This window comes from Coffea arabica, chromosome 10c, assembly GCF_036785885.1.
Source record: "Coffea arabica cultivar ET-39 chromosome 10c, Coffea Arabica ET-39 HiFi, whole genome shotgun sequence".
NCBI lineage: Eukaryota > Viridiplantae > Streptophyta > Magnoliopsida > Gentianales > Rubiaceae > Coffea > Coffea arabica.
In genome coordinates, this window is record NC_092329.1 from 20,060,228 (window position 1) to 20,132,316 (window position 72,089).

The following is a 72,089-nucleotide window of genomic DNA, read 5'->3' on the forward strand; positions in this document are numbered from 1 at the left end:
AAAAGGTCAAGGTACCACTTTATTTAAGAAAAATTAAAAGAAATGTGCAAAACAAAACTCACTTGATCATAAAGTCCCTAAAGTCATGACTTAAGCGCAATTGAAACAAAGCATGTTAGTTAATTGAAACAAACAAGCAATGAAGTTGCACAAATTAAAATTACCAAGGACCAAATTGATGAAATTATTTAATTGATTGGGTCCTAGTGGAGCAAGGAGAGACTTGGGGGCCAAAGTGTAAAATTTCAGAAAATTTCCATGCAAGTTCATGCATTTGTTACAAAGGAAACTACTAAGGAGAGCTTGCTGCAATTTCATCTTTTAAACTCAACCTTCCGAATTTAGCACAAACTTCAATCAAACTTTATCAACCCAATGTCCAAGATTTAAATCAAGCAACAGAACACCTAACTTGGACATTCAAACATGCAAAAATTAGAACAGAAATCATGCAAATTCTGAACAAAACTTTCAGACAAAACTTTATGTAAATGCTAGGAAGCAATTTTGCTGCCACAACCCGAGAGGACTTGTTTCTGGGTTATCCGAATGCAATCCCTTCCATCTAAACATTGCTAACAACTCAACCAACAACAGCTTGGGCCAAAGTAACCAATTCACCAAGCATTCTCTCCACTTTGTGACCCCAAAAACTGAAAATTTCATAGAAGGGAAAAGGCATGCGAAATCTGGAAATTTCTGCAACTTTCAACCGTGGCATTCTTCTATTTCATCACGCAAACAGGTCCAACGAATACCAAAATTTCGAGTCAAAACAAATGAACAAAACAAGTCTCAATCATCATCTAAACCAAATACTACGTTTTGTTGCAGGATTAAAGTAGAAAATTTGAATTGACTGACAGGAAAAAGAAAAAAAAAACGCAGCAAGGTTCTTCTGCAATTTTCATTCAAATGGAACTTGATTTCCAGCAGAACATTGGAGCCTACTCTAGGACCAACCACACACAAAAAACAACGCCAATGATTCAACTTCCTCTTTCCATCACAAGACCACATAGCAAGTTGAATGACAAATCCATTTGGAGGGCTGTTAAATGAAGAAACAGCAAAACACAAGGACGAATGCAACTTATCAAGAACCCAAAAATTTTGCAGCCCTACATTCATCATATTCACCATGAACACATGCTTAGACAAGCAACAAAGGAAATCTGAGGATAGAGAGGGGCCAAAACATGCGTTTTCAAAACATTTCATGGTTCCTAGTCTAAACAAAAACCTAACTCTAAGTCTGTTTCATGCCGAAAGATAAAAAACGATCAAAGTAGGAAACTTTTCTGCAATTTTATCATTCCAGTACTGGCCAAAAATTGAAATAACAACCCATGATACAATCCCTCATCATTCAAACACGGTCATCAAGCCCAAACTCATCGAAGCAACTAAACATAAAGATATTACTAACCGACCATGAAAAACAAACGGCGCCCAAGGACAGGAAATCATAATCTCAAATGTTTGCTCTAAGAATAAGACCACACAGCCCATTCGGAACCAAGCTATATTTCCTAATCAACATCAGACTTTGTTTCCAAGGACAAACCTCAGCTACACATCATGCAACAAAATCCAACCGAAAGGCTATTTTTTCCGGAAAGAAAAAAAGAAAAAGCAACAATGAAGAAAACGCAGCAAACTTTTGACATGCTTGAGACAGATCTGGGTTTGCCTGAAAGATATAAGGTAAAAAGGTATTACCTTTAACCTTGGTCGCTTACAAAGTTTGAACAGCCACCAGAGATCGGAGGATAGATGTCCAAACTCAAAACCGATACGACGGAATGCCCAGCTCCTTTCTCTGTTTTCTGCCGAAACCTTTCCTTCTAGGTTTTCTCTCAGCTTTTGCTCTCTTTTCAAAACCTTCACCGTTATCTTCTCTTTCTCTCTTTTCGCCTCTTCCTTCTTCCTCTCTCTGCCCCCTGTTCTTCTTCTTTAGCCGTCAGACTCCCCAAAATCCTCCCTCTAATCTCAGCCTTTTGTGTTTCTTCTCCAGCCGTCCCAAAACCTCTCTATCGTTTCTCTCCTAGCCGTCCCCTTCAGCTTTCTCTCTTTTGGTTTCTTCCTTTCCGCTGCCAAGAGGTTCCCCCCCGCTCCTTACTCTATCGCTGTTTTTTCAGTTGCGGCCGTCACCTCTCTGATGAAAAACCTCTCTTGTTTGCGGCTGTTACCCTAGCCGCATGCTCCTTCAAAATTTTTGCGTAGCTTTTCTGGTTCCAAAGCTTTCTCTGCGTTTTCTCTGTTCGGGTCTATCCCGTGGGTCTATCCCATTTACATTTCTGTTCGGGTCTATCCCGTTTGCATTTCTGTTCGGGTCTATCCCGTGGGTCTATCCCATTTACACTTCTGTTCGGGTCTATCCCGTGGGTCTATCCCATTTACATTTCTGTTCGGGTCTATCCCGTTTGCATTTCTGTTCGGGTCTATCCCGCGGGTCTATCCCATTTACACTTCTGTTCGGGTCTAACCCGTGGGTCTATCCCATTTACATTTTTGTTCGGATCTATCCCGTTTACATTTTTGTTCGGGTCTATCCCGTGGGTCTATCCCATTTACATTTCTGTCCGGGTCTATCCCATTTACATTTCTGTCCGGGTTATCCCGTTTACATTTCTGTCCTGGTCTATCCCATTTACATTTCTGTCCGGGTCTATCCCGTTTTAAATGTCCTGTTCGGGTCTATCCCGTTTTAAATTTCCTGTTCGGGTCTATCCCGTTTTTACATTTCTGTTCGGGTCAGTCCCGTTTAAATTTCTGTTCGGGTCAGTCCCGTTTAAATTCCGTTTGGGTCTATCCCATTTTACATTTTTTTTCGGGTCAGTCCCGTTTACATTGTTGTTCGGGTCAGTCCCGTTTAAATTTCTGTTCGGGTCAGTCCTGTTTAAATTTTTGCTCGGGTCAGCCCCGTTTTAATTTCCTGTTTGGGGTCAATCCTATTTCAACATTTTGATAAAGAGGTCAGTCCTTGTTTCAAGGGCGGCTATCGTTGGAATCATTCGCAGCCGAATATTGCAGGTAAGTATTTGGTGTCTACTTCTTTGTCTCAAGTTTTTTCAAAACTCAGACAAAGAGGGACAAACTGTAGACACCAAATTTTGAAATAATTTATATGCTTCGTTTTAGTGATAATTCTTGTCTATTGATTTTTGTTAATTTCATGATTTTATTTTAGATGGTTTGCATTTTTGGTTCATTATTGTTTGTTTTGCCCTTTTAGGTGTTATGTTATTTTATTTTTAGTTTTATTCATTTTTTAGTTTTTATTTTTTAAGTTTTAGCGTAGAATTTCTAGAAAAAAAAAGAAAAAAACATTCAAGAAATATGCTGAGTTGTTTTTAATACAATGTTTTCTTGAAAAAAGAAAAGAAAAACAATGAAAAAGAAAAAAGAAAAAATGAAAGTTGCAATTTGTTGTTTATTATTTCTAGTTTATTTACTATTATCCGATGTTAATTAAATTGTTGTTTTTCCTACTTAATTTTATTATTATTATTATTATTATCAATTTTGTTTTAAATAATCTAAAAAAAACAGAAAAACAGAAATGCGGCAAGAAGCTGCGTATTGCCGCGGCTTGCAAACAGAGGACCAGGCATCCCTTCAGCTGCAATTTGTGGAAAGTTGTTTAGGGTTGGGGGATAGGATATAAAAGGAAAGGCTTAGGGTTCAAGAAAGGGGGGATGAAGTTGGCGGCGGGAGGAAAACGTAGAGAAAGCTTTGGAACCAGAAAAGCTACGCAAAAATTTTGAGGGAGCATGCGGCTAGGGTAACAGCCGCAAACAAGAGAGGTTTTTCATCAGAGAGGTAACGGCCGCAACTGAAAAAACAGCGATAGAGTAAGGAGCGGGGGGGAACCTCTTGGCAGCGGAAAGGAAGAAACCAAAAGAGAGAAAGCTGAAGGGGACGGCTAGGAGAGAAACGATAGAGAGGTTTTGGGACGGCTGGAGAAGAAACACAAAAGGCTGAGATTAGAGGGAGGATTTTGGGGAGTCTGACGGCTAAAGAAGAAGAACAGGGGGCAGAGAGAGGAAGAAGGAAGAGGCGAAAAGAGAGAAAGAAAAGATAACGGTGAAGGTTTTGAAAAGAGAGCAAAAGCTGAGAGAAAACCTAGAAGGAAAGGTTTCGGCAGAAAACAGAGAAAGGAGCTGGGCATTCCGTCGTATCGGTTTTGAGTTTGGACATCTATCCTCCGATCTCTGGTGGCTGTTCAAACTTTGTAAGCGACCAAGGTTAAAGGTAATACCTTTTTACCTTATATCTTTCAGGCAAACCCAGATCTGTCTCAAGCATGTCAAAAGTTTGCTGCGTTTTCTTCATTGTTGCTTTTTCTTTTTTTCTTTCCGGAAAAAATAGCCTATCGGTTGGATTTTGTTGCATGATGTATAGCTGAGGTTTGTCCTTGGAAACAAAGTCTGATGTTGATTAGGAAATATAGCTTGGTTCCGAATGGGCTGTGTGGTCTTATTCTTAGAGCAGACATTTGAGATTATGATTTCCTGTCCTTGGGCGCCGTTTGTTTTTCATGGTCGGTTAGTAATATCTTTATGTTTAGTTGCTTCGATGAGTTTGGGCTTGATGACCGTGTTTGAATGATGAGGGATTGTGTCATGGGTTGTTATTTCAATTTTTGGCCAGTACTGGAATGATAAAATTGCAGAAAAGTTTCCTACTTTGATCGTTTTTTATCTTTCGGCATGAAACAGACTTAGAGTTAGGTTTTTGTTTAGACTAGGAACCATGAAATGTTTTGAAAACGCATGTTTTGGCCCCTCTCTATCCTCAGATTTCCTTTGTTGCTTGTCTAAGCATGTGTTCATGGTGAATATGATGAATGTAGGGCTGCAAAATTTTTGGGTTCTTGATAAGCTGCATTCGTCCTTGTGTTTTGCTGTTTCTTCATTTAACAGCCCTCCAAATGGATTTGTCATTCAACTTGCTATGTGGTCTTGTGATGGAAAGAGGAAGTTGAATCATTGGCATTGTTTTTTGTGTGTGGTTGGTCCTAGAGTAGGCTCCAATGTTCTGCTGGAAATCAAGTTCCATTTGAATGAAAATTGCAGAAGAACCTTGCTGCTTTTTTTTTTTCTTTTTCCTGTCAGTCAATTCAAATTTTCTACTTTAATCCTGCAACAAAACGTAGTATTTGGTTTAGATGATGATTGAGACTTGTTTTGTTCATTCGTTTTGACTCGAAATTTTGGTATTCGTTGGACCTGTTTGCGTGATGAAATAGAAGAATGCCACGGTTGAAAGTTGCAGAAATTTCCAGATTTCGCATGCCTTTTTCCCTTCTATGAAATTTTCAGTTTTTGGGGTCACAAAGTGGAGAGAATGCTTGGTGAATTGGTTACTTTGGCCCAAGCTGTTGTTGGTTGAGTTGTTAGCAATGTTTAGATGGAAGGGATTGCATTCGGATAACCCAGAAACAAGTCCTCTCGGGTTGTGGCAGCAAAATTGCTTCCTAGCATTTACATAAAGTTTTGTCTGAAAGTTTTGTTCAGAATTTGCATGATTTCTGTTCTAATTTTTGCATGTTTGAATGTCCAAGTTAGGTGTTCTGTTGCTTGATTTAAATCTTGGACATTGGGTTGATATAGTTTGATTGAAGTTTGTGCTAAATTCGGAAGGTTGAGTTTAAAAGATGAAATTGCAGCAAGCTCTCCTTAGTAGTTTCCTTCGTAACAAATGCATGAACTTGCATGGAAATTTTCTGAAATTTTACACTTTGGCCCCCAAGTCTCTCCTTGTTCCACTAGGACCCAATCAATTAAATAATTTCATCAATTTGGTCCTTGGTAATTTTAATTTGTGCAACTTCATTGCTTGTTTGTTTCAATTAACTAACATGCTTTGTTTCAATTGCGCTTAAGTCATGACTTTAGGGACTTTATGATCAAGTGAGTTTTGTTTTGCACATTTCTTTTAATTTTTCTTAAATAAAGTGGTACCTTGACCTTTTTATTGTTTTGAATCCATTTTTACTTCATTTGATTAACATCGAGGGGGAGGTATAATTTCTTTTATCTTTTGTTGTCTCTCCTATGTGATCCAACGTGCTAAGTGAAAATTGCATGTCTACTTGCTTCTTTTTGTTTTTCTTTAATTCCTTTCATTTACTTCATTTACGTTTACTTTCATTAAGTTATTTTTTATGGGGTATGTGTACACCTCTTGGCTTGTAATAGATAGGGCTTGGAAGAGCATTTGATGAAGACCTATTGAAGACGTGTGCCTAGCTAGCAAATGTAACAGGTCTATTAGCTTGGTTGCTTGCTTTGTTGCTATGTGTTAATTTGCTTTATTAGGCTCTGGCATCTAGTCGAGCATGCTAAGTGTTATGTGCTATGTGTTTATGAGTGATTAACATGTCTACTCGCTTTCCATAGCCATGAATGAATGTGATGGATGAATGTACGTTTCCACTAGTCCAACGCTAGTAGGAATTTATAGAATGGGCTAGTCCAATGCTAGACCCTTAGGGATTTCTCCCGTGAGTCCATACTTGCATGTGTCACCTCATTTCATGCATTTTTTCTTAGTTTTATCATTTGGCATGCTCCTCTAACCCGTTCCCTTTCATTTTAGGTTTTGCATCTCATGCTAGTTATAGGGACATTTGCTTGACGAGTCCCCTTTCGATAAGGGAAACGAGCGAGTGTGGCTACAAAAAATAGCCTTAGCATGCTAGTTATCTTTTCTAATCAAAGGGAAAATTAAAGTCACAAAGTTAGGAGTCCCCATACCCGACTTGATGCATTCCTCTAGGTTCATACATTTTCGTACCATTTTCTCACCTTTTTATCCATTTTTTTTACTACTTATACCTTTTTCAATTTAAAATGACATGTCTCACACATTGCACTTATTTACTACTATCATACCCTATTTTCATCTATTTTGCACACAAACACTCTTACTTTCTCACTTGGCACACGTACACTTTCCTTACATGTGCACACACGCACTTTTATCACATTTGCACACTTCCACTTACACACTCTTGTTTTTATCACTTTTTCACTTCACACAAACTCACATTTTCACATGGCATGCATTCATTTCACTCATTTTTTACGTCATTTAGGATTATGTGTGACTTCTTCAAAGGATCGGTATTGGGCTTCACAATTAATGTGATTGGCACCACTCAACTTTTGAAGAGAAATTTCCCCCAATACCCCTAGGTCTAGGGTTTGCATTCATGTAGTACATCCAAATGTAATAAATTCTTTGGTTAAAACAAGAAAATCTTTGATTAAATCTCGTAACTAGCCTTGGCTAGGTCGAAGGGGTGCCTTGAATTTTTATCCTTGCCTTCCCCTTCGTCAAATGTGACTCCCGAACCTTTTTCGTTGGTTTACGTGGACTAGGAGTCGTTTAAAAGGGGTTTCTTACTACTTTTTCCTATTTTTTCTTTAAAAAATTCATTTTTAGGTGACTTGGTACACCTTAACTCATTACCAAGTGGCGACTCCGATTTTTTTATTTTTTTCAAAAACCTTTTTTAAACTATAATTTTGGGTCAAATCGTCGCATTCTCAAACCCCCATTTAGACCCATTTTTCTTTTAAATCACAATTCGTTTTCCAATCACAAATTGAATCAAAAAATACATTTTTAAACCATTTATTTATTTATCAAAAAATGGGGCGCGACAGCCGTTGTCTCTACCTGCTTCAATTTGGCCTGTGAAGTGTGTATCTCCAAATTTTTGTTAGGCGGTGAGTTTGAACTCTAGAGCTTTGTGGGTTTGTTGATTCATTGGGTTTATTACATCGGATAAAAGCTGCTGAAAATACCAAAAAAATTGGAGTCTTTTGTTTTCGGATTTTCTGGTGGGAGGAAGGCAGCGATAAAAAATTATGATTCGCTGTTTGATTTAAAGTAAGTCGGGTTGAAGTTTGGGAGCTTTGAGAGGGGTATTTACAAGTTTCATGGGGTCACATAAATGTTGTAAACATGCTGGATTTGCAAAGAGGAAGCTGTGTGAAGTCTGTTGTGTTCTTTTAGCTTCTTTTCCTTGCGTATCTTGCTGCACTTTTACATTTCCCTGCGTTCGGAAGATACACGTGCTTGTAGTGTATCTTGATGCATTATCTTAGGCTGTTTCGTGTGTGTTAGTGTTTTAATCTATCCAATGAAAGGCTTTAACAATGCATTATTGTTAAGATGATGGTTGGGATCTTTGTTTGAATGATGAAAAGTTGTATTTCGTTCTCATGTTTTGCTGTTTTGCTTTCTCCATGAAACACTCCCATAAAACTGGTTTTCATGTCTTGATAAGTTGCTAAGGGAATTTGCAATAGGAAACCTTGAATGAATGCAACCTAGAATGAACTTTGAATGGGTTATTAGTTTGCATATTTAATCCATTGTGTTAGGGTGGTTCTCGGGAATCCATCGTAAGTTTTCCAATCCGCTAGTGAACTTTTAGGTGGCCGAAAATTCTTGCTGCACTTTGTTTCTTTCTTTTTACTGTTATTTCTTTTTGTTTTTGGTATTACCAATCCAGTTTTTCTGTCTTAAACCTGCAAACAAAATTTCATGTTTTGATTTGGGTCAATAATTTCTGGTTTGATAAACTTGTTTGTATGATGAAATGGATGTAGTTGTTGTTGGATATTGCCGAAGCTTTGGAAATAAAAGGGAGCAGCCTTTGTTTTTAGTTGCAGAATCTTAAGCTTCTACGTATGCATGCATGAAAAATGACTTCTAAAATTGCACTTCAGACCCCCAAGTTTTCCCTTATGCCACTATGACCTAACCAATTGAATAATGTCCTCAATTTGGTCCTTCGCAGCTTTGATTTTTGCAACTTCATTATTTGTTTGCTTTAATTAACTACCATGCTTTGTCAATTGCACTTAAGTCATAACTTTAGGGGCTTTACGATCAAGTGAGCTTTGTTTTCCACATTTCTTTTAATTTTTCTTAATTAAAGTGGTACCTTGACCTCTTTATTGTTTTGAAGCCATTTTTTCATTCATTTGGGCACCATTCCAAGGGGGCGGTATAATTTCTTTTATCTCTTTTTGTGTCTCTCCTATGTGATCCAACGTGCTAAGTGAGAATTGCATGTCTAATTTGCTTTCCTTGCCTTTCCTTAATTCCTTTCATTTATTTCATTTACTTTTGCTTTTGTTAAGTTATTCTTTTATGGGGTATGTGTACACCTCTTGGCTTGTAATAGATAGGGCTTGGAGAGCATTTGATGAAGACCTATTGAAGACGTGTGCCTAGCTTTTGTTGATTAGCAAATGTAATAGGTGCATCTAGTCGAGCATGCTAAGTGTTATGTGTTATGTGTTTATGAGTGTTTGGCATGTCTACTTACTCTCTATAGTCGTAGATGAATGTGATGGATGAATGTACGTCACCACACTAGTCCAATGCTAGTTGTGGCTCATTGTTCTGTTAAGAATTCATAGAAAGGGCTAGTCCAATGCTAGACCCTTAGGGATTTCCTTTTCGTTAGTGCATACCTTCATGCTCACTACATTTCATACATTTTTCTTAGTTTTTTATCATTTGACATGCTCCTCCAATCCTTTTCCCCGCATTTTAGGTTTTTGCATCCTCATGCTAGTTATAGGATACATTTGCTTGAGAGTCCCCTTTCGATAAGGGAAACGAGCGAGTTTGGCTACAAAATAGCCTTAGCACGCTAGTTCTTCCTTCTAATCCAAGGGAAAATCAAAAGTCGTAAAGTTAGGAGTCCTTCCCGTGCCTGACTTGATGCATTCCCTTAGGGTCATACACTTGCATTCTTTTATATCAACTCCCTCTTTTAGCCACATTTTCTCACTACTTAGACTTTTTTCAATCCACACTTTCTCACCACTTTCTTCCTATCACTTATTTGTTTTTCTACCTCACAAATGGCACTCAAATTGCACTTATATGTGTCTACTATCCTATTTTCATTCATTTGCACACACAAACACCTTTATTTTCTCACACTTCCACCCTTGCACTTCAGTCCTCACTTGCATTAATCACGACTTCCATGAGAGCTTTCCTTATTGGCCACCACAATTCATGTGGTTGGGACCAAAAAGCCTCATGAGAGGCATTTTAGATTTAGGATTGCATTTTTCTTTCCTTTTTGCATCCATTAGTCATATCCAACATGCGATACATACCTTGGGTCGAAGATTAGGAAAAGTGGGGCTAAGTCACGCAACTAGCTTTGGCTAGGGTAAGGGAGTGCCTTAGGCTCCGCCTTTGCCTTCTCCCTTATCAAATGTGACCCCCGATCCCTTTCTTTGGTTACGAAGACCTAAAAGTTTTAAAATTTTTTACTTTTTTTCGTTCAAAAACAAAAATCATTTTGGGTGACTTGGTACACCCTAACTCTATACCAAGTGGCGACTCCATTTTTATCCAAAAAACCCTTTTTGAACTTTACTTGGCCAAACCGTCGCATTTCACAATCCCACGGCCTTTATTTTTCACTTTCACATGCTCACATACATATCACACACTACTCACACCCATTTCAAAAAGTGGGGCGCGACACCATATATTCAGGCAATTCAGGCCCATTAAGTGTACATAAGAGCACACTCACCTAAATAAATTCAAATCTCAAGTGAGCTTAGTCTAGCCGGTCTCAGGCAGTTCCAGCATTCAAATCTCAACACTTACAAATCAGGTGATGCAAACTTTAATCAAATAGGAAGACTAGAAGAAGGATACAAAACCGAATGTTTTCTCAACAATTCCGGCCACCACCACAATCGATCAAAACCCTAGCCAAAAACTTATTGGGCAAGTCCAAGTCATTATTGCAATCTCCTCATTCGGTGAAGTCTCGAGTACAATACGAAATGCTCTTTGCTTTAGCCTGCGCCATTACAACTTATCTCAAATTTACTTATGATTTCTATTTACGTAATCAAACACTAGACCATGTTCCTTCTAAATTCACAAGCATTTCCTCAAGAAAAGTATCGAGTACTCAAGTACAAGAATCCAAAACTAAGAAACAATACAACTCAGGCCGTATGCTAGTATCAGAATCAATTGATGTTCACTTGGGAGCAACCAACTCGTATCTTACACTTACCACTTTCATGATTCACAGCTTACGCTCCAAAAAGCACTTAATCCTTTACACGTTTTCACATTAGGACTCACTCACACACTACAATACTCAAATAAATTACAAGATACAACTCCAATAATACATCAAATTCTCCAAGGATTTCATATCACAAGTGGAGTGAATACTAGTTCTCAAGCGTGCAACGTACATATACATTCGATTCAATTCCAAACATTCATACAATCCTAACTATTACACACGAGGAATCCAAATCCAAACTGTACAGGAGTTATTTCATCCAGTCACACAAAGAACTGAATACAAGATTCCTTGGCCTCGAGCCCTGTAGGGAGGAAAATAATATTTGGGGTGAACTAGAAACTCAGCGAGTGTCCAGTAAAACCAGTAATCAACTAGTTTTACAATAATGCATTTAAATGATATCATGAATCGATGATCAAATATACGTTTATTGTTCTTATGAGCCAATGAAATCATCGTACTTAGAACTCCAACTCTCGAACAGATCCGGTAACAGTCAAATAGTACAAGGGAGCCGTTGGTGCTCCAAATAAACAGTGGTGGAGACATTGGTTCTAAGTACAAGACTTTCCAAGAAGTCATTATAGCCAAAACATTTCATGGCACACACACAAGCACACTTGATATGCAATTGAGTAACCAATGCATGAATTAGTTCAAAAGTAACTTTGGAAATAGTTGTGGAATCACTCATCAACCATAGCTCATGATCCTCATCCATCATAAATCATTGCCTCGCTCAAGTCCAAGCTCTAGATCACAAATATCATGTCAAGCAAAAAGAATTCTAAAATTATCAAGTTCCTATCACCTTTTGGCATTTTTAATCACAATTGAGCTACACTTATCGGATTGAAACGAATATTATGGCGTTACGAAACTAAGACATATATCAACATTTCTTATGCAGACCTACAAAGCCAAATCATACATTTTCATGAACAAAAATAGAAATCTCAGAGAAAAAATGGAAAACTGTCCGTCAAACAGGGCTTATGGGCAATCATGGGTATTTTGGTCATTTCACAAGCTACAGAACTCCAATTGATCTAAATTTTGTAGGTAGATAGCTAACTCATATATCTACAATTTTCATGCTTTGAACAAGGGCTGATTCTGTCTCTCTCAAGGTTGAACATTCAGTGCAAAAACAGGGCAGATTACTAACCCTGAGTTGGAATTTGAACACACAAGCTAAAATTTTCTTAGGCAAGTTAAACTAGTCTAGAAAACTTCAATATATCTCACACCAAAGCTATCAAACCATGGCCAATCATTACTCATCAAATAAAGGCAGAAAAATCCCTAATAAAACTGAAAATTCCTTAATATTACCTCAAACCATAAACTTATCCACAAAACAACATATTTAACCTCTCCAATCCACTAATGCGTAATTTATTGAAGTGAAGAGGAAGCTCTTGACAGGATACCTTCAAACCCCAAGAAAATTGGTAGCTTAGAGCTTTTCCCGTCAAAACAACTCCACTAACCTCCTTAATCCTTCCTAGCTAGCACTTTGTACGGAGTACTTTGCGATTTAATCGGTTGAAACTCAAGATTGAAGCAAGGAATTGAAGTGCAAGATGAAGTAGTTTTTCTCCTTTCTCTCCCTCAAGTTGTTCAGTCAAGCCAAGGAAAGAAAAATGGGTTTTGAACTCTAAATAAAAGTCAAAATATGAAGACTTAATCACTAAGAAAAGTGATCCACGACAGAATCCGGCCAGAATCTAGCCGGATAGTCGGCCGGACTCAAGGCAGAAACAAAACATGTTGTTTTTTTCAAACGGTCAAGCCAATCGAGCCAAAAACTGGCCGAATATGCGGCCAGATTCTCCAACAATCACTGATAATCAATATAAAAATTTACAGCTAAAATATAAAAGAAAAAGCTGATCTAAAGTGTATTTCTCTCTCTCAGTCATGCTGGAACAGCCCTCCTCCCCCTAAGGCGAACCAAAGGTTTCGGCGAACCGCCTGCGCAACTCTCGCCAGGACTCACTCACTCACTACAATCATCAAATAAATTACAAGATACAACTCCAATAATACATAAAAGTCTCCAAGGATTTCATGTAACAGCCCCACTTTCCCCTAAGGCGAACCAAAGGGGTTAGCGGACTGCCTGCCTAGCTCTCGCCAGGACTACGGATCAGTTAACGTCGATCTAATGCGCTCCGGAGCTTACCAACGCGCGCAAATAGGTCAAAATCACAAAATAAAAAAAAACGAAAATCGAAGCCGTGATGAACAGTAGAGGACACGTCAGAATCCGGCCGGATTTGGCCCTTTCTTTTTTCAAATTTTTTTTTTCTTTTTTCCGTTTGAAACGCGTATCAGTTCGAAATCCAACCAAGCATCGACCAAACATATATATACATTGGAAACCAACATTTGCAAGCCAAGACGGCATATCAAATATTCAACTAGTTCATACATGTACAAATAACCATTTACAAGCCAACCATTGGTTGCAACAAAACACTTAGGGTTTTCACCCTCAAGGAGCTATTCAAAATATACATTCACATGAGCTCAACTTGAACCAACTAGCACATTCTTTCCAAAAGTGGTCATTTTCCTGTAAGGAAAACAAATGGCACGGTATGAGCTAAAGCCCAGTGAGCAACTATCACACAAAAGCAGTCAAGATCACATAATCATAACCGTTCAGTTCAAATATGCAATTAAGAGATAAATCAAACCAGTGAAAGGATACGGTTGGCTCTCAAGAGCCCATTTCCACACTTGCAATCTTGATCCAACCTCATTGACCCTCCGTCAATGTTAAAAGTACCAAAACCGTAGACCTCACTTTACTTCCTTTCCTTCCACCAATCATACCCCAACCGGGCCCGCACTCCATTCAGTCACTTTTGGTAATACTCGAGTATACCGGAACCAAGAGTCTCATTACTACAAGGTTCCTCAGTACAGTCCCCGTGGCAAGACAATTTTCACGACCAAGCCCTCGCCGGCTCGATCCAATTGACTACCAAACGGGGTTGAGCTCAGTGATACAGTAAAGCCGTTGGACATTCATCCAAACGACACCAAATCAGTTTCCATGAGTGGAATTCAGTATTTCATATAACCAGTACAGTATTTCAGTAAAACAGTCAATAGCCATGAATAAAATCACAAGGGGTGAGGGCGGTCAAGTACACCCTCACCTTAATCACTTCCAATAAGCAAATAAGCCTTCAAGGCATCAATTACACATATAACAAAGCCACATTGTAACATTTAAGTGAGTAGTATACTCACAAATCAAATAAGTGCTATTTCATGCACTTCCGTCAGGGAAATGTCGTGAACCACCGTCACGCCCTAGAACAAGTAAACAAATGCAATGAGACTCGATAACGAGTCATATAGCAATGCCAATCACAACCCCAATAGGGTTTTATAAACATATACAAGCATGATAGCAAACCAGGAATTAAGAAAGGCCTTAAACTTAGGCCTTGGAAAGAAAACCGGATTCGACCTCATAATGCGGTAATGGCACAACTCTCACTACGATTATTGGATGGGGGTGTAAGACCCACCGCTTCGAAGCTATGGAACAGGGCTACAACAATGAAGAAGGTCACTCAATCCAGTTCCTAGCTTAAATAGGTCGAAAATGCCAAATACTATACCAGAATTACCAAAACAGGTTTGCAAATCACACAAAACTGTAATTACTATAACTTAGTCTATACAAGTCCAAATGCCGAAATTCCAAAGGCATATGTTAGCTAAGACATCCAGCTACATTTCATCAGAAGACATCAACAACTAAATCCAAACCAATTCCAGTCAAAATGGCCAATAACCAGTACAGTTTTCGCATTCTGTCCAAAGCAGAACAGCTACAGTAATTTCGTCATAACTCATTCCACATTAATCCAAATGACCTGAAATTTTACAGGCACCTCAAACACATCAATACCTACAACTTTCATGTTTTGAGCAAAGTCAAATTCGGCCTCTAACCCTATGATCCAAAACCGGACAGAATTGGGGATTTAAGAACCCTAACTTTTCAGTTTTCATTCCAAATCCAAAATTGGTTGCATTTATCCACATTTCACACCCACTAGAGTTATTATAGGCCATTGCCAATCATCACAAACAACCACACCATCATAATCCAATTAAACCAGAAAAATCATCAATAAATGGAAAACTTCACCAAATCACTTCAAGTCAAGATAAAAACCAGAAATTTCAGCACTTTAATCACTAATAAGCATAACTTAAGCATCATTAGATGTAGGAGGAAGATACACACACCACTCACCTAGTAACAAGAGAGGTAGAGGTGTTGGACACCTTAGCTCTTCCAAAAACTTCACCAAATCAACCACTAACACCAACTAGAAAGATTTTATGGAGTAGAAACTAGTTTAGTTGGTTGAGTTATGGATTGAAGCAAGAAGAAATCAAGACTTGAAGAGGTTTTCTTCCTTCCTTGAACTTGAGAGAGAGGGCCGGCCAACAAGAGAAGAAAAATTGTGAATTTTATGCAATTTTTGGATATTTAATCCTTTGGTCAAAAAGTCAAAATTGTGAATAGTAAATCTTAAAGGAAAACCAATAACATGGTGACACTTGTCACTCTATTCAATGCATTCTTATCACTTCTTTTCTCTCTCACATCAATCACTTCACACACTCTACTTATCTCTTAACACCCGATAAAATTTAAACAGTATCCGGAATTTAACCTAATTGGCCGAATTTTTTCGAACTTTTCGCACTAGTGGGTCCCACGTCCAGTATATATTCTTAATTTTCTAAAAACTCACCAATACTAGAAAAATCATCTAAAAACTATAATTGCTCATAAAATCAACCCAGAAAAAGTTTCTAAGCCAGAAAATGCAAAAATTATGCAATTAAGGGAACTAAAACCCTAGGAAAATTTTTAGGGTATTTACGGGTTCTCACACTCTCCCCTCCTTAAAAGAATGTCGTCCTCGACATTCCACCTGTACTAATCAGATCAAATATCCCTCAAGAGTCACTCGAGCCTTCTAACTAATATAGATCCGGTCAAGATATCGCTCAGAAACCAATAAAGCATTGGGATTCAATCTATTCCAACTTGTATTCACCAGGTCCAATTTGTTTTCCCCAAAGTCGGCCAAATACTAAAAATCATTCGAATCTCACTTATCGTAATTCATGATCCAGGAAAGCATGGCCTATATAATCCAAGTACTACATATCACGCCAATCCAACCTATCAAATGGTCATGGTTCAATAGGGAGTTAATCACGTACCCAAATAAAACAGGCAAAAGGCTTGAAATCGGACGCAAGGTCCCAGATATTTGGAAGAAATTCAGGGTATAGTGATGCTTTAGATGAAAATTCATCTCTGGTGGTGCTGGACAACATAACAAGCTAGCACAACGGCTATGCTTCACCAAAGAATTTCAGTTCAGTAAGTTGGCCCTGGTGGTGCTGGACAACACAACAGGCAATGCCCCACCAGAGAGGTTCAGTTCAACCGCTACAAAAGAGTAGTAGCCGGTCTACAGTCACACCAGTACGAATAAGTTCAAGAGTAGGGTCAAAGCAGAGCCAAATACTTCAGGTTCAAGTCTCAAGTAAGCTCAGTCTAATCGGTTCCAGACAGTTCGAGTTCTCTTACCAACCCAAGACAATACTTTCGGAGTTCAAATTTCCATAAAAGTTGGAATATGGTCACAAAACCAATCATAATATATGTTGCGCACAAGAAAATCTCACCAAGTTTCCGACTAGGTTAATCCATTATACACCAGTAGATCTGATCTTCGGATTTATTTTCGGTTCATATTCAGTACTAGGGACCTAATAAATTACATGAAACTATCCATCAATTTCTCCCATGAATACGGAGTTGGCTAAACCCTCGGTCATAATGCTTTACTCCCAGTCCTGCTACCCTACTTAATAGAAGTCTATAATCACAGGACAAGGCATAATTAAGCATCAAAAGCTTAAGACATATACAAGGTATAACAATTTTTGAATCAGGACATGATTCTTTACAGGTATCAAAATTATAGCACGAGCCAAAAGTCACAAAATAAGGCCAATATGTCAGATATTGTATATAGGCAATTAAGTGTCACAACAGATAAAAGCTTATGTAAGCAGGTTACCAAAGTCTCAGGACGTGCACCACCCTTCCTAGGTCTATAGTTAAACCAAAGGGTCCAATTATTGCTAATTTCAATCAAATCACATACCCTTACGCAATTAGATCCAATAAAGCCATAACGCCAGCTGAAACCAAGATTATCCATTCGAAGTTAAAAATCTGAAATAAACAAGCGACCAGCAAAAGCACCATCATCTCCAAGAATAACCAATCTTAGGTTCTATAGTAAAGTCGCAAGTTCCATGTTCAAACCCAAGAAATGAATACAACTCGCAAACTAACGTGCCAAATGGAACCCAAGTCAATTCACACTAACTTCGTACTCTTGAATACAGTCACTCTATATCTCAAAGTTGCCTCAGTCCGTACATTTAAAATTGGCTCACTCTTCTTGAAAGTCAAGAATTTTAAAACATAAGAAAAGTATTTAAAGTAATCAGAAATCTTATCAAGTTCAAGATTCACAATGTTAACCATAAGCTTGCCATTCTTTCAAAAATTCAGGATATATATATATTTTCTTCGTGTAAAGCATGGACAATTTCAAGTGTGAGACTACACTAATATACAATCAAGGGGAAAACTTAGTTTAGAAATTGTTATCCTGGTATTAACCCATCATATACAAAATTCAACAACTCATCAGTTATTCACTAATTTTCAAATTTGAAATTCAAGTAAAATTCACCTTTTTACCAAAATCAGGAAAATATACATATTTAAAGCATATATATCTTATTTCCACTCATCGCTTACAAATAAAACTAGTACATCCTAGTTTTTCTTCAAAATCCCAAAACAGAATTTCTTTAGAAGGTATGTGGGCGGAAAATGCATTTAAACACATTACACGTACACATAGCCCACATAACCAGGTTAAGCAATCATACGGAACAGTCAGTCAATTACATACGAAGTCATTGCATGAAACAATAGGGTCCTCAAAAGTACTTTGAACAACTAGGTCACAAGTGCAAAAGAACTCACGAAAAGCTTTTCCCCTTCTAGGGCTTCGTCCAAATATTTATATCTTAAGCAAGGTCGATCACGCTTAACCATACCCGAACAAACCACACGAAGTTCCATAGAATCGCCTTTCTAGTTCACCAAATCTTTTCTAACCTAGGCCCTCATATCCTTCGTATCCGGGCGCAAGAATCTTGTCTAAGATAGTTCACATCTCGAGCCGGCCGGTCCCAAGAGTAAACCATCCTTATTAAAGATTCCTACCCGACATACGTACCTAGCTTCCTCGAGTCCCATGATAATGATTCGTACACTTATCACATGCCCGGTTCATACCTTACGCTCAAACGAGCACTTAGACATATTCGTGAAATTAGGACCACAACACCACTTGGCCCAGTCTCACTCCGCGCAGAGACCACGCGAAGTGGCTTTGATACCACTTGTAACAGCCCCACTTTCCCCTAAGGCGAACCAAAGGGGTTAGCGGACTGCCTGCCTAGCTCTCGCCAGGACTACGGATCAGTTAACGTCGATCTAATGCGCTCCGGAGCTTACCAACGCGCGCAAATAGGTCAAAATCACAAAATAAAAAAAAAACAAAAATCGAAGCCGTGATGAACAGTAGAGGACACGTCAGAATCCGGCCGGATTTGGCCCTTTCTTTTTTCAAAATTTTTTTTTCTTTTTTCCGTTTGAAACGCGTATCAGTTCGAAATCCAACCAAGCATCGACCAAACATATATATACATTGGAAACCAACATTTGCAAGCCAAGACGGCATATCAAATATTCAACTAGTTCATACATGTACAAATAACCATTTACAAGCCAACCATTGGTTGCAACAAAACACTTAGGGTTTTCACCCTCAAGGAGCTATTCAAAATATACATTCACATGAGCTCAACTTGAACCAACTAGCACATTCTTTCCAAAAGTGGTCATTTTCCTGTAAGGAAAACAAATGGCACGGTATGAGCTAAAGCCCAGTGAGCAACTATCACACAAAAGCAGTCAAGATCACATAATCATAACCGTTCAGTTCAAATATGCAATTAAGAGATAAATCAAACCAGTGAAAGGATACGGTTGGCTCTCAAGAGCCCATTTCCACACTTGCAATCTTGATCCAACCTCATTGACCCTCCGTCAATGTTAAAAGTACCAAAACCGTAGACCTCACTTTACTTCCTTTCCTTCCACCAATCATACCCCAACCGGGCCCGCACTCCATTCAGTCACTTTTGGTAATACTCGAGTATACCGGAACCAAGAGTCTCATTACTACAAGGTTCCTCAGTACAATCCCCGTGGCAAGACAATTTTCACGACCAACCCCTCGCCGGCTCGATCCAATTGACTACCAAACGGGGTTGAGCTCAGTGATACAGTAAAGCCGTTGGACATTCATCCAAACGACACCAAATCAGTTTCCATGAGTGGAATTCAGTATTTCATATAACCAGTACAGTATTTCAGTAAAACAGTCAATAGCCATGAATAAAATCACAAGGGGTGAGGGCGGTCAAGTACACCCTCACCTTAATCACTTCCAATAAGCAAATAAGCCTTCAAGGCATCAATTACACATATAACAAAGCCACATTGTAACATTTAAGTGAGTAGTATACTCACAAATCAAATAAGTGCTATTTCATGCACTTCCGTCAGGGAAATGTCGTGAACCACCGTCACGCCCTAGAACAAGTAAACAAATGCAATGAGACTCGATAACGAGTCATATAGCAATGCCAATCACAACCCCAATAGGGTTTTATAAACATATACAAGCATGATAGCAAACCAGGAATTAAGAAAGGCCTTAAACTTAGGCCTTGGAAAGAAAACCGGATTCGACCTCATAAAGCGGTAATGGCACAACTCTCACTACGATTATTGGATGGGGGTGTAAGACCCACCGCTTCGAAGCTATGGAACAGGGCTACAACAATGAAGAAGGTCACTCAATCCAGTTCCTAGCTTAAATAGGTCGAAAATGCCAAATACTATACCAGAATTACCAAAACAGGTTTGCAAATCACACAAAACTGTAATTACTATAACTTAGTCTATACAAGTCCAAATGCCGAAATTCCAAAGGCATATGTTAGCTAAGACATCCAGCTACATTTCATCAGAAGACATCAACAACTAAATCCAAACCAATTCCAGTCAAAATGGCCAATAACCAGTACAGTTTTCGCATTCTGTCCAAAGCAGAACAGCTACAGTAATTTCGTCATAACTCATTCCACATTAATCCAAATGACCTGAAATTTTACAGGCACCTCAAACACATCAATACCTACAACTTTCATGTTTTGAGCAAAGTCAAATTCGGCCTATAACCCTATGATCCAAAACCGGACAGAATTGGGGATTTAAGAACCCTAACTTTTCAGTTTTCATTCCAAATCCAAAATTGGTTGCATTTATCCACATTTCACACCCACTAGAGTTATTATAGGCCATTGCCAATCATCACAAACAACCACACCATCATAATCCAATTAAACCAGAAAAATCATCAATAAATGGAAAACTTCACCAAATCACTTCAAGTCAAGATAAAAACCAGAAATTTCAGCACTTTAATCACTAATAAGCATAACTTAAGCATCATTAGATGTAGGAGGAAGATACACACACCACTCACCTAGTAACAAGAGAGGTAGAGGTGTTGGACACCTTAGCTCTTCCAAAAACTTCACCAAATCAACCACTAACACCAACTAGAAAGATTTTATGGAGTAGAAACTAGTTTAGTTGGTTGAGTTATGGATTGAAGCAAGAAGAAATCAAGACTTGAAGAGGTTTTCTTCCTTCCTTGAACTTGAGAGAGAGGGCCGGCCAACAAGAGAAGAAAAATTGTGAATTTTATGCAATTTTTGGATATTTAATCCTTTGGTCAAAAAGTCAAAATTGTGAATAGTAAATCTTAAAGGAAAACCAATAACATGGTGACACTTGTCACTCTATTCAATGCATTCTTATCACTTCTTTTCTCTCTCACATCAATCACTTCACACACTCTACTTATCTCTTAACACCCGATAAAATTTAAACAGTATCCGGAATTTAACCTAATTGGCCGAATTTTTTCGAACTTTTCGCACTAGTGGGTCCCACGTCCAGTATATATTCTTAATTTTCTAAAAACTCACCAATACTAGAAAAATCATCTAAAAACTATAATTGCTCATAAAATCAACCCAGAAAAAGTTTCTAAGCCAGAAAATGCAAAAATTATGCAATTAAGGGAACTAAAACCCTAGGAAAATTTTTAGGGTATTTACGGGTTCTCACATTTCATATCACAAGCGGAGCGAATACTAGTTCCCAAGCGTGGAACGTACACATACATTCGATTCAATTCCAAACATTCATACAATCTTAACTATTACACAAGAGGAATCCAAATCCAAACTGTACAGGAATTATTTCATCCAGTCACATGAAGAACTTAATACAAGCTTCCTTTGCCTCGAGCCCTGTGGGGAGAAAAATAATATTTGGGGTGAGCTAGAAGCTCAACGAGTGTCAAGTAAAATCAGTAATTAACCAGTTTCACAATAATGCATTTAAATGATATCATGAATCAATGATCAAATGCACGTTTATTGCTCTTGTGAGCCAGTGAAATCATCGTACTTAGAACTCCAACGCTCGAACAGATCCGGTAACAGTCAAATAGTACAAGAGAGCCGTCGATGTTCCAAATAAACAGTGGTGGAAACATTGGTTCTAAGTACAAGACTTCCCAAGAACTCATTAGAGCCAAAACATTTCATGGCACACACAAAAGCACACATGATATGCAATTGAGTAACCAATGCAAGAATTAGTTCAAAATTAACTTTGGAAATCGTTGTGGAATCACTCACCAACCATAGCTCATGATCCTCATCCATCATAAATCATTGCCTTGCTCAAGTCCAAGGCCCACATCACAAATACCATGTCAAGCAAAAGGAATTCTAAAATCATCAAGTTCTTATCACCTTTTGGCATTTTTAATCACAATTGAGCCACACTTATCGGATTGAAATGAATATTATGGCGTTACGAAGCTAAGACATATATCAACATTTCTTATGCAGACCTACAAAGCCAAATCATACATTTTCATGAACAAAAATCGAAATCTCAGAGAAAAATTGGAAAACTGTCCGTCAAACAGGGCTTATGGGCAGTCAAGGGTATTTTGGTCATTTCACAAGCTACAGAACTCCAATTGATTTAAATTTTGCAAGTAGATAGCTAACTCATATATCTACAACTTTCATGTTTTGAACAGGGGCTGATTCTATCTCTCTCAAGGTCGAACATTCAGTGCAAAAATAGGGCAGATTACTAACCCTGAGCTGGAATTTGAACACACAAGATAAAATTTTCTGAGGCAAGTTAAACTAGTCTAGAAAACTTCAATATGTCTCATACCAAAGCTAACAAACCATGGCCAATCATTGCTCATCATATAAAGGCAGAAAAATCCCTAATAAAACTGAAAATTCCTTAATATTACCTCAAACCATAAACTTATCCATAAAACAACATATTTAAGCTCTCCAATCCACTAATGCACAATTTATTGAAGTAAAGGAGAAGTTCTTGACAACATACCTTCAAATTCCAAGAAAATTGGTCGCTTAGAGATTGCCCCGTAAAAACAACTCCACCAACCTCCTTAATCCTTCCTAGCTAGCACTTTGTACGGAGTACTTTGCGATTTAATCGATTGGAACTAAAGATTGAAGCAAGGAATTGAAGTGCAAGATGAAGTATTTTCTTTCCTTTCTCTCCCTCAAGTTGTTCAGTCAAGCCAAGGAAAGAAAAATGGGTTTTGAACACTAAATAAAGGTCAAAAGATGAAGACTTAATCACTAAGAAAAGTGATCCATGATAGAATCCAGCCAGAATCTGGCCGGATTCAAGCAGAAACAAAACAAGTTTTTTTTTTTCAAATGGTCAACCTAATCCGGCCAAAACCGGCCGGATATAAAGCCGGATTCTGTAACAATCACTGATCATCAATATAAAAATTTACAGCCAAAATTTCAAAGAAAAAGTTAATCTAAAGTGTATTTCTCTCTCTCGGTCATGCTGGAACAGCCGCACCTCCCCCTAAGGTGAACCAAAGGGTTCGGCGAACCGCCTGCCCAGGTCTCGCCAAGACTCACTCTATGAGAACCCGTAATTTTCTCATTTTCTAGGTTTTATTCTCTTTAATGGCTTGTTTTCTATATTTTCTTTATTAGGAAATTTTCTAGATAATATTTATGAGTAAACATAGTTTTTGGATGATTTTTCAAGTATTGGTTAGTTTTTGATAAATTAAGAGCGTATATCGGACGTGGGACCCACTAGTGCGGAAAGTTCGGAAAAATTCGGCCAACTAGGTTAAGTTTTGGATACGGGGTTTAAATTACTGGGGGTTATGAGATAATTAGAGGTTGCTATTTGGATTGGTGTGAGAGGAAACAAAGAGATAGAGATGCATTAATGAAAGTGACAAGTGTCACTTAGAGATTAATTCTCTTTTTTTGACTACTATTCATTCTTTTACCATTTTACTAAATAAACCAAAAAATTGATCAAAAATCACTTCATTTCCCAGCTCATAGTGGCCGGCTCTTCAACAAAAAGAAAGGAAAAAGCTCTCCAAGTCTTGCTTCAATCTTGCTCAAATCCAACAAACTAACCATTTAATCTTGCATTTGTTCCATAAAAACCCTTAAGTGAGTGGTTGTGAGGTGTTTACTGGAGTTGTTTGGAAGGCTAAGGTGATTAGTTGCTCCCTCTCTTGTGTTGCTAAGGTGAGTAGTGAAGGAACCCCTCTGCTCCATCTAATGATGTTTAATTCATGATTGGTGATAGTTTAAGATGTAATTCTATGGATTATATCTTGATTTTTGGTTGAATTGGTGAAGTTTTATAATTATTGGTGATTTTTCTGTTTTCATATGATTATTATTATGTGGTCATATATGATGATTGCAAATGATATTTAAGGAAGCTAGAAGGTGGAAAAAGTGGTTAATTGCAGGAAATTTCTGTTTTGGAAGGAAAATTGGAAAGCTAGGGTTTCATGCCCTACATTCTGCCTGGCACTGTTTATCATGGTTAGAGGCCGAATTAGCCTTGGATTAAAACATGAAAGTTGTAGGGAATGACATTCTAGAGATTCATACAAAATTTCAACTCAATCGGAGCAACGTAACCTGTGAAAAGACCGAAATACCCTTGCTGCCCTGTTTCTACCCGAACTTGATAATTGCTTCTGTAATTGCCTAATTTGACCAGGAATACTACTGAATTGGGTTTTCATGCCTTCTTAAGAAATGTAGCCTGGACTCTTATATTTTGTATGGCTTTGGAATCACCTGAATTGGATTTTTGTAGCCTGAATTATGGATGTTTAACCAGAATGCAGTTTGTTAACCTATTTTTGCGGTTCTGGTTTAGTGTACTGAACTTTTGACCTAGTTGCACTACAAACTGGACTGAGTGGCCTTCTTCAACATTGTATCCCTTCTGCTTAGCTTCGAAACAATGTAAATTACACCCCAGTCCGACAATGATAGCTTCAGTTGTGTTAATTCCGCTAAATGACATCAAAACTGTCTTTTGGTTTTAAGGTTTATACTTGGGACTTTTCTAGGGTTTCTTTGTTGAGCTACCATTTGGTTGTGTTGAAGGGTATTGTGGCTCTAATTGAAGGTGTTTGATAGTTTGTGATTGGGGGTTGAGGTTTGGTTGGAAAAATAAAGAAAGACAATGGGAAGTGCTGTCCAAATGGTTGCAGGAGCTTCTGCCTAGTCTCGGGAGATTTGCTATATCTTGATGTAGGAATGTCAGAATTGTATTCCGTTTGTTCCGTTTTAAACTAGATTCATAGGGCTACAAACTGTGTAAATTTCAGACCCTTTTTATCTCTGTACCATTTATGGTGATTTTTCAAAGTTGACTGAAATATTGTACCTGTTCTGTCTTCCACTGGATAAAGCAGCAACTTGCGGCTTGAATTCGACTGACTTGCGTTCCGAATCTTACCATGGCATTTTCTGGCAAGTTATAGCCCTTTGAATTTATTTTCCAATAGTATAACTTTTACTAATTTTGGACTTACAAAACTTGAGATATGATTTTTCATATAGGGTTGCGCGAAACTGGAAAAATCCTATTTTTCTAGTATTGACCTTACTTTCATTTTCTACTTCAAATTTGGAGTTGGTCAATCATTGTAGGAAGAGTTTTGAGGTTATTCATGCCTATAGGACTAATTGTTACCTTTTACTCCGAGGTCACCTCTTTGCTTTGCATTAATGGTTCTTTTGGCTGGGCATATGACTCGCAACCGAGTCTCACTTGCGAATTCTACACTAGGTCTTGGAGTCAAGTTTTAAGTATTTGCCTTGATTTTTCTAGGAGGTGCCGACGATTAAAGTCACACTTGGGAAGGAAACTTTTGAAGTTATCCTTATTTGAAGTGTGAGTACACCACTTCCCTGAGTTATTGCTAAACTGATTTTCTGTACTTGCAACTTGCTATTTGAATATCTTTCCTGGCTGTTTATCTTGTATGAGACGAGGGTGTACTTTATCACACTCGTTCTCTTGCCTGCACTGAACAAACTGGAATCTATTACTTGTACTTGTTATGTACTTGAACTTGTTACTTGCACCTGTTATGAGATCGTTCGGAAGTGTGTCCAACACTCGTCCTGTTAAACTTGATCATCCTGTTAAACCTGAGCTCAACCTCATGGGGAGTTAATTAAATCGAGCCATGCAAGGGCTTGGTCGAGGGAATTGGCAATCCATGGGTGCCTATTTTTATGGAATCTTTGAGTATTGAGACTCTTGATTCCGGTATACTCGAGTATTACCATTCCTGTTCCTGTTTGGCATTCGGGCCCGGTAAGGGGTATGTTTGGTGAACGGGGTTTCGGTGTTAAAGTGGTGTTCTACTGGACTGGTTTCCTTATTTGAAAGTTGACGGAGGGTCAACGTAATTGGATCAAGTACTGCAACGGGGAATTTGGCTCCTGAGAGCCACCTGTATCCTTTTATCTAAGTTGTTTGGTTCCTCTCCTTATTTGATACACCTATGTGATTAATTGAGCATGAAGTTCCTTGGTTCTTGACTATTATTATTTTGGTACCTCACTGAACTTCTAGCTGACCCCGTTTTGTTATCCTTACAGGAAACCACCTTTTGGAGACTCTGATATTTTGAAGCATGAGTTGAGCCAGTTTTAGTATTCTTTTGTATGGCTCCTCGATGGTTGGAAAACCTTAAATGTATTTTGACTAAACAATTCCCTTTTGAATTGTAAATTTGTAACCATGTGTATATAAAAGTGTTTAACCATGTTCCTCAGTTGATTGGGTTTGGAAATGTTCTTTTCTAGGGTTATCTAAAGTTGTTGTGCTTGTTTGGATTTCGGATAGTGAATGTTATCTTCTCAAAGTTCTTTTGAGCGGTCGGTAGGGTTTATGCCTGTTCCGAATCCATAGTCCCGGTGAGAGCTGGGCAGGCGGCCTGCCGAACCCTTTGGTTCGCCTTAGGGGGAGGTGGGGCTGTGACACACTCACTCACTACAATCCTCAACTAAATTACAAGATACAACTCAAATAATATGTCAAATTCTCCAAGGATTTCATATCACATGCAGAGCGAATACTGGTTCCCAAGCGTAGAACGTACACATATATTCGATTCAATTCCAAACATTCATACAATCCCAACTATTACACAAGAGGAATCCAAATCCAAACTGTACAGGAGTTATTTCATCCAATCACACGAAGAAATTAATACAAGCTTCCTTTGCCTCGAGCGCTGTGAGGAGAAAAATAATATTTGGGGTGAGCTAGAAGCTCAACGAGTGTCAAGTAAAATCGGTAATCAACCAGTTTCACAATAATGCATTTAAATGATATCATGAATCAATGATCAAATGTACATTTATTGCTCTTGTGAGCCAGTGAAATCATCGTACTTAGAACTCCAACGCTCGAATAGATCCGGTAACAGTCAAATAGTACAAGGGAGTCGTTGGTGTTCCAAATAAACAGTGGTGGAGACGTTGGTTCTAAGTACAAGACTTCCCAAGAACTCATTAGAGCCAAAACATTTCATGGCACACACACATGCACACATGATTTGCAATTGAGTAACCAATGCAAGAATTAGTTCAAAATTAACTTTGGAAATAGTTGTGGAATCACTCACCAACCATAGCTCATGATCCTCATCCATCATAAATCATTGCCTTGCTCAAGTCCAAGCCCTAGATCACAAATATCATGTCAAGCAAAAGGAATTCTAAAATCATCAAGTTCCAATCACCTTTTGGCATTTTTAATCACAATTGAGCCACACTTATCGGATTGAAACGAATCTTATGGCATTACGAAGCTAAGACATATATCAACATTTCTTATGCAGACCTCCAAAGCCAAATCGTACATTTTCATGGGCAAAAATAGAAATCTCAGAGAAAAAATGGAAAACTGTTCGTGAAACAGGGCTTATGGGCAGTCAAGGGTATTTTGGTCATTTCACAAGCTACGGAACTCCAATTGATCTAAATTTTGCAAGTAGATAGCTAACTCATATATCTACAACTTTCATGTTTTGAACAAGGGCTGATTTTGTCTCTCTCAAGGTCGAACATTCAGTGCAAAAATAGGGCAGATTACTAATCCTGAGCTGGAATTTGAACACACATGCTAAAATTTTCTTAGGCAAGTTAAACTAGTGTAGAAAACTTCAATATATCTTATACCAAAGCTATCAAACCATGGCCAATCATTACTCATCAGATAAAGGCAGAAAATCCCTAATAAAACTGAAAATTCCTTAATATTACCTCAAACCATAAACTTATCCACAAAACAACATATTTAACCTCTCCAATCCACTAATGAACAATTTATTGAAGTAAAGAGGAAGTTTTGACAAGATACCTTCAAACCCCAAGAAAATTGGTAGCTTAGAGATTGCCCTATAAAAACAACTCCACCAACCTCCTTAATCCTTCCTAGCTAGCACTTTGTACGGAGTACTTTGCGGTTTAATCGGTTGGATCTCAAGATTGAAGCAAGGAATTGAAGTGCAAGATGAAGTATTTTCTTTCCTTTCTCTCCCTCAAGTTGTTCGGTCAAGCCAAGGAAAGAAAAATGGATTTTGAACTCTAAATAAAGGTCAAAAGATGAAGACTTAATCACTAAGAAAAGTGATCAACGACAGAATCCGGCTGGATAGTCGGCCGGATTCAAGGTAGAAACAAAACAAGTTTTTTTTTTCAAACGGTCAAGCCAATCCGGCCAAAAACTGGCCGGATATGCGGTTGGATTCTCCAACAATCACTGATCATCAATATAAAAATTTACAGCCAAAATTTCAAAGAAAAAGCTGATCTAAAGTGTATTTCTCTCTCTCGGTCATGCTGGAACAGCTCTACCTTCCCCTAAGGCAAACCAAAGGGTTCGGTGAACCGCCTGCCCAGCTCTCGCCAGGACTTACTCACTCACTACAATCCTCAAATAAATGACAAGATACAACTCAAATAATACATCAAATTCTCCAAGGATTTCATATCACAAGCGGAGTGAATACTAGTTCCCAAGCGTGGAACGTACATATACATTCGATTCAATTCCAAACATTCATACAATCCTAACTATTACACAAGAGGTATCCAAATCCAAACTGTACAAGAGTTATTTCATCCAATCACATGAAGAACTTAATAAAAGCTTCCTTTGCCTCGAGCCCTGTGGGGAGAAAAATAATGTTTGGGGTGAGTTAGAAACTCAACGAGTGTCCAGTAAAATCGGTAATCAACCAGTTTCACAATAATGTATTTAAATGATATTGTGAATCAATGATCAAATGTACGTTTATTGCTCTTGTGAGCCAGTGAAATCATCGTACTTAGAACTCTAACGCTCGAACAGACCCGGTAACAGTCAAACAGTACAAGGAATCCATCGGTGCTCCAAATAAACAATGGTGGAGACGTTGGTTTTAAGTACAAGACTTCCCAAGAACTCATTAGAGCCAAAACATTTCATGGCGAACACACAAGCACACATGATATGCAATTGAGTAACCAATGCAAGAATTCATTCAAAATTAACTTTGGAAATAGTTGTGGAATTACTTACCAACCATAGCTCATGATCCTCATCCATCATAAATCATTGCCTTGCTCAAATCCAAGCCCTAGATCACAAATATCATGTCAAGCAAATGGAATTCTGAAATCATCAAGTTCCTATCACCTTTTGGCGTTTCTAATCACAATTGAGCTACACTTATCGGATTGAAACGAATCTTTTGGCGCTATGAAGCTAAGACATACATCAGCATTTCTTATGCAGGCCTCCAAAGCCAAATCATACATTTTCATGGACAAAAATAGAAATCTCAGAGAAAAAATGGAAAACTGTCTGTGAAACAGGGCTTATAGGCAGTCAAGGGTATTTCAGTCATTTCACAATCTACAGAACTCCAATTGATCTGAACTTTTGCAGGTAGATAGTTAACTCATATATCTACAACTTTCATGTTTTGAACAAGGCTGATCCAGACTCTCTCAATTTTGAACATTCAGTACAAAAACCTGGCAGATTACTAACCCTGAGTTGAAATTTGAACACACAAACTAAAATTTCCTTAGGCAAGTTAAACTAGTCTAGAAAACTTCAATATATCTCATACCAAAGCTATCAAACCATGGCCAATCATTACTCATCATATAAAGGCAGAAAAATCCCTAATAAAACTGAAAATTCCTTAATATTACCTCAAACCATAAACTTATCCACAAAACAACATATTTAAGCTCTCCAATCCACTAATGCACAATTTATTGAAGTAAAGGAGAAGTTCTTGACAAGATACCTTCAAATTCCAAGAAAATTGGTAGCTTAGAGATTGCCTCGTAAAAACAACTCCACCAACCTCCTTAATCCTTCCTAGCTAGCACTTTGTACGGAGTACTTTGTGATTTAATCGGTTGGAACTCAAGATTGAAGCAAGGAATTGAAGTGCAAGATGAAGTATTTTCTTTCCTTTCTCTCCCTCAAGTTGTTCAGTCAAGCCAAGGAAAGAAAAATGGGTTTTGAATTCTAAATAAAGGTCAAAAGATGAAAACTTAATCACTAAGAAAAGTGATCCATGACAGAATCCGGCCAGAATCTGGCCGGATTCAAGCAGAAACAAAACATGTTTTTTTTCAAATGGTCAAGCCAATCCGGCCAAAAACTAGCCGGATATGAGGCCGGATTCTGTAACAATCACTGATCATCAATATAAAAATTTACAGCCAAAATTTCAAAGAAAAAGTTGATCTAAAGTGTATTTCTCTCTCTTGGTCATGCTGGAACAGCCGCATCTCCCCCTAAGGTGTACCAAAGGGTTCGGCAAACCACCTGCCCAGGTCTCGCCAGGGCTCACTCTGTGAGAACCCGTAATTTTCTCATTTTCTAGGTTTTATTCTCTTTAATGGCTTGTTTTCTGTATTTTCTTTATTAGGAAATTTTCTAGATAATGTTTATGAGTAAATATAGTTTTTGGATGATTTTTCTAGTATTGGTTAGTTTTTGATAAATTAAGAGCGTATACCGGACGTGGGACCCGCTAGTGCGGAAAGTTCGGAAAAATTTGGCCAATTAGGTTAAGTTTTGGATACTGAGTTTAAATTACTGGGGGTTATGAGATAATTAGAGGTTGCTATTTGGATTGGTGTGAGAGGAAACAAAGAGATAGAGATGCATTAATGAAAGTGACAAGTGTCACTTAGAGATTAATTCTCACTTTTAGACTACTATTCATTCTTTTACCATTTTACTAAATAAACCAAAAAATTGATCAAAAATCACTTCATTTCCAAGCTCATAGTGGCAGGCTCTCTTCAACAAAAAGAAAGGAAAAAGCTCTCCAAGTCTTGCTACAATCTTGCTCAAATCCAACAAACTAACCATTTAATCTTGCATTTGTTCCATAAAAACCCTTAAGTGAGTGGTTGTGAGGTGTTTACTGGAGTTGTTTGGAAGGTTAAGGTGATTATTTGCTCCCTCTCTTGTGTTGCTAAGGTGAGTAGTGAAGGAACCCCTCTGCTCCATTTAATGATGTTTAATTCATGATTGGTGGTAGTTTAAGATGTAATTCTATGGATTATATCTTGATTTTTGTTTGATTTGGTGAAGTTTTATAATTATTGGTAATTTTTCTGTTTTCATATGATTATTATTATGTGGTCATGTATAATGATTGGAAATGATATTTAAGGAAGCTAGAAGGTGGAAAAAGTGGTTAATTGCAGGAAATTTCTGTTTTGGAAGGAAAATTGGAAAGCTAGGGTTTCATGCCCTACATTCTGCTTGGCACTGTTCATCATGGTTAGGGGCTGAATTAGCCTTAGGTTAAAACATGAAAGTTGTAAGGAATGATATTGTAGAGATACCTGCAAAATACAGCTCAATCGGAGCAACGTACCTTGTGAAAAGACCGAAATACCCCTGCTGCCCTGTTTCTACTCGAACTTTATATTTGCTACTGTAATTGGCTAATTTGACCAGGAATACTACTGATTTGGGTTTTGATGCCTTCTTAAGAAATGTAGCCTGGACTCTTAGCTTTCGTATGGCTTTGGAATCACCTGAATTGGATTTTTGTAGCCTGAATTATGGATGTTTAACCAGAATACGGTTTGTTAAACTATTTTTGCGGTTCTGGTTTAGAGTACTGAACTTTTGACCTAGTTTCACTGCAAACTGGACTGAGTGGTCTTCTTCAACATTGTAGACCATCCGCTTAGCTTCAAAACAGTGTAAATTACACCCCTAGTCTGACAATGATAGCTTCAGTTGTGTTAATTCCGCTAAATGACGTCAAAACTATCTTTTAGTTTTTAGGTTTATACTTGGGACTTTTCTTAGGTTTCTTTGTTGAGCTACCATTTGGTTGTGTTGAAGGGTATTGTGGCTCTAAATGAAGGTGTTTGATAGTTTGTGATTGGGTGTTGAGGTTTGGTTGGAAAAGGAAAGAAAGACAAGGGGAAGTGCTGTCCAAATGGTTGCAGGAGCTTCTGCCTAGTCTCGGGAGATTTGCTATATCTTGATGTAGGAATGTCAGAATTGTATTCCGTTTGTTGCGTTTTAAACTAGATTCATAGGGCTGTGTAAATTTTAGACCATGTTTATCTCTGTACCATTATGGTGATTTTCAAAGTTGACTGAAATATTGTACCTGTTCTGTCTTCCACTGGATAAAGCAGCAACTTGCGGCTTGAATTCGACTGACTTACATTCCGAATCTTACCATGGTGTTTTCTGGCAAGTTATAGCCCTTTGAATGTATTTTCTAACGATATAAATTTTACTAATTTTGGACTTACAAAACTTGAGATATGATTTTTCATATAGGGTTGCGCGAAACTGGAAAAATCCTGTTTTTCTAGTATTGACCTTACTTTCATTTTCTACTTCAAATTTGGAGTTGGTCAATCATTGTAGGTAGAGTTTTGAGGTTATTCATGCCTATAGGACTAATTGTTACCTTTTACTCTGAGGTCACCTCTTTGCTTTGCATTAATGGTTCTTTTGGCTAGGCATATGGCTCGTAACCGAGTCTCACTTGCGAATTCTACACTAGGTCTTGGAGTCAAGTTTTAAGTGTTTGCCTTGATTGTTCTAGGAGGTGCCGACGATTAAAGCCGCACTTGGGAAGGAAACTTTTGAAGTTATCCTTCTTTGAAGTGTGAGTACACCACTTCCCCGAGTTATTGCTAAACTGGTTTTCTGTATGTGACGACCCCACTTCTCCCAAGGGCGAACCCAAGGGTATTAGCGGGCCGCCTGCCTAGCTCGCGCCAGGACTCAAAACTTAAAGGAATAAAACTAGATAAACCGAAAGAGCACTATATACAATATATACAATCCCAAAAGTTATATTTACATCTTCAAAAGTCTCGAGTCAAACCACTCTAATACACTATAACTACAACTAGCAGAAGATAGACCCTAAGGAGGGTCCTTATACAAACCACCAAAACAAAAACAAACATACTAACTGTCCGACTATTACAATCAAACCCAACTATACTAGTGTGTGTGCCAAAAGTTCCCCGCGTCGGTCCCTGCTAAGGAAAACAAAAGAAAAGGGGTAAGCTATATGCTTAGTAAGTAAACAGGGGCGAAAGCGTAAATTTCACGTAACAACAATTACACAGTAAGAGTAAAGCAAAAGCAGAAAAGTAACATCACATAATAAGGATACAGGTGGCTCCAAAGCCAATTCATGTGCCATGTATGATCTCCTTCCGACACTCCGTCGACCACAATTAATGGTCCGTAGAACTTCACTTGTACTCCCACCGTACACCTTATCACCCTCTCTGGCCAGACACCTCACAAACTTGCTCGAGCGAACGAAATTGAGCTTGGTTCACAAGCTCGGGTCACAAACTTGGTCCACATAATCGGTGAACCGGATTCACAAACTTGGAGACCTCAACCAGGTTGGACTGACTTCGACCAAGTCCTAACCGACTCGAATAGTCCATCTAGGTCATGAGATCGGGCCCCAAACTCACAAACTTCACAAAATTTATTCAAAAGTCACCCCGAGCCACAAGCTCAAGGGGTTTAGTTCCAAAATGATTCATATACATATGTCATGTACAAATATGTGCGCAAACTAGGGTTTAGGTCGAGTGCGATAAAGTACACCCTCGCCTAGGTACCCTTTTCATACATATCAAAACACATAAGCAACTAACACGTAAGAGTGGCCTGAATACTTACACAACGAACAAAAGAATGAAAGTTTGAAATTCGTGCCGCGAGGAGTAGCTAGTAGGCCCCACTGGCTCCACCTAACTCACCACCGTCTGAAATAGAAGATTACGTCACATAATATCATAAACGGCTACTAATATGCCTAAAACAAGCCAAACGGCAAAATCGGCACATACGAGTGCGGAAACGGCACACGGAAACGGGAATGGCGGCCTAGCCATTTTGCCGTCAAAACTGTTTTGAGCCTAATCGATGCTATGAGTGTTGGATCAAGGTACATGAGGTACCGTTGCGAAGCTAAGAGAAAATTCTATAACTTTCATGAAGACCCCTAACTCCGGATCTGAATAGAGATGGGTCGAAAGTGTAGAAAACCGTTCCAGGAATTTGCACTCCAAAGTAACGGACAGGGTATGTTTGCTGGACTATAACTCCCAGCTCACAAATCCAAATCAGGAAATTCCAAAGGCATTAGAAAGCTGAGACATAAGGATAAAACTTTGATGTTTTGGCCAAGACCTGAATCCACTCAGAACAGAACGAAAGTTGAGTGTCAAAGTACCCGTCAGAACTGTCCGGATTCAAGGCAGTTCTGACAATCGATCTTGTTTTGATCATAACCTGAGCTACGAAACTCGGATTTCGACGTACTTTATACTGTTTCGAAGCTAAAACCAATATCTACATTTTGTATGAAGGAGTCGACACCCAGATCGTATGGGATCAGAACGGAAAATGCACGGTCAGAGGCTAAACTAAAAAAACGCATAGAATCTGGTGTGCAAAACAGGCTTGAGCATTTCATCTATAACTCGGGATACGCTAATCTGATTAACCTGAAATGTTACAGGGATATTCAGAACCTACAAGGCTACAACTTTCATGTTTTGAGGAACTTCTGAATCCATACGTAACATCAATAAAAACAAAGCCGAAGTTCGGATCCTGAACTGCCCTAATTTCCCAGATTTGCCAGTTTTGCGCGTCACAACCGTACGGTCCGTTCTTATGATTCTTATGCAAGTTTTTCTAACCAATTTGATACCCAACAGCCATACCTATATCAGTCTAAGAGTGATCCAAAATTCCTTCACAAGTTAACCCAACATCACCAAATACTAACCATAATCCTTAATCTAAATTTTATTTGCACCATAGAACTTGTTTTACCATCCAACTACACAAACCCTAACTCAAAAGCCATAAGCTCAACTAAACTAACCTAATGGAGTCTAGGGTTTCTTAACCCAAATCAGATTTTTGCTAGAAACCAACCAATCAATTGAGACAAATTATCAAACACAACCACTACAATCTCCATAGCACAAAATTAAAGCTAGTTAACTTGTTTAGCATGAAACCCTCATTCTTTCATAAGCTTAATCAAAAATTTCAGCAACATCATCATCATAATTAAACCATGAAACTTCAATATAAACATCAAATCTGTGACGGTCCCACCTCCCCCTAAGGCGAACCAGAGGGTTCGGCGGGTCGCCTGCCTAGCTCTTGCCGGGACTCAGTCGTTCACTACAATCCTCAAATAGATTACAAGAATAAACCTCAAATATTACAATATAAATCTCCAATACACATAACATGGTCCACAAATATACATCCATGTCTCCAATAATTACATGTCACGAATGCAACGGAAACAATTTCTAACTATACATAAAATGATTCCAAATCCAAATTGTACAAAATATAGGCCATCCATTCACGTGAATAAGTACAACAAGTCCTTCCTTCGCCTTGAGCCCTGTGGAGGGGAATAAAACATTTTTGGGGTGAGCTAGAAGCTCAGCGAGTAACCAGAAAAATCATTAAACAAATATATTTCACAATAATGCATTTCGATGATGTCATGATTCCAAGATCAAATATACGTATTGTTGCTCTCGTGAGCCAGTGAAATCATAGCACTTGAACACTCAACGCTCAAATAGAGCATAACACACGAACAGAGAGAGGAAGCCCCTTTTTGAGCTCCAGATAAACATGAACATGAACCACAAACAGAGTGGAGACGTTGGTGTCCAGCACAAGACTTTCCCAGAACTCATTGAAGCCAAAATCATATCATGAATTCACATGCAAGCACGCATGAGATGCAGTCAAGTAAATAATGCAAGAAACATTTCATAAGAAGCTTTAACAATAGTTTGAGGTCACTCACCTCCATGGCTCAGAAATCATCCATCAAATATCACTCCCTTGCTCAAATCCAAGTCTTAGATCACAAACTCAATGCAAACAAATCCTTTAAAAGTTCGGACAGCACTTCCCCTAAATTTGCTTACTTTTCCAGCCGTCATGGCTTCATTATTTCTTCAGCCAGTCCCAAAGGTACATACACAACAACAAGTTCATCCAATAGCCATTCAGCAAGCTCCAAGTAGTACAAAGACAAGTCAAGCTAGGAAAAATTCGGAAATGAAGGTTAAGTTCAAAACCAGAAAAAATAGCTTTTGACGTCATTTTGCGGTAATGGTACCAAATGCGTTACGATTGTCGGATGAAGGTACAAGACCCACCGTTTCGAAACTAAGAGACAGGGCTACAATATTGCAGAAGGTCACTCAACCCAGTTTCGAGTGTAACCAGGTCAAAAATGCAAGATACTACACGAAAACAGAAATCTGGGTGCGAAACAGGTTTCAAAAACAGTCAAGGGTATTTCGGTCATTTCACATGTTACAGTGGTCGGATCAAGCTGAAAATTTACAGGAAACTATTTTATAGCCTTGGCTACAACTTTCATGTTTTGGCCCAAATCTAATTCGGTGAGGATCAGGGTGAAAAGTCACGGTCAAATTGAGTGAAAAGGCAACCCTGTTCGCAGCATCCCTTCCCAGACCAGCCTCAGTATTTCCGACTTTTCTCACTCCACACTACTCCAATTGACCTGAAATTTTACAGGCACCTTCAAAATATCAATATCTACAATTTTCATGTTTTAAGCCAAGGCCAATTCGGCCTCTAACCATGAGATACAAAACCGGACAGAATTGGGGATATAAAACCCTAACTTTCTCAAATTCCTTCCAAACCCAAAATTGGTTGCAATTACCAATCATTTACACCTACTAGAGTTATTAAACATCATTTCCAACCATCATGGACAGCCACAACATCATGATCAAATTAAACCAGAAAAATCATCAATAAATTAAAAACTTCACCAATTCATCTCAAACCAAGAAATAAACCACAAATTTCAGCACTTTAGCTCCCACTAGGCATAACTTAAGCTTCATTAAGTGTAGGAGGAAGTTCAATCACCACTCACCTTAGCAATAGAAGAGAGAGAACAACTAGGCACCTTAACCTTCCAAATAACTCCACCAAACAACTCACAAACACTAATAGAAGAAGTTTTATGGAACAATTGCAAGATTAAACGGTTGATTTGAGAGATTGAGCAAGAATTGAAGTTGAAGTTGAAGAAACTCTCTCTTGTTCTTTCCTCACCAAAAATTTCGGCCAAGACAATAAAAATGGAAGAAATTGGGTCAAAATTTGGTTTAGTAAAGGTTAAGACAAGTCCAAGTCAAAGTCAAGGTCCAATAGTTAGGTGACAAATGGTCCTCTAGGATTTTAATCTTATCCTTTTGTCTCTCCAAGATTAAACCATCTAAGTAACCTCTAATTATCTCTTAGCACCTTGTAAAATAATATCCCTTAATACAAAACTCCAATAAGTTATCAAAAATATATTGCATTTACCGCACTAGCGGGTCCCACGTCCAAAATACGCTTTTAATTTCTCAAAAACTAACCGATACTAGAAAAATCATTTTAAAACTATCTTTGCTCATAAACTTTATCTGGGGAATTTTTCTAATCAAGAAAATGTAGAAAAGGCGGGCGATTAAAAAAAAATAAACCCTAGATAATTATAAAATTTCCGAGTTCTCAAACTCATTTTTTTCGGGGCATCACAAAATCCACCATACAAATCCATCATCATAACATAATACATCATTTCCATAGCTTAGAGATTAAAACCCCCAAAAGTTTAACTTTCAAGTAAGAGGCATACCTTCAAATAAGCTTTGTAGATGATTAACCTTCACTAATCAAGCACCCAAGTTGTTACTCCAAGATCCAAACTCAAGATGGAAGCTAAAACTTGAAGATTTTTGAAGAAAATTTCTCACCTTCTCTTCCTCTCTCTCTCGGCTCTACCTCTCTCTTTTCTCTCAATTTTGTTTTGTTTTGTTTTCTCTTGTTTCTCTTATAACTCATAAGACAACATGTTAGTCAAAGTTAGGCAAGACTTTGGGAGATATTTTTAAGGTTAACCAATCACATAAAATGCTTTATTTGTTGTTTTAACCCTTGCACTTCAACTTTCTCTTTCTGTTGACCTTGGTCGATCAATCCTTGGTTTTGATGATTAACAAACCAAAATGTAGATTTGGGCTAATGTTTTTATGTGAGTAATTTGTTAGAACAGATTCTTGTGGCATAAAAGAAGAAGCAAAAACAGGGCACTCATGTCGGACGCTATCGGACGTCCGAAAGGATGAAGAACATCAAGAAGGAAACTCTGTCGGACGCTCGTGAGGAAGCATCGGACGTCCGGAAGGATCGGACGCACGCCTCGGACGCACATCGATCGCATCGGACGTCCGAGAAATTTCGCAAAGATTTGATGACTCTCTGCCTACGTTCGGACGCAGGGTTCGGACGTCCGACAGGTGGTTCGGACGTCCAACAGGCACCTGTCGGACGTCCGACAGGCCAACGGCTAGTTTTGACAGCAATTAATATTTGACCGTTGGAGAGTCTTTTGAAGCCATTTCTCACCTTCTATAAAAACCCCAAAGCACAAGAAGACTAGAGACTTTTGCCAACACAAAATACAAGCTTACAAGTGAGATTTTTGAGTAGAAAGATTCTTTGTTGGTTGTATAAGGGGTTGGGAAAGTTGGGTTGTGAGGTTGCTCAAGTGAAAACCTTGGTGAAGGTGAACCTATCACTTGGAGTGGTAAAACCTTGGTGAAGGTTGCCTCATTTGTATAAAATAGTTCTTAATTGGGTGAGTGATCTTTCAAGTGTAGGTTGTTGAGGGTTAACTAGAATTGTTGTAAAACTCCTTGGCTCAACCAAAGAGTGTTTGGGGTGAGGAAGGAGTGAACCTTCACTTGTACATCTTGGTTAGCATCGCCATCAATTGAAGAGGCTATTGGATTGATATTTGGTTTGCATTTCTTATCTTTTCTCTTTAATTAAGTTTTCTTTATTGTGCTTAAATTTGATATATCTTTGTGCATCATTGTGAAATTGTTTGTACTCATTGGGTTGCACCAGGCCTTACAATTGGTATCAGAGCTTGGTCTCTTTTGATCAAGCTTAACCGCTTAGAGTAAAGATCATGGCAACCATAAAAGTTTCTTTTTTAGAAGGGCAATCTATTGATAGACCACCTATGTTTAATGGTTCTCATTTTAGCATGTGGAAACAAATAATGATGATTTTCTTACAATCCGTTTATATTGAATTATGGTATGTGGTAGAAGATGGTTCTTATGAAGCTAGAATAGTTGACTCCACCACCAATTTGAGTAGATTAAAGACTAGACAAGAATTGAATGAAAAAGACAAGAGATACCTTTCTTTGAATGCCAAGGCCATGTGTATATTGTACAATGCATTAGATGTAAATGAATCTAGTAGGATTAAAGGTTGTAAATCTGCTAAAGATATTTGAGATAAATTGTGTGTATTTCATGAAGGTAACCAAGAGTTTAAAGAACAAAAGAAATCTTTGCTTGTTTCTCAATATGAATTTTTCAAAATGCATCCTCTTGAAAATGTTGATAAGATGTGTAGAAGATTTTGTGACATTATTGAAGATCTTAAATTGCTTGGAAAAGAATATTCTTTGGGTGAGAAAAATAGAAAGATTTTGAATGCCTTGCCAAAAGAATGGGAAAACAAAATAAATGCTATAGAAGAGGCAAAGGATTTAAATTCTATGTCCATTGAATCTCTTGTGAATTCCCTAACCTCTTATGAATTAAAACTGAAACTCAAAGTGCAAGAGGAAGAAAATACAAGAATGTATATGAGAGGCATAGCTTTTAAAGCATCTCAAGTGGGGGATAACCCATCCTTCATGGGTAATGAAATCATGGAAGTGGACAATGATATAACTCCTCACATCAAAAGTTTCAAGAAGATCTTCAACAAGAGATGTTCAAGAGGAGATTGCAAAGTTACATGGGATGAATGCAATTCAAAAAGAGAAAAAGAAGAGTTGGCCCAAATAGCACTAATGGCCGTTGGAGAAGATGAGGTAAGTTCTTATCACTCTTCTTGTGATGAAGATAATGAAGATGATGATGTGAAAATTCTTATGATTAAAATGCATAAAAGTTTGAGAAAATCTTATGCTAAAAATAAAGATTTGAAAACAAAAATAAATGATTTGTTGGAAGAAAACTCCAAACTTTTTCAAGAAAACAAATGTTTGAGAATGGAAAATGATGATTTAAAAAATCAAAAAAATGTTTTGAAAAGGAAGTTGGAAGAGACAACAAAGTTTTATGAAAAAATGTTGGAGGAACAAAATTTGTTAAAGAAAAGAATTAATGACTTGAACGAGTTTCTCCAAAATGAAAAATAAAAGTTTTCTCAAACAAAAGAAAGCAAATCTTTTCAAGGCACAAATAAGTTTGTTATGATAAGAAGTAAGAAAATTAGTTGCATTAAATCCACCTATGTGCAAAATACTTCTATCATGTGTCACTTTTGTTGCAAATTTAGACATATGCAAAATGAGTGCTATGTAAAGAAAAATATGAGAAAAGGCATGAAATCCATGTGGATTGCTAGATCATGTCGTATTAACTCCCAAGGACCCTATAAAGAAATGGTACCAAATGAAATTTCTCATATTTAGGCACATCATGATGATTTGATCCAAGAAGTGCTATATGGTTGTAAGTACAATTGAAAATTTTGATATTCAATATGGTCTTGATTTGAAAAATAAAGGGGGAGTTTGTTTTTGATTGATGCCAAAAGGGGGAGTAGGATTTATTGAAATTTCTTTGTATGTTGGCACTTTCTAAGAGGGAGCTTTATTTGAACTTATTTGATAAAAGAAATCTTCATTTTGTTTGTCATCATCAAAAAGGGGGAGATTGTTGACCTTGGTCGATCAATCCTTGGTTTTGATGATTAACAAACCAAAATGTAGATTTGGGCTAATGTTTTTATGTGAGTAATTTGTTAGAACAGATTCTTGTGGCATAAAAGAAGAAGCAAAAATAGGGCACTCATGTCGGACGCTATCGGACGTCCGAAAGGATGAAGAACATCAAGAAGGAAACTCTGTCGGACGCTCGTGAGGAAGCATCGGACGTCCGGAAGGATCGGACGCACGCCTCGGACGCACATCGATCGCATCGGACGTCCGAGAAATTTCGCAAAGATTTGATGACTCTCTGCCTACGTTCGGACGCAGGGTTCGGACGTCCGACAGGTGGTTCGGACGTCCAACAGGCACCTGTCGGACGTCCGACAGGCCAACGGCTAGTTTTGACAGCAATTAATATTTGACCGTTGGAGAGTCTTTTGGAGCCATTTCTCACCTTCTATAAAAACCCCAAAGCACAAGAAGACTAGAGACTTTTGCCAACACAAAATACAAGCTTACAAGTGAGATTTTTGAGTAGAAAGATTCTTTGTTGGTTGTATAAGGGGTTGGGAAAGTTGGGTTGTGAGGTTGCTCAAGTGAAAACCTTGGTGAAGGTGAACCTATCACTTGGAGTGGTAAAACCTTGGTGAAGGTTGCCTCATTTGTATAAAATAGTTCTTAATTGGGTGAGTGATCTTTCAAGTGTAGGTTGTTGAGGGTTAACTAGAATTGTTGTAAAACTCCTTGGCTCAACCAAAGAGTGTTTGGGGTGAGGAAGGAGTGAACCTTCACTTGTACATCTTGGTTAGCATCGCCATCAATTGAAGAGGCTATTGGATTGATATTTGGTTTGCATTTCTTATCTTTTCTCTTTAATTAAGTTTTCTTTATTGTGCTTAAATTTGATATATCTTTGTGCATCATTGTGAAATTGTTTGTACTCATTGGGTTGCACCAGGCCTTACACTTTCTTATACATGTTCCCTCAAACATTTGATAATGTTTCAATTTACTCCATAGGTTCTAGCTTAATCTAGTTTAAAACACACAATCACACTTAATTACTTCACTAATCACTTTCTCATCTTAATCACTTACACTTAATCATACTTTATCCCACATAAAAGTAATTAAACAATAACCTTTTTGTCAAGGGCAAAATTAGGGTTTAAACCCAACTTAAAACTTCTAATAAATCCTAACATTGGAGATTTTGCTCACTTAGGGTTTTTAACCTTCTTGAACTTAATTAACCTATACAAAATGGATTAAATCCTATACTTACCCACACGAAAACACACATTAACATAACTAACTTTAATCACCACTCAAACTTGTATGAATACAAAACTAGGGTTTAAATCTTACTCCCTACTTAGGGTTTTCGAAATACTCCCAAAACCAAACGTTACCGCCCAACTAATGAATATATCAAGGTAGAACGGACTGGGGCCTCACACTGTACTTGCAACTTACTATTTGAATATCTTTCTTGGCTGTTTATCGTGTATGAGACGAGGGTGTACTTTATCACACTCGTTCTCTTGCCTGTACTGAACAAATTGGAATCTATTACTTGTACTTGTTATGTACTTGAACTTGTTACTTGCACCTGTTATGAGATCGTTTGGAAGTGTGTCCAACGCTTGTCCTGTTAAACTTGATCATCCTGTTAAACCTGAGCTCAACCTCATGGGGAGTTAATTAAATCGAGTCATGCAAGGGCTTGGTCGAGGGAATTGACAATCCGTGGGTGCCTGTTTTTATGAAATCTTTGAGTATTGAGACTCTTGATTCCGGTATACTCGAGTATTACCATTCCTGTTCCTGTTTGGCATTCGGGCCCGGTAAGGGATATGTTTGGTGAACGGGGTTTCGATGTTAAAGTGGTGTTCTATTGGACTGGTTTCCTTATTTGAAAGTTGACGGAGGGTCAACGTAGTTGGATCAAGTACTGCAATGGGGAATTTGGCTCCTGAGAGCCACCTGTATCCTTTTATCTAAGTTGTTTGGTTCCTCTCCTTATTTGAAACACCTATGTGATTAATTGAGCATGAAATTCCTTGGTTCTTGACTGTTATTATTTTGGTACCTCACTGAGCTTCTAGCTCACCCCATTTTGTTATCCTTGTTTTCCTTACAGGAAACCACCTTTTGGAGACTCTGATATTTTGAAGCATGAGTTGAGCTAGTTTTGGTATTCTTTTGTGTGGCTCCTCGATGGTTGGAAAACCTTAAATGTATTTTGACTAAACAATTCCCTTTTGAATTGTAAATTTGTAACCATGTGTATATAAAAGTGTTTAACCATGTTCCTCAGTTGATTGGGTTTGGAAATGTTCTTTTCTAGGGTTATCTAAAGTTGTTGTGCTTGTTTGGATTTCGGATAGTGAATGTTATCTTCTCAAAGTTCTTTTGAGCGGTCGGTAGGGTTTATGCTCGTTTCGGATCCATAGTCCCGGCGAGAGTTGGGCAGGCAGCCCGCCAAACCCTTTGGTTTGCCTTAGGGGGAGGTGGGGCTGTGACACACTCACTCACTACAATCCTCAAATAAATTACAAGATACAACTCAAATAATACATCAAATTCTCCAAGGATTTCATATCACAAGCGGAGCGAATACTAGTTCCCAAGCGTAGAACGTGCACATAAACAGTGGTCGGTGTTCCAAATAAACAGTGGTGGAGACGTTGGTTCTAAGTACAAGACTTCCCAAGAACTCATTAGAGCCAAAACATTTCATGGCACACACACATGCACACATGATATGCAATTGAGTAACCAATGCAAGAATTAGTTCAAAATTAACTTTGGAAATAGTTGTGCAATCACTCACCAACCATAGCTCATGATCCTCATCCATCATAAATCATTAGTGCGAGGACTCGCAAAATCCTTACATATTTCTCAAAAATTCCCTTTTATTTGAAAATTATTTGAAAATTATTATTTCATGTTATTCATGGTTCAATCACCCTAGAAAAGTGCCAATGAGCATAGGAAATTAGGGTTTTCCTATTCGTTTTCAATTCAAGGTGAAATCGGATTTTTCGTGTAACCGCAGTATAATTATCCGGTACCGAGTAAGGATCAAATTTGGTGCTTAAGAGTGACTTTTAAGTGAGAAATAATATGTGATTAGGAGCAATGATATAAAGTTGGTGAATAGGAAGTAAAAATCCTAGTACGGGGGATTTAAGGAAAAACAGTGCGAACCGACGTGTACCGGGTACTACCGATTTGACCACCACTTGACCACCACTTTCTTGCCATACAAGCTTATCACTAATTGAGCAAAATATCTTCCCTCTCATGATTACTTATTGACCAAAATATGTGGCCCAAAATGCAAGGAAAGAAAGAGAAAATTGTGTGGTTGAGGTTGAGCCAAGTGTTGGCCAAACTTGTGGTTAGAATTAAGTCTTATCTGTCTACCTTCTTATAAGACAAACTTAGCTTAATCTCCTTCATTTTATTCTTCATCTTGGCTGAGCAAGAGAGGGAGAAAGGGAGAGCAAGAGAAAACAAATTCCTTCTTGATTTACACCAACCAAGTGCTAAAATCGAATTCTAAACCGATTGATTGTAAGTTTGGAAGCTTGGGAAGCTAAGGGAACCAAAAACTTCAAGAAATAGTGGAGGATCACTCTTGCAAGCCTTCTTTTTGAGGCATAAAATCTGATCTATGGCTTTGATCCTTTTCTTCTTGTTTAAGATGTTAAATAGTCCATGTTTTGGGTTTGATTACAAGTGATGCAAGTTGTTGTGGTGATTTTTGGATGAAATATGTAAGTTAGAGTTTGATTAATTTCTGCCTAAACTTGTTGTATAGTTAGTATATGGTGTATATAAGGTTATATAGGGGGTTGTGGTAGCAAGTGTAGCAAGAAATTAAGAAAACTATCATTGAAACCAAAAGATTTCAGATTTCTGGAAATTTTCATCCTATTCTGTCCGAATTTGAATCCCTATGTTAGAGGCCGAATTGGCCTTAGGTCAAAGAAGGAAAGTTGTATAGAATGGTATTTTATAGGTACCTACAACTTTTCAGCTCAATCGGAGCAACGTAAAACTTGAAAAGTCCAAAATACCCTTACTGTTTTAAGTATTTCCCAAGCAGTCCGTGTGATCAGTTAAGTCCAGTTTATCACGTTTTTCGACTAGGATCCATTCTGATTTAGCTTTTTGCCAAAACATGAAAGTTGTATTAATCTGAATTAGCTTTCAAATGCCTCTAAGAACACCAGATTCGGACTTGTATACTCGGAGATATGTCCATTACAGTGTTCTGCGTTTAAACAACTGACGAATTGGTTTCTGGTTTAGTAATTTGAGAATTTGACTAAGTTACATTAGGAACTGGACTAAGTGACCTTCATGAATGTTGTAACTCTGTGTCTTAGCTTCGAAACGGCATAGGTTTCGTCTCAATCCGATAAGCGTAGCTTCGGATATGTTATTTCCGCATTCGTACGTCAAGTCTGTCTTGTGCTAAGTTGAATTTCTGCACTTGTGATTGTTGTAATTCTTATTCTTATGATATTGTAAGCCTATGGAACGGCTCTTGACTTGAATTGCTTATGTGTGATGTTGGGTTGTGGTTGAGGAAAAATAATGAAGCCAAAATGGCTGGAAAATTAGGTAAACACAAAGGGCGTGCTGCCCAAATTTTCGCCCGAAAGTTAAGTTCTATTTGAACTTGTATAATACTATGACCGTTTTCCCATCTTAAAAACATGATCCTTCTTCAATTGGAGACTCCAAATGTTTACTTACTCTTACCAAATAAAGAGGAGTAGTTTAGGATTTTCTTGAGTATTTTGTCCTCTCTTTTTCATGAATTTCATTAAGACAATTAGTCTATAATATCTACTTGAATATGAGATAAGTTTCAACCATATAAACGATTCCAAAAATGGTATTTCTTAGTCTATCTAGTTGGATTTTGACTTGTCTTTAGTTCAAGTGTTTCCATTAGAAAATTTTATAACCCTTTTGAGTTTGGTTTTATGTGTGGTCTATGAAACCCTAGTTATTTTTGTCCACGGGTCCAAATGTCCTCGTTCCACTTTAAAGTCTTTTTATACATTCTACTCATCATTCGTCGAGCCTCTTTGATTGCACCTAATTGGTTGTGATAAATGAGTGGTAATATTCTTTTCATTTAATCTTAGGTTTTCTCGGTGACTAAAGATAATATCCGGAAGGATATTTTGCACGTTGTTGTGCGTAAATAGGTGAGTGTTCTATATACGTTTTGTTTCTATGACTATGAGGATTGTTGTGACTATGGGATTATTTGTGAATATTTGATTAAATGTTAATTGTTTTCTATGATTTCTAAAATGAACTTTTTCTAGGTGAGTGAGTACTTTATCGCACTCGACCTAAATAAATATGAAATTTTCGGTGATTAAATGTTGAAATACTAGTTGCGCATGAATGTAAGCCTCTTTGGCTGAACTGGGCCCTTGCCCTTGTTACCGATCGACTCGAGCCAGAAGCGGATTCGGTCGGGCGATATGGTGACCTGGGTGAATTTGGTATACTCGAGTATTACTTTGTAGTCCGGCAACGTCCGGATGGGTGGAGTCCGGCCAACGTCCGGATGGGTGGAGTCCGGCCAACGTCCGGAAAGGGATGAATGAACAAACGCAGGCACGAGGGTTTTACTTCTCAAAAAGGAAATTTTTAAATCATTGGAGGAATAAGGGGAAATGTCAAGGGAACGAACGAACAAACAAATAGCTCCTCGTGAGCCTGTATCCTTTTAATGAATGTATTATCATTGCTTTATATTGGACATGTTTTCTGGATTAAATGTTATTACATGACTAATGTTCCTTGTTTAATTACTTGTTTATATATATAGAACCTCACTGGGCTTTTTAGCTCATACCACGTCAATTGTTTTCCTTAACAGGGGAGGCGAGCAAGGACGAGCGTTCTGTATAGTCTAGTTGATCTAGTTCTTTGGCCTTGTAATGGTTCTCGCCCTAGTGCTTGGCACGGGCTGGTTGTATGAGGAATGAGAACCCTTGTATATTCGATGTTTGTACTTGAATGGTAACAACTTTGAAGACTTCTGGTGTGTAGAAGTTTCTTATCTTTTACTTGAGCATCTATTGTCTATGGATGTATATACATGATTCGAGTTCCATAGTGAGTGAGTCCGGGCGAGAGCTGGGCAGGCGACCCGCTGAACCTTGGGGTACGCCCTAGGGGGAAGTGGGGCCGTCACAGCCTTGCTCAAGTCCAACCACCACTGTAAGTCCCAACGACAACCAAGAGGGGGGGTGAATTGGGTTGATTAAAATCTTAACCAAATTTATGCACTTTTTCTTTAATAAAAATTTACCTTCTTTTCTAGTAATGATCAACCAATTAGATTAGAATACAATAGCAATATTGATCAGAAAAACAAGTATAGATAAGCAATGAGAATTTTATTAAACAAAAAGTAAAATAGGAAATCAAACCAATTGTCTACCAAGCTTTCCTCAAACCTGAAGACCAATCACAAGGTTGAGCAACTTCTCTTTGATGAAAGATGATCAACTAGATGTACAATGGAGGGAGCACTTCCTCCTTGCCCTAAGCCTCACTTAGTCAAGCTAAGAAGTTTTACAAACACTCAGATAACCCTCAACAAAGCTACACTAAAGAAACTTTCAACCACAAGAGAAAAGCTAACCAGAAATTGACACCACTTAGAGAACAAATCTCACTTAGGAGACTATTTTCTAGCTAAAATATCTCTTGAGATCTTGTAAACAAAGTGTGCAAAAGTCCCTACTTCGTTCAGACCAGTTTGATTTTAAAGGGAACCAGAAATGAGCTTCATCAATGCTTCCAACGGATAGAAGGCAGCTGAAGAGTCAACTAGCCGTTGGGGCTGTCGGACGTCCGACGATCAAATCATCGTCCGAACCAATCGTCCGATGACAGCCAAGTTGAAGTTCGGACGTCCGATGCGTTTGTTTCGTCCGACAGCACAGCGTCCGATCGTAGGCAGAGAGTTAGCAAGTCATCTTGGAATTTTTCGGACGTCCGATGCGGTTGATGTGCGTCCGATGGCAAGCGTCCGATCCTTTCGGACGTCCGATGCTTCCTTACGAGCGTCCGACAGAGCTTCCTTCTTGATGTTCTTTATCCTTTCGGACGTCCGACAGATTCCTTTCGGCCGTCCGACATGATTGTCCTGTTTTTGCTTCTTCTTTTGGTTGTTTTGCATTTCATGACATATTCGTACCTAATTCTTTGATAGGCAAAAACACTTATATTTGGAGAAGGTTAGATAAACATTTCAAAGTACCGAGAATAACAAAATTGACATACTTAAAAGACAGTATCTTTGATCGGAACAAAACAATGACTAAATTTGTGTATATTATTCCAATCTTGTTTGCCACATCCAAAGCATCGTAGTGAACAAATGCTTTCTTTGTTCCATCAGACCTAATCAAAGTGTTCACTTTCTTGGTCTGTATAAACATTTCAAAGAACTTTTGTGATCATCAAAACCAAGAATAACATTCTCCCCCTTTTTGATGATAACAAAACAAAAGTTTGAAATGAAATTTGATGATTGCAGTATAAGCTCCCCCTTTCTCAAGAACTCCCCCTTACTTAGTGTATCAAAAAATTTTAAAAATTTTGAAAAACTCTCCCTCACTTGGCTACCAAACCGATTTAAACAATTTTCCAAAAATATGACAATTAAGCATATCAGCCAATCCAAATTTAAACAATCAATCCAACATATCCAACATCACCAATCATCAATCATCAATCAATCCAGTCCTCTCCCCATTTTTGTCATCACAAAAGGGCAACCAATCACATCCAACACATCCACAAACACATTCATCAATGCAAACCAAATTCATTACACCAAAATACTTAAACATCCATAAATACAGTCATCATTCAAAATACTTAACATAAACATACAGTACCAACAAGAAAAATATTTCAAATGTTGAACATTACAAACACATAAAATAGACAAACAGAATGCAAATGTCCTAAGTAGTGAACTATGTGGATCCAGGTGTCCTCCGAGAGAGCTGATATTGGTCGAGATCCTCCTCTTCAGTTTCTTCATCATCTTCAGCAGCCTCTTCAACTGGTGTCTTGCTTTTATCTGATGTGGAAGTGCCATGAGGAGTCACAGGGGTTGATGAACCAGGGTCTGGAATTGATGAACTCGGATCAGTGGGGTGTGACTCATTGTCATGGGAAACTTCCTCAACCACAGGGGAGGAAACAGGAGGTTCTTTTTGTCTAGGAAGGCAGTTTGTTGCTCAGAGGACATAGTGAGCATTAAACCATGTTCTAGAAGAAGAACATGCTGTTTGAGTTCACGAAGAAGCTCAATTACTTCATCACTGGAAGAGGAAGATGCTTCAGTGGCAGACTTCCTAGGGTGAATGGGAGTGAGTGAAATGAATGAAGGATCATGTACAGTCTTAGACCTCTGTTCACTAGATGATGCCCCCTTATATGCCCACAGATTATCTTTAAAAACAAGATTTTTTCTTTCAAAATATGCTTTGGTAAAGGCATAAGAAGATGCTTCTTTGGGACAAACACCTAGAATGGGAACTTTGTAAAACTCAAATATCTTTTGAAGAAACTTTCCATAAGATAATTTTCTGCGAGAATCAGTGGCGTAGCGCAGTAAAAACTTGCACATGACAAAACCAAAATCAATACGAATTTTCTCTCGAAAACAATAAAAGAGATACAACTCCATTTTATTTGCATCAGTTCTGTGGCCATCAGTGGGTACAAGCAGGTTTGAAATGATTGAAAAAGCGATTAAATTCACAGGTGCAAGATCATTCAGTTTAGCATCAGCAGGGGAGGAAAAACTTCTTTTAAAATAAGTCAACATTTTAGCCCCATCAAAATGGTTATCAGCAGTAGGGAGCTCTTCATAGGAAAAGAAATTGACAATTTATCTTTGCATGAACGTTCAATGGTGGTATTTAAAATGGAATTCACAGTTTCAGAATCAAAGATTAGGTCTACCCCATTTACCCTGGACATGATCTCAGTTTGGTCAGTTCCTTTCCTAAGATTGGCAAAAAATTGATGCAGCATATCAGGGTAATAGACATTGGGCATAGAAATGAGATGTGACCATTTCTGGAAAGCAAATAGACTCAGAATGGATTCTAAACCTATGGAGCGAAATTCAGAAGGGTTTACAGTTCGTTGAGGGATGACACCTTTCTGGGATATCCAGGAGTATTTGTCTTTCGCAGCATCATCAAAGAATGGAGGGAGAGGGGCTGATTTAGGAGGCGGTTGAGAAGAGGTCCCCTGTCCAGATTCTGGTTGAGAAGTGGGTTGTGGAGTAGGTCGTGACATTTGACCCTTTATGGCTCCTCTCTTGAAGCGCTTGGATGATCGTTTGACTGTAGGGAGATCCTCATCCTCATCCCTGAGTGAAAGCTTGCGTCCTGCAGTAACCTTTCCTCCTATAAGATTCACCATTGTGCCAAATGTGTGGAATGAAAGATGCAAATGATGCACACAGCAGTAGGGAAGTGAATCGCACAGAAATTTTGGGACAAAAAGGCCTTGATCAAGAGTTGTCAGAGCAGTTATGAAAGAGTAGGGTTTTGAGGAAAATTTGGCAATGTGCGAAGTGATAGATGATTCTGTGAAATGATCAGGAAAAATGACTCGCAATTGATCAGGAACTGTTTTGGTTGAGTCAATTTGGGAATGGGGGCTTCAGAATGATATGAATTTGAGAGTGAGAGACAAGATGGTTTTCATCCGAGAGGAAATAAAATGGGAAGAGTCTGAAGCAAATGAGGAAGAAAGTTGTTTTAAAAAAAATGAGCCGTTGCACTGTCGGACGGCCGAACGAAGTTGTGCGTCCGACAGTTGCGTCCGAACAGGTACAATCTGGAAAATGGCTGAAGAACATCATCGGACGTCCGTTCATCCTCTTTCGGACGTCCGAAAGAAAGAAAGACTTAAGCTGATTTTTCAATTATCCCTAATTTTGATCTTAGATGAATGAACTGATCTAATGGTAAAGCTTTTGTAAAGATATCAGCAAATTGATCTTTAGAACAAACATAATTTACACAAATTTCACCTTTTTGAACAAGATCACGAATAAAGTGATGCTTTATATCTATGTGCTTTGTCCTAGAATGATGAATAGGATTTTTGGTCAAATTTATAGCACTAGTATTATCACAAAATACAGGCATGCAGTCATACAACAATCCAAAATCATTCAAAGTGTGCTTCATCCATAAAAGTTGAGCACAACATGCACTAGCGGCAATATATTCCGCTTCGGTTGTAGACAAAGAGATTGCACATTGTTTCTTGCTAAACCAAGAGACTAAACAATTTCCAAGAAAATGACAAGTTCCACTAGTACTCTTTCTATCCACACGACACCTTCCAAAATCAGCATCCGAATAACCATATAGTGCAAACTCATTAGATCTAGCATACCAAAGACCATAGTCTAATGTACCTTTCAAATACCTAAAAATTCTTTTTACAGCATTCAAATGTGATTCTTTTGGACAAGATTGAAATCTAGTACATAAGCAAACAGCAAACATAATATCAGGTCTACTTGCGGTTAAATAGAGTAGGCTTCCGATCATACCTCTATAATGCTTTTCATCCACATGATTACCTTCTTCATCTTTGTCAAGCTTTGTAGAAGTGCACATTGGAGTTCCAACTTGCTTTGAGTTTTCCATGCCAAACCTTTTCAGCAATTCCTTGGTATATTTTGCTTGATTTATAAAAATTCCCTCAAGAGCTTGATGTATTTGAAGTCCAAGGAAGAAATTTAATTCTCCCATCATACTCATTTCAAATTCACTTTGCATAGTGGTGGAAAACTCCTTACATAGATACTCATTAGTAGCACCAAAAATAATATCATCAACATATATTTGCACAATAAGAAGGTCATTCAACACTTGCTTAGTAAAAAGTGTGGTGTCCACAACACCCCTTTTGAAACCATTTTCAATCAAAAAACCACTTAGTCTTTCATACCAAGCTCTTGGAGCCTGTTTTAGACCATATAAAGCTTTAGATAGTTTAAACACATGACTTGGAAATTTTGTATTTTCAAAACCGGGGGGTTGATCCACATATACTTCTTGATCAATAAAACCATTTAAAAAAGCACTTTTAACATCTATTTGAAACAATTTGAAGCCTTTAAAGCATGCAAAAGCAAGAAGCATTCTAATATATTCTAATCTTGCTACGGGAGCAAATGTTTCATCAAAATCAATTCCTTCTTCTTGTGCATATCTTTTAGCAACTAATCTGGCTTTATTTCTTACAACAACACCTTTATCATCCAACTTATTTCTAAAAATCCACTTTGTGCCAATGATAGGTTGATTTTGAGGTCTATCAACAAGTGTCCAAACTTCATTTCTCTCAAATTGATTAAGTTCCTCTTGCATAGCCAAAATCCAGTTTTCATCCTTTAAAGCATCATTGATATTTTTGGGTTCAAAAAGAGAAACTAAAGCAAAATTGTCAATCAATTTTCTAGATGTGGAACGAGTGTTTACCTTCTCGGATGGATCACCAATTATAAGCTCTTTTGGATGATTTTGGCTGAATTTCCAAGCCTTGGGAAGATCTTTGAGTGGATCATCATTTTTGTCTTCATCTTCCTCTTCTTGATCATTATGAACTTCATTTTCCATTTCAGTTGCTGCTGGTTTAGAGCTTCCTTCATTTCCAATTGATAGCTTTTCCATTCCTTCTCGAACACCTACATCATCATCCTCACACGAACTTTTGGAATTATCATCATTGGTTTCATCAAATGTTATATGTATAGTTTCTTCAATCACAAGAGTCCTTCTATTAAAAACTCTATATCCTCTTTTATTCTCACAATACCCCAAAAATATTCCTTCATCAGATTTTTTATCAAACTTACCAAGATGTTCCTTTAGATTCAAAATAAAGCATTTACAACCAAATACTTTGAAATAACCAACCGTAGGTTTCTTATCAAAAATCAGCTCATAAGGAGTTTTCTTTAAAATAGGTCTCAAGAGTATTCTATTCATCACATAACATGCAGTGTTTACCGCTTCAGCCCAAAGATATTTAGGCAACCTACATTCATTCAACATAGTTCTAGCAGCCTCTTAGAGAGTCCTATTTTTCCTTTCTACAACACCATTTTGCAACATCACCTATTCCAATTGTCTTAGCTTTTACATCATCACCAAATGTCACTTTTTCACTTGATTTTGATTTCAGCTTTATGAACAAAGAGGGATCACCGGTCATATGCCTTGAGCAACCGCTATTAATAAACCATTTGGACTTGTTTGAGCATTTTTCCTGAAAAGAGAAAGTGTTTGGTACCCATTTTAATTTTTGGGTCCGCAATAGTTAGCATTGTATCTAACTAACCACATGCATTTCATCCCTTTGTTCAGATTTCTTTTCACATAGCAATCACCTTTCAAATGCCCTCTTTGACAGCAAAAACCACACATAATGGAAGAGTCATTAACATGTACTGGTTTGACATATCTCAATCCACCTCTTCTATATGTTGTGAAACCATGTGCATTTTTGTTGTATGCAAATGTTCTTTGAAAAGTAGTAGGATGTGTAGATGACATGTTCCTTTTGATAAACTCCTGCTTTCTTGTTTTCAAAGTCTCATCCAAGTTGTCCATCCTTTTTTTCAAATCACTATGTCTTTCCTTCAGCATTTCACAAATATTTGTCTTTCTATTAAGCTCATTTTGAACATTACATCCGGCTCTTACAAGACTTTCATTGTCGGTCTTTAGTTGTTTATTTTGTTGAAAAAGACTTGCATTTTCTTGAATGAGAAAAGCCATTTTCTGTTTTAACTGCTTGTTTTTATCATAAGATTCCTTCAAGGCATTATGCAGTTTTTCAACAAAGGATTCAAGATCATCATCTTCATCATCATCACTTTCAGATTGAGAGTGTGTGGAAGTTACCTCATTATTTCCAATAGCCATGAAGGCCATTTGAGCTGATTCTTCTTCTTCTTCAACTTCCCCTTCAGAGTTGCATTCATTCCAAGTAATCTGAAAGTTGTTGAATCTTGGCTTCCGATCAGCTTTTCCATCTTTCATCTTCTTCATGGGGCATTCGTTTGCATAGTGTCCAATCTGTCCACATTCGAAGCATTTGTCCAACTGTTTCTTGTTGAAATCTTGTTTTCCTTTGTACTTTACGATTGATGGCTGATTCTGGAATTGATTGCTAGGTCCTCCCCTTCTAAACTTTCTTTTATTCAAGATTCTCTTGAAGCCTCTGGTGATGAGAGCAAGATCATTATCATCACCATCTGAGTCTTCATCATCCAAGTGAGCTGTATCATCTTCACCTTGAGTAGTCTTTAGAGCAATGTTTCTCTTTGCTCTAGCATCCTCTTCCTCCTGCACTTTAGATTTCAGTTTCAACTCATAAGAGGTTAGTGAGTTAATGATAGATTCAATAGGCACAGAACTTAAATCCTTAGCCTCCTCTATTGCAGTCACTTTATTTTCCCATTCTTTGCCCAACGCATTGAGAATTTTCCTGTTCTTCTCTCCCAAGGTGTACTCTTTGCCCAACACCTCGAGATCTTTGATCAAGTCAGTGAACCTGCAATACATTTTGTCAATATCCTCAAGAGGTTCAATTTTAAATGATTCATATTTTGTGACCAAGATAGCCTTTTTCTGTTCTTTCACGTTGTCACCACCCCCATGGATTTCTCTTAGTTTATCCCACATTTCTTTGGCCGATTTGCAGCCTTTTACTCTAATTGATTCATTTGAATCTAGGGCACTATAAAGAACATTCATGGTCTTGGCATTCAATGTGAGGTTAGTCCTATCTTGAGCATTCATTTCAGCTCTCGTTTTTGGCCGAAGCAACCCTGTATCTGCATCAAGAAAGTTAGCTTCATGCGGTCCTTCACTCACAATAAACCATAGTTCAATATCAATAGATTGCAGAAAGATAATCATTCGTTCTTTCCAGCTAACATAGTTGGAGCCACTGAACATGGGAGGCCTAGTAACAGATTGCCCCTCAACAAACATAGCATGACTAGTTGTCATCTTTACTCCAAGCCGTTAGAGCTTAATCTCAAGGAGACCAAGCTCTGATACGAATTGTAAGTCCCAACGACAACCAAGAGGGGGGGTGAATTGGGTTGATTAAAATCTTAACCAAATTTATGCACTTTTTCTTTAATAAAAATTTACCTTCTTTTCTAGTAATGATCAACCAAGTAGATTAGAATACAATAGCAATATTGATCAGAAAAACAAGTATAGATAAGCAATGAGATTTTGATTAAACAAAAAGTAAAATAGGAAATCAAACCAATTGTCTACCAAGCTTTCCTCAAACCTGAAGACCAATCACAAGGTTGAGCAACTTCTCTTTGATGAAAGATGATCAACTAGATGTACAATGGAGGGAGCACTTCCTCCTTGCCCTAAGTCTCACTTAGTCAAACTAAGAAGTTTTACAAACACTCAGATAACCCTCAACAAAGCTACACTAAAGAAACTTTCAACCACAAGAGAAAAGCTAACCAGAAATTGACACCACTTAGAGAACAAATCTCACTTAGGAGACTATTTTCTAGTTAAAATATCTCTTGAGATCTTGTAAACAAAGTGTGCAAAAGTCCCTACTTCGTTCAGACCAGTTTGATTTTAAAGGGAACCAGAAATGAGCTTCATCAATGCTTCCAACGGATAGAAGGCAGCTGAAGAGTCAACTAGCCGTTGGAGCTGTCGGACGTCCGACGATCAAATCATCGTCCGAACCAATCGTCCGATGACAGCCAAGTTGAAGTTCGGACGTCCGATGCGTTTGTTTCGTCTGACAGCATAGCGTCCGATCGTAGGCAGAGAGTTGGCAAGTCATCTTGGAATTTTTCGGACGTCCGATGCGGTTGATGTGCTTCCGATGGCAAGCGTCCGATCCTTCCGGACGTCCGATGCTTCCTTACGAGCGTCCGACAGAGCTTCCTTCTTGATGTTCTTTATCCTTTCGGACGTCCGACATGATTGTCCTGTTTTTGCTTCTTCTTTTGGTTGTTTTGCATTTCATGACATATTCGTACCTGATTCTTTGATAGGCAAAAACACTTATATTTGGAGAAGGTTAGATAAACATTTCAAAGTACCGAGAATAACAAAATTGACATACTTAAAAGACAGTATCTTTGATCGGAACAAAACAATGACTAAATTTGTTTATGTTATTCCAATCTTGTTTGCCACATCCAAAGCATCGTAGTGAACAAATGCTTTCTTTGTTCCATCAGGCCTGATCAAAGTGTTCACTTTCTTGGTTTGTATAAACATTTCAAAGAACTTTTGTGATCATCTAAACCAAGAATAACAACCACATCACAAATACCATGTCAAGCAAAAGGAATTCTAAAATCATCAAGTTCCTATCACCTTTTGGCATATTTAATCACAATTGAGCTACACTTATCGGATTGAAACGAATCTTATGGCGTTACAACGCTAAGACATACATAAGCATTTCTTATGCAGTCCTCCAAAGCCAAATCATACATTTTCATGGACAAAAATCGAAATCTCAGAGAAAAAATGGAAAACTGTCTGTGAAGCAGGGCTTATGGGCAGTCAAGGGTATTTCAGTCATTTCACAATCTACAGAACTCCAATTGATCTGAACTTTTGCAGGTAGATAGTTAACTCATATATCTACAACTTTCATGTTTTGAACAAGGGCTGATCCAGTCTCTCTCAATGTCGAATATTCAGTACAAAAACCTGGCAAATTACTAACCCTGAGTTGAAATTTGAACACACAAAATAAAATTTCCTTAGGCAAGTTAAACTAATCTAGAAAACTTCAATATATCTCATACCAAAGCTATCAAACCATGACCAATCAGTACTCATCATATAAAGGCAGAAAAATCCCTAATAAAATTGAAAATTCCTTAATAATACATCAAACCATAAACTTATCCACAAAACAACATATTTAACCTCTCCAATCCACTAATGCACAATTTATTGAAGTGAAGAAGAAGTTCTTGACAGGATACCTTCAAACCCCAAGAAAATTGGTAGCTTAGAGCTTTTCCCGTCAAAACAAGTCCACCAACCTCCTTAATCCTTCCTAGCTAGCACTTTGTTAGAGTACTTTGTGATTTAATCGGTTAGAACTTAAGATTGAAGCAAGGAATTGACATGCAAGATGAAGTATTTCTTCTCCTTTCTCTCCCTCAAGTTGTTCTGTCAAGCCAAGGAAAGAAAAATGGGTTTTGAACTAAAGCTGAAGACTTGATCACTAAGAAAAATGATCCACACCAGAATCTGGCCGGATAGTCATCCGGATTCAAGGCAGAAACAAAACAAGTTTTTTTTTCAAACGGTCAAGCCAATCTGGCCAAAAACTGGCCGGATATGCGGCCGGATTCTCCAATAATCACTGTTCACCAATTTTTTTTCCTTTTCTCTTCTCTTGGGTGTCACAAACTCCCCTCCTTAAAAGAATGTAGTCCTCGACATTCCAACTTGCACTAATCAGATCAAAACAGTCCTCGAAGGACTTAGCACGTTGGATCACATAGGGGAGAAACAAAAAAGATAAAAGAAGTTATACCTCCCTTGGAATGGTGCCCAAATGAAAGAAAAATGGCTTATTTATCCTCCAAAATAAAAGAAATGGTAAAGGTACCAATTTATTTGTAAAAATTAAAGAAAACATGCAAACACGGGCTCACATGGTCATAAACCTCTTAAATTCATGCATGAAGTGCAATTTAAACAAAGCATAGTAGTTAATTGAAGCAAACAAGCAATAAAGCTGTAAAATTAAAACTACCAAGGACCAAATTGAGGAGATTATTCAATTGATTGGGTCCTAGTGGAACAAGAGGAGACTTGAGGGGTCAAAGTGAAATTTTTGGAACATTTTCATGCAAGAACATGCAAATGCTTCAGACATGACTACCGAACCAAGCTCTCTTTGTTTCTGCAATATACTGAGCTTCTCAAATAAATGAAATCATAATGCAACTAACATATCAACCGACCAAGCAAAGTCTTGACATTACCCAGAGCAAATACAAACTTCAACAAGCCAGCAACTTAGTCATAAAATCATGCAAAAATCTGAAAAATGCAGACAAAGATTCGGAAGCTTCATTATCCTTTGCTGCAAAGTTTACGAAGCATCTTACTTCCTCATAGCTGACTTCTATTTTCCAGAATTTTCGCAGCTCATTGGCAACCAAAAAAACTTAAACAAGGCCCCAATATCCAGGCTTCAAAGTACGTAATACAACCCGTAACTTCGATACCCAAACAAACAAGAAAACTTAGAAAAGTATCATGAACAATTATGGAAAAACATCTATGTGAAAATGGTTCGATAACCTGAAAGTCTATTTTTTCAGCAAGCATTCAATCATAACTCAAGTATTTTCAGACCCATACTTGCAAACTCAATTCACTCATCCAATTTCCTCTTTTCAACACAATATTAAACACGAAACTGAAGTGCCAAAGCTCAATTAGTAACTAAAAGAAGAAAACACAGCATAAAAGGTGCGGCAAACTTTCCCTTGCTGCATTTTTGAAAGGAACAACTTTTAAATAACTTGGCAACTTCAGCATTATCGTACCATGAGCTTCCAACAAACTTTCATACTCAAAATACATCAGAAATGATCTATATTCATGCTAAATTCTGACCCAAACAAACCAGAAACAAGGCAAATGAAACTAATGATTGTATTACCGAATTCTCAAATACGCATATGCTTCATTTTCCTAATACTCTGACTGAACACAACCTTAGTCATGATATTTCAACTAAGACCTTCTGTTAAGAAGTAAAATGCAGTCTAATTGAAATGGACAAAGCGACAGCAGACTTTCTGCTAAGACCTTCCAACCGAACCCATGGTTTTTGTTTCATATAATCCTCAAAATCCCAGCATAACCACCGAAATGAAGTTCAACTAGGTGACCCAAGTTTGCAGGAAAAGGAACAGATCATTGTATAAAGAGTAAACAGGAAGCAAAGAGAGAGAACGACAAGACAACAATAACCATGAGTCCTTGACTTCAACAAGCTTAACAAAGATGCATATTCGGCTTAACAAAGACCCAACAAAAACGCAAAACCAGGCTTCACTTTAACAGATTTGGTTCTAACTTATCATGGCTATTAACAAGCTTGGTATTAATAGAAAAAAAGCAAACAGAAACTCAAAGTTTGAATCTTTATCAACACTTCTGGAAACAAACAGAAGAAAGAAGTGTGGAAGTCAGCCATTGCAACTTCAGAACCCAGGGGGAGAAGAACGATGGCTATCAGATACCTGGAAGCTGAAACGGAGGTTGTCTCTCTGGCCCCGAGATTGGAGGCTGTCCTTTGTTGGGCTCACGTTCCTTCCTCTTCACTCTCTTCTTCTCGGTCTCTCCCCCGTTGCTCTCTTTTCCTTCCAGATTTCTTTCTTCAGCCGCCACCTCCACACTTCCCTAGATTTGCAGCCGTCCCCTCTCTCTATCTCCCACACTCTCCGTTATCCTCTCAGCCCCTGGTTTTTTCTGGTCTTTTTTCTCTCTCAAACCCTCTCTGTTATCTCTATCCGCCGCCCTCTCTGATTTCTGTTTTTCCCTTATGCAGCCGTCTTTTTCCTTTCTTCCCCCCTCTCTTTCTTTTTATACCAGACCTCTAACCCTAAACACCCAGCTATCCTCTCCAAAAATTGCAGCCAAGGCCTGCCCGAGCCCTTCTTTGCAAGCTGCGAAAAAACGCAGCTTGCTGTCGCTTATTCCTTTTTTGTTTTTTTGAAATCACAATAAAAATAATAATTGTACAAAATTAATAACCAAAAGATAAAATAAAAAGCTAAGATTTTTCTCTTTTTCTTTTCTTTTTTTTTCCTTTTTTTTCTAATTTTTTAATTTTTTTTATTTTCATTTTTAAATAATGAAACTAAATCCAAAACAACTAAAACATATTTTTTGAACGCTTTTCTTTTTCCTTTGAGAAATTCTACGCTAAAATGGCTAAAATAACTAAAAGTAAAAGTAAATAAAACTAATTCTGACAAATAGAAATAGAACAAATAAAAAATGAATAGTAAATAAATAATAAAACACCAAAAATTTGGTGTCTACAGTTTGCCCCTCTTTGTCTGAGTTTTGAAAAAACTTGAGACAAAGAAGTAGACACCTAATACTTACCTGTGTTATTTGGCTGCATTAAACTTGAACGACTGACACTCTAGAAATGTGGATTGATCTCTTTTGACAAAAATTTTTTTGAAATGGGACTGACCCAGACAAGAAAATTAAACAGAAAATTTTAATCGAGACTGACCCGAGACAGGAAATTTAAAATCAGGATAGACCCGGACAGAAATTTAAATGGGATAGACCCACGGGATAGATCCGGACAGAAATGTAAATGGGATATGTCGCGCCCCACTTTTTGATAATGGTGGTGTGTGGAAGTGTAGTGTGTGAGATATGTATGTGAACGTGTGAAAGTGAAAATAAAGGCCGTGGGATTGTGAAATGCGACGGTTTGGCCAAATAAAGTTTAAAAAGGATTTTTGGATGAAAAATGGAGTCGCCACTTGGTATGGAGTTAGGGTGTACCAAGTCACTCAAAAATGATTTTTGTTTTTGAACGAAAAAGTAAATAAACCCTTTTAAAGAACTTTTAGGTCTACGCAACCAAATAAAGGGATCGGGGGTCACATTTAATAAGGGAGAAGGCAAAGGCAAAGCCTAAGGCACTCCCTTACCCTAGCAAGAGCTAGTTGCGTGACTTAGCCCCACTTTTCCTAATTTTCTACCCAAGGTATGTATCGCATGTTGGATATGACTAATGGATGCGAAAAAGAAAGAAAAATGCAATCCTAAACCTAATATGTTTCTCATGAGGCTTTTGGGTCCCAACCACATGAATTGTGGTGGCCAATAAGGAAAGCTCTCATGGAAGTCGTGATTAATGCAAGTGAGGACTCAAGTGCAAGTGTGCAAGTGTGAGAAAATAAAGGTGTTTATGTGTGCAAATGAATGAAAATAGGGTATTAGATACGTGTAAGTGCAATTTGAGTGCCATTTGTGAAGTAGAAAAATAGATGAGGGATAGGAAAAAGGTGGTGAGAAAATGGATTGAGAAAAATCTAATTAGTGAGAAAATGTGGCTAAAAAAGTGTGGATGTGATATAAAAAGAATGCAAGCGTATGACCCTAAGGGAATGCATCAAGTCGGGCACGGGAAGGACTCCTAACTTTACGATTTTGATTTTCCCTTTGATTAGAAGGAAGAACTAGCGTGCTAAGGCTATTGAGTAGCCACACTCGCTCGTTTCCCTTATCGAAAGGGGACCCTCAAGCAAATGTACCCTATACCTAGCATGAGGATGCAAAATCTAAAATGAGGGAAAAAGGATTGGAGGAGCATGCCAAATGATAAAAAACTAAGAAAGATGCATGAAATGTAGTGAACATGCAAGTATGCACTAACGAAAGGGGGACGGCCTATTGGGTCTAGCGTTGGACTAGCCCTTTCTATGAATTCCTAACGGAATAATGAGCCACAACTAGCATTGGACCAGTGTGGTGACGTACATTCATCCATCACATTCATCTACAACTATAGAAAGCAAGTAGACATGCCGAACACTCATAAACACATAACACATAACACTTAGCATGCTCGACTAGATGCAAGAACCTAATAAAGCAAATTAACACATAGCAATAAAAGCAAGCAATCAACCTAATGAACCTATTACATTTGCTAGCTAGGCACATGTCTTCAATAGGTCTTCATCAAGTGCTCTCCAAGCCCTATCTATTACAAGCCAAGAGGTGTACACATACCCCATAAAGAATAACTTAAATAAAAAGCAAAAGTAAAAATGAAATAAATGAAAGGAATTAAGGAAAGGCAAAGGAAGCAAGTAGACATGCAATTCTCACTTAGCATGTTGGATCACATAGGGGAGAAACAAAAAAGATAAAAGAAGTTATACCTCCCTTGGAATGGTGCCCAAATGAAAGAAAAAATGGCTTATTTATCCTCCAAAATAAAAGAAATGGTCAAGGTACCAATTTATTTGTTAAAAATTAAAGAAAACATGCAAACACGGGCTCACATGGTCATAAAGCTCTTAAATTCATGCATGAAGTGCAATTTAAACAAAGCATAGTAGTTAATTGAAGCAATCAAGCAATTGAATTGAAAATTTGAAACTGCCAAGGACCAAATTGAGGACATTAACCAAGCACTCAAGCCTAATTAAACATTTTTAGGAACTTAAAGGGTCCAAGGGCAAAGAAAATGTTGAGGAATGGTTCAATTACAATTATCCTAGGATCTAATTGCAAGAAATTGGAATGTAGTTGGGTCTTTGTAGCATTGCTGCAAAATGACAGGGACCAAATCGATTAGTCTTTCCAATTTTCTGGGTCATAGTGGCATAAGGGGAAACTTGAGGGGATTAAAAAGCAATTCTCAAAAAAACTTCATGCATGCAACGAAGGCTGAAGCAGCCTTCTTTACTTCTGCAATTTCCTGCTGCAACTTTGCAGCTCCAAACACGCGACTTCACACCAAAAAATGCACCAAGCTCACGGGTTTATCAACCCAAAACCAATGAATGTCTCAAACCGTTTAGTTAGTATAATCTGGACAAAGTTCTTGATTTTGCATGCAAGATACGAATGAACAAGTTTCTGCAACAACCAAGAAACAAATTTCTGCAATCGAAAGAGAAGGCTGTTGCAGATGCATCTTCCAAATGCAGATTTAAGCCCAAAAAAACAGCTTTGTACAAAACAGAAAATGTTAACCAAAATCATAATGTGAAACTAAACCACAAGGCCCAAAACTTCTAACATCAAACAAGCAAGAAACATAACAGGAACTGATGCAATCTTCTTGGAAACTTTCATGCAAAATGGTTCGGCTACCTGGTTTGTCCATTTTTAGCAATTGTCTGGTCATAGTTCAAGTGTTTAAAACCCAAATATGCAAGTTCAAACCAATCTTCCACTGCCCCCTTCCCACACAAAACTAACAAACAAAAATAGAAGAGGCTAAAGCCTGTTGAAAGGTCACAGAAAAAGGCAGACAGCAAAGTAGGTGCGGCAACCTTTGCTCTACTGCAATTTTCTGTTACAAGTTCGCAACTCCAACTTGCGCGAATGAATACAGAAATGCAACAAAACCCAAAGAGGGAAACTCGTGACAAAGGTGAACACCACATACCTAACCAAACCAAGCAAAACTTTAACAAATAAGGGAAGGAAGCAAGGTTCGTCCCTGCTGCTGCAACAAGCCGAGGGCTTTGAATTCGTTGCAGCAGCTTTGAATCACTTAGCTACAACCAAACAAGACGCAGACTTTATGAACAAGATCCAGCAACTTTATTTTCCTAACACTAGGAATGGACATTTCCTAAACTGAAACAAACATAGCCATGCTGGTTCAATTAACAAGAGCAGCGAACAAAAAGGAAGCAAAGCAATGTAGCCAAGTCGACATGAACGACGCTGCAGCAGATTTTCTGTTATGGACTTTCCAAACACATTTTTTAACTCCAGATGCTGTTCATGGGATTTCACTCAATCATAGATAACAAAAACAAGCAAGGTCAATTGAGTCACAACTTCAGCAAGACAAAAGAGAAGAAGCCAACATGTCCGAATTGCTACAACAAGTCAAAAAGATTCAATCTTGCTGCGGCAAGCTCTTAACCTAAGGACCAAAAAACAAAAGGCCAAATTCATAGAAGGGACCTCAACATCAGTCATCAAAGCACTGAACAACATCCAGGCTCTTCACAGTCCCATCATCTTAAACAGATTCACAGTGAATGCATACAAGAGAAAGCTTCAGTATTTCATGAATCCAGTGACTAAAAAAGGGTAAAAGCTATTACCTTTACGCTTTTCAAAAGCCAAATAGGAGCTGAGATGATCGATAGAAAGGGTCTTCGTTTGACCACAAGCTTTCTCCTTCTGATGCTGCTGCTCCTTCGTCCCTCCCTTGCCGTTTCTCTGTCGATGCTTCACCAGCCGTCAACCTTAGAATTTTCTCAGTTGTGCTCCTTCAATACCTTGCTTCCACTGTCAACTAGTCTCTCGGCTGTTATTTCAATCCCTAACCCTCAAAGTTCCGACTCTCTCTCGCTCTCCCTTTTGCCCAGATTTTCCCTTTGTTCTTTCTTTGTTTCCTTTTGCTCTCCCTCTCCCAGTCGCCAGCTTCCCCTGTTTTCTCGCAAGCTTTTCCCCGTAACCCTCCTCGGCTGCCTCTCTTTCTTTCAGCTAAAAACTCCCCCGTAGTCTTTCTTCCTGGTTTTCTTTTTCTGATTCCTCTCTATCCCTTATGCAGCCGCCACCTTTTTCCTCCAGATCTGTTTTAGCCGTCACTTTCTATCCCCCCCATCTCTCTGGTTTCTTGCTCTCTCTCGTTTTAGCCGTCAAAAGAACCTCTCTATTTTTCCCAGCCGTCACCCTAGCCGTATGCTCTTCTTTTTGCTGTGTCTTTCCTTTGTTCTATTTATACCCAACCACATACTCTCAAACCCTCACCTGAAGGGTGAGGATGAGAGTGGAGGTTTGCCCTGGGTATCCTAGAGCCCTTCAATCGTATCCGCAACCTTTCTTTGCAAGCTGCGAAAATACGCAGCTTACATGCCGTAACTTTTTTTTTTGAAGATTAATTAAAACAAATTTGATAATAAAAATAAATAACAAAAATAATTTAATTAACATTGGATAAAAATAAATAAACTAGAAACAACAAAGTGCAAAATCCATTTTCCCTTTTTTTCATTTTCCATTTTCATCGTTTTTCTTCTTCTTTTTTTTTTCAAGAAAACATTGAATTTAAAAAACAACTAAAGCATATTTTTTGAATGCTTTTTTTTTCTTTTTTTCCGAGAAATTCTATACAGAAAACGTAAAAGTAAAAATAAAATAAAAACTAAAAAAACTAAAACTAAAAAGTGAATAAAACTAACACGATAAATAAATAAAAACTAAATGCTAAAAATTTGGTGTCTACAGGATAGACCCACGGGATAGACCCGAACAGAAATTTAAATGGGATAGACCTACGGGATAGACCCGGACAGAAATATAAATGGGATAGACCCAAACAGAAAATTTAAAACGGGATAGACCCGAACAGAAATTTAAACGGGACTGGCCCGGACAAGAATTTAAACGGGACTGACCCGAACAGAAATTTAAATAGGATAGACCCAGACAGAAATGTAAATGGGATAGACCCATGTTTACAGAAAGAAATGCTCACTAGTGGGACTGACCCAATGGCTAGTGGCGAAATAAAAGAAATGCGCACTAGTGGGACTGACCCAACGGCTAGCGGCAGAATAAAGAAATGCGCACTAGTGGGACTGACCCAACGGCTAGTGGCATAGAAATGAAATGCTCACTGGCGGGACTAACCTCACGCTCCAGTGGCTGTGAAAATGAAATGTGTTGACAATCGGACAGTGGGATCAAACCCGAGCCTGCCGTGATGAACTTGATTTGATTTTTGATTTATTGATTTATTGATTTTCTTGATTTTTTGATTTTTGATTTTTTGATTTTTTGATTTTTTGATTTTTTGATTTTTTGATTTTTTGATTTTTTGATTTTTCCTGACTGAGAGAGACTTGTCGAAATAATTTGCCCCAGTGTGATGAATTGGTCAGTGGGAAATTTAAATGGGATAGACCCAGACAGAAATGTAAATAGGATAGACCCATGTTTAGCGGCAATAAAAGAAATGCTCACTAGTGGGACAGACCCAACGGCTAGTGGCGAAATAAAAGAAATGCGCACTAGTGGGACTGACCCAACGGCTAGCGGCAGAATAAAGAAATGCGCACTAGTGGGACTGACCAAACGGCTAGTGGCATAGAAATGAAATGCTCACTGGCGGGACTAACCTCACGTTCCAGTGGCTGTGAAAATGAAATGCACATTGGCGGGACTAACCTCACGCTCCAGTGGCTGTGAAAATGAAATGTGTTGACAATCGGACAGTGGGATCAAATCCGAGCCTGCCGTGATGAACTTGATTTGATTTTTGTCTTTTTGATTTTTTGATTTTTTGATTTTTTTGATTTTTTGATTTTTGATTTTTTGATTTTTTGGTTTTTTGATTTTTTGATTTTTCTTGACTGAGAGAGACTTGTCGAAATAATTTGCCCCAGAGTGATGAATTGGTCAGCGGGATTAAATCCCAAGCCTGCCCAATGGGAAGTTGGCGGCACGAAATCCAGGCCCAACGTGATCTTGTGAAGTTGGCGGCACGAAATCCAGGCCCAACGTGATGTTGTGAACAAGAAATTGAATTTGATTTGCCAAGAAACAAGAAATTAAACTTTGATTTTTGACCTTTTCTGATTTTTCTGATTTTTGATTTTTTTTTTTTTTAGCAAATCTCTTCAAAGACAATTTGCTCCAGTGTCAAGTCCATTTTCCTCCTTGTTCTTGCTTCTCTTTGCAGTATCGGCCTTCCGCCTCACTGAATGCTTTTCATCATTTTGAACCATGAATACCTGTACAAGGGGTTCATCAAAGTATGACATGCATTCAAATTTCTTATTTGGAAAGAACAGCGTGGCCAAAATTTTTCTTTTGCCGTTTGAAATACGAGTTGATCCGAAATTCAACCAAATATCAACCAAACATACACACATTGAAATGCAACATTTTCAAGCCAAAGCGGCATATCAAAAACCATTCATTACGAATATACATGTTCGGTTTGCCAATCAAAAGAAAGTGAACCCAATACACATTAGGGTTTCATTCGAAGAGCTATCCAAAAGATACATTTACATGAGCTCAACTTGACAACCAACAAGTATAACCTTTCCAAAAGTGGCCATTTTCCTGTAAGGAAAACAAATGGAACGGAATGAGCTTAAGCCCAGTGAGTTACTACCACATAAGCAACAAAGATCACATAAGCAAAATCTTTCATTTCAAGTACACAATTAAGAAGTAAAACAAGTCAGTAAAAGGATACGGACGGCTCTCAAGAGCCCATTTCCACGCTTACATTCTTGATCCAACCTCATTGACCCTCCGTCAATGTTTAAGAATACCCGACCGTAGACCTCACTTCACTCCATTCCTTCCACCCAACATACCCCAACCGGGCCCGCACTCCAATCAGTAGCTTTTGGTAATACTCGAGTATACCGGAACCAAGAGTCTCATTACTACAAGATTCCCCAGTACAGTCCCCGTGGCATGTCAATTTTCACGACCAAACCCTTGCCGGCTCGATTCCATTGACTACCAACGGGGTTGAGCTCAGTAATACAGTAAGGCCGTTGGATACTCGTCCATACGACACCAAATCAGTTTTTCATGGAAGGAATTCAATATCTCATATATCAATTGCAGTATTTCAGTAAACGGTAAACAATCATGAATGTTATCGCAAGGGGTGAGGGCGGTCAAGTACACCCTCGCCTCTATCAATTCCAATAGCCAAGTAAGCCTTCAAGGCATCAAATTCACATATAACAAAGCCACATTGTAACAATTAAGTGAGTAGTATACTCACCAATTAATTAAGTGCTATTTCATGCACTTCCGTCAGGAGAATGTCGTGAACCACCGTCACGCCCTAGAACACGTAAACAAATGCAATGAGACTCGATAACGAGTCACAAAACAATACCAATCACAACCCCAATAGGGTTTTGCAAACATATACAAGCACTATAGCAAACCAGAAAATCAGGAAATGTAGCCATCTTGGCCACAACAACAAAAACAGTTTTGCCTTCATTATGCGGTAATGGCACCAATTTCACTACGATTATCGGATGAGGGTGTAAGACCCACCGTTTCGAAGCTAAGAATCAGGGCTACAACAATGTAGAAGGTCACTCAGTCCAATTCCTAGCACAACTAGGTCAAATATGCAAGATACTAAACCAGAACCACCAAAACAGGTTTACAAATCACACTATGCTGTAATTAGTCCAACTCAGTCTATACAGGTCCAAATGCATTGATTCCAAAGGAATACGGTAGCCAAGACATCCAGTTACATTTCATCAGAAGACACCAACATCCAAATCCAAAGAAATTCCAGTCAAAACAGACGATTACAAGCGCAGTTCGCACATTCTGATCAACCCAGAACAGCAACAGTAAAATCGACATATCTCACTCTACACTACTCCAAATGACCTGATATTTTACAGGAACCTCAAACACATCAATACCTACAACTTTCATGTTTTAAGAAAAGGCCAATTCGGCCTCTAACCATCTGATACAAAACCGGACAGAAAAGGGGGTTGTGAAACCCTAACTTTTCACATTTCATTCCAAACCCAAAATTGGTTGCAATTTCCTATCAAACACACCTACTAGAGTCATTACCCCTCATTACCAACCATTATAAATAACCACAACATCATGATCACATTACACCAGAAAATTCATCAGTAAAATAAAAACTTCACCAATTCATCTCAAACCAAGAAAGAAATCACAAATTCCAGCACCTTAGCCACTACTAAGCATAACTTAAGCTTCATTAAGTGTAAGAGGGAGTTCCATAATCACTCACCTTGAACACAAGAGAGAGAGAGTTGTAGGACACCTTAGCTTCCACAAAAACTTCGCCAAACTAACCACTAACACCAAATGGAAAGATTGTATGGAGTAGAAACTAGTTTATGTGATTGGTTTTGGAAGATTGAGCTAGTTGGAAACTTGAAAATTGAAGAAGTTTTCTTCCTTCTTTGCAAGAGAGAGAGCCGGCCACAATGGTGAAAGAAATGGTGATTTTTGGTTAATTTTTTAGATATTTAACCAATTTGGTCAAAAGTAAAAAACCATGAATAGTTGTCATAAGCCATACCCAATGAAATGGTGACACTTGTCACCTCAATTAATGCATTCCTATCCCTTCCTTTTCCTCTCACATCAATCACTTTACATCCTCTACTTATCTCTTAATACCCGATAAGTTTCACACAGTATCCAAAATTTAACCTAATTGGCCGAATTTTTCCGAACTTTCCGCACTAGTGGGTCCCACGTCCATTATATATTCTTAATTTGTCAAAAACTCTCCAATACTAGAAAAATCATCTAAAAACTATAACTGCTCATAAAATTTACTAGGAGAATTTTCCTAAGCCAGAAAATGCAGAAAACATGTCTTTAAAGGGGAAAAACCCTAGGAAAATTATTAGGGATTTACGGTTCTCACAGAAAGCAAAGAGTTTGTCACTCTTATTTCTTAAGAAAACTTAGTCAACGTATAAGCTTTATAGGCTTGCAACAAAATGGGTAGAAGTGATAGCTAAACCAGTGAAAACTGGTTATACCCCCATGATCACAAATGATTGATGGATTTCTTACGAGCATAATCCTCACTTTGGATTGTCATGAAGGAATAAGTCAACGATGGACTTTGTTAGCTTGTAATGTAGCTTGAAAACGATAGTTAAAGAATAAAACTTTCAAGGACATTGCACCGAAGATTGCATTTTTCAAAATTGCCCCTATTTTGAACTCAAAAAATCTCAGACTTTGTTTGCATTTTTTCTCATCATTCACCAGGGACTTCAGCGTCGAATTTTTCTGCATTTTCTTGCATTTACTTTTCTTGCTTTGCTTTTTGCCTCTTTTTCCTTTCCCTCAACTTGGTGGGTTTTCACATGATGAGTAGCGTCAACCCCATACCCAAGCAATTCAGAAATACAGCTAAAATTTTTTGGCATCAGAAATTTTCTTGACAAGGCTATTACAAAGAACAGAAGTCAGGACTTTCGGCTTTTGTAATGGGGTTTGGTGGGGTGTTTAGAAAAGTTAAGGCTTGAAGACAGATTTCAAGAGTGGTTTAAGTAACCTGAGATTGCATTGTTATGACAACCCTATTTTAGGGTTAAATCAAAATTTGCCAGAGTTTGTGCTCAATTGAGGCTTTTTCTCTTTCATTTTCTTTCTTCTTTTGATTTTTCGGCCTTCTGCCATTCTTTGAAATTTTCAAAATTTGCCCCAGTTTATTTGTGAACTGAGGTTCTCTTTTCTTCTTTTGTCTTTTGATTTTGTGGCTTTTCACTTTTTCACTTCTTGAAATTTTCCTTTTCAACTCAAACTTGCCCCAGTGTGGGGTTTGCGATTCTCAGGGCTTGCCAAACGAAATAATTTATTCTGAAGGCTCAAAAGGGATAACTAGGGATAGAATGTTTGATTGGAAAAGAAGAGGGCCTGACTTTTCATTCCGTTCCTTACAATAACTTTGAAAGGAAACTTTCATTAATGGAAAATTTCTTGCATGTATCTGAATTAATTGACTGAGGAAGACTCTTGTTCATCCATATCTGTGAAACATAGGCGGTCCTTGCGGACAAATCTCTTCCTTTTCTTCATTTTTTTCAAAAATTGGAACCCAAGTGGAATCAAATTTCCCCAATTTGCGGTTCCCTCCTTATTCTAGCATTTTTGCTTTTCCCTTTTTCTTTTTTTTCTTTTTTTCAAAATTCCCCAATCTCCTTCCCCAATGTGGGGTGCGATCATATGTGCACTCGAAAAGAACCACCAATTTTTAGCTCAAATGAGGATGCAAGGGATGATCAGTGTTTAGGTTGTACAAACGACGGCCAAAGCATCATTCTTACACCTTATGACAACCAAAGCAACGAAATGGTTATTGAAAATCCATTCCCCTTTTTGATATTTGAAAATTTTCCAATATGAGGTAATGATCATCGAGGCACTTATTTGAAACGAAATTATTCTTTTAAAGGCTCAAATGGGAGAGCAAATGATAAAATCTGTATGGACAGAGAAACGAACGCTTGGAGTATCATTCCAAAATTTCAAAACAAACTAGAATAATGCATATTTTTGCTTTCACTGAGATGTGAGTTGAATCTATTTAGACATAGCGGCTATTTTCAAGCAAAGATTGCCCCAATTTGCAATCTATCAATCAATGAGACTGATTTTATTTTGGGGTTAATTGAAGGAGAAAGGTATCTCATGGGCCTTCTGAGTGATCTCTTTTATTTTTTTTGAACACTCTTGTTGTGTAGTTCGGATCAATAATCTAGTGTACACAAGGATTTTAGAAAGCATACACTTGCGAATTTTCAGGCTGGAGGTTGAAAAAACTCAATTCGGTCTTATTTCTTAAAATTCATCATGAAATCTCTTAATGAGCTCAATAAAGAATGAAATGTACACGAGTATTATACAAAACAAATAATTGTCTGAACAAAAGCTTCATTAATGCCAATGTTTGAAAAATTTAAAAGCAATACATATGAGAAAACTTCTACAAAATTCCTTTGCACATGTATACACATTTTCTCTCTTAATATCCCCTTTTCTTTGAGCAATGAAATCCTTTAGATGTTTTGCACGAGCGCTTTCAGATAAATTTTCGCATTCACGTTGTAGGGCCTGCCTAAGAATCAAGTAATACTTGCAATTTTCAAACTTTATCAGATCAAAATTGTTATCAGATATAGAAAGATATTTTCACCTTATTGAAATATTTTTATGAATGCAGGGGGAAGGGGAAAAAATAAAAGAAAAATACCCAGAGTTAGTAAGCAAAATTGTAAAATCGGTATGCATGTCCTATGGGGGAGCCCTTTTATGCCAAGGGCAGGTCTAGCATGAAAATGCAATCCTCTAGGGTAGGCACTATACAATACCTGATGGATCCGATCAACTCATTGAGTGAAAAATGATTTGAAAAATTTGACCAATTTGGAGTGAGAAGAGACCTTTGTCCTAAAAATGAGGGCAAAGTCGGAATTGATTGCTTATTTTGATCGACGCATGATG